We start from the raw sequence: 70532 nt of genomic DNA on the forward strand, positions 1-70532 counted from the left end.
GACTCGGTGACCTGTGGCGTTCCGAGGCTTCAATTTTGCAGGTGCCTTTGAGGACACACGGTGGGACTTGGTGACCCAGAATTTTCCAAGGCGTCTCTCTTGAGGGTAGCCAGAAATCCGGTCAGTGACATGAGAGTGCCCAAGCTGACCTGGATGGAGGAAGAAGAAGCTGCTCCAGCACTGCAGACTGAAGAGGTGGTGCCTTTCCATGCAGCGCAGGAGGGTGAGTGGCAGAGCCAGGACGCAGGGCTGGTGCCTTCAGCCAGCTTGGCCCCATCCCACCCCATCCCGTCAAATCCTGTCACATCCCACCCCATCCTGTCCCGTCCCGTCCCATCCCCTGGGGACGTGCCCATGGACTGGACCAAAGAGGGGCCCGGGCAGACACCCCACAGTGGCCGTGCTCCATCCACCTGGGGCATCCTGGGGCTGTCCCTGCCTGGGGAGCGCAGGGCTGGGCTGTGTTCTCCGGCCTCTCCGGCAGCCCCTCAGCCCTGGCTGTGCTCGCTCTTTCCCAGATGCAGCCCTGGACCAGACACAAGAGCAGGAACCCGCCCATGGCCGCTTCCACAGAACAGCACAGGTACCTGCAGCCATCCCCACCTGGGCTGGGCCTGCTGTCACTGCTCAGCCCAGCAGCACACCTGCAGCACTCCATGGCTTCTTGCTCTTCTCCTACAGCTCGTTTGCAAATTCATCAAGAGAATTCGGCAGGAAGAGACCAGTGTCATGAGCCCTGGGCTCAGAGCATACTCAGAGCTCCTCGGACATGAGACCAGTGCCGCCCTGCTGGATTTGCTTGTGCAGAGTGGTGTTCCCAGAGCAGAGCAAGTAAGCAGATGTGGCCAGGCTTCAATTGCCCCATGAGTCACATGGCTTCCCAAGCCACTAGTGCTGGCCCCTGTGAGCCTTTGAGGCCATCGCAGTGCGGCGGGAGGGGAAGCACTTCTCTGGGGACCCTGGGAACGCTGATCCCTCTGGCAGCTTTCCAAGTCTCCCTGTGCCTTCTCCAGGTGCCCGGCATGGTGAGATACATCCACCAGTGGCTCATGGCCAATGATTCTGCTGAGCACAGGCTGGACAACGCCCTGCTGTATCTCACAGAAGCGCAGCCAAATGAGGCAGTAATGACACTCCTGCGTGTGGCCCCATCCTGTGACAGGTATGGGGCCCGTCTGCCCAGAGGGCTCAGGGCTCACACCAACCCATCGCCCTGTACAGCCTGGGCCAGGTTTCTGACCAACAGAGAGTCCCAGGGCCCTCTGGCTGCTCCCTTTCCAGGCCCTGGCATGTCAGCCCCAAGCCTGCTGCCATGCTCCCTCGTTGTCCCACAGGGGCCTGTCCCCACAGGGCTGGGCTGCCTGGCTGCTGCTGGAGAGGGGCAGTGGGCAAAGGCAGAGCCGGCAGTCAACCCGGGCCTCTAGAGATGCCCAGACCACGGTGCTGTGTCTGAGATGCCCTGAGACAGAGCTCTAACCCCGCAGAGCTGCCATGGCCATGTGGAAGACCATCATGTGCACACCCTGGACTGCAGAGCTGGCACAGCAGATACTCCTGGATGTGCTGGGGAGCTGGCCAGAGCACAGCATGAGCACCTGCGATGGGAACAGAATGACTGTCTTTGCCCTGGCTGTGAGTTTCTGCCAGTGGACTTTGCTGGCCCCAAGGCCACCTGTCCAGCAGCTCTCCATCCTCCTTTCCCCACTGCATCTCCCTGCCTCAGGCACTGGCCTGAAAGCTGGCCTAGGGACAGCTGCAGGGCCACCAGGCCCGCTGCTCCCCCTGTGTCTCTCTGGGCCTCTCCCTGCCACGCTCGGGCCCTGTCACACGGACACCTTGGCACTGAACGCTGCCTCGGGGGGATTCGTCCTTTGCAGGCAACTGTGGTGATATGGAAGATCCTCCAGGAGCGCTGTGTCCCAGATATAGTGGATGAGCATTTCCCGCAGTTATTTGTGCATCTGCTCTTCCAAGTGTTCTTCAGCACCAAAGAGATGCCAGAGGAGGTGGATACCTTCTGGAAGGGATGCCAGGAAGAACATGGCCTTGCCAGCAGCCCTAACAGGTGCTCTATCCCAATCCTTCTGTCCCTGCCACATGGCCAGGGCAGGAGCCAGTGCTCCCAGTGTGACCCGGGCTTTGCTCTGCACTCAGGTTTGCAGTGAGGACCCTGAAGTCCCTGCTGTGCCAAATGGACTATGAGGATGTGGTGTTGTCAATGGAGCGCAAGCGTGGCTGGGACACGCTGCTCTGTGCTGACACCCACATTTATGCCGTGGGTCTGCTGGCCAGGTGAGACCCCCTTCTCCCCATTGCTCCCGGCATTTGTGCTCTGTGTCTGGGATATCCCACTCAGTCCCCATGGCCATGGGCCAGAGGGACAAGGGACAGCCAAGCAGACTGGGAAAGGCTGGGAGAGGAGGGTGCCCAGCAGCAGCCACATCTCAAAGGGCCCAGGTCCCCCTGCAGGGTGGGGGGTAAAGACAAGAACTGCATCAGTCTGTCCTGGGAGGGGCTTCCCCCCCCGACTCAGGGTCTTAGTGTCGTAGGAGCGGGCCCCCGGCCAGTAATTATCACTGACTCCATGTATTTCAGAGGTCCGATCAATAATAATTATTATTAAGAAACCCATTGTTCTTATAGATAGTTATGATATAGGTTGATTTAATGTGTTTTCTAGTCTAAACACTATACCATTAGTTACTTAAGAAAGCACATTTTGGTAGACAAATCTCTGTAACATATTCCGAATGTTCACAATGCCAGGTGCAGCATGTTAAGATAAGAATGTTTTTTCATTCTTTCCTCTGATCTTCTCAGACTTTCTCGGGCGATGCCTGGGAAAGTTGTTTGTTTCTCTCTGAGGCCAGAGAGCTGCTGCCACATCTTAGTGCCATTTTCTGCCTTCCAGGGAGATGGGCAAAGAATCCATCGATGAGTGTAAAAGCATCTTAGACTATCTCCTTCAGTTGCTCCGCAAAGAGATGCCATACTGGCACTTCCCTGCCCTGGCATTCCTTGTGGAGGTGAGTCTGAAGGCCAGCGCTGCCTCCCAGCTCTCTGCCCTCTCGTAGCCGCAGCTGCCTGGGATGGTGCCCACGCCCTGCGCTGCTGCCTGGTCCCCGCCCTGTGCGGTTCTGGGCTCCTGCCGGCCGGGTCCCCTGTCACTGCCCTGTGCCTTTCAGGTCCTGCATTGCCTGGACTTGAGTGCATGCAGTGACAGCATCATGGATCTCTTGTCGAGGCACTTGCTGAGTGAGCACACAGAGATGCGCCGCCAGGTTCTGAGAGCCCTCCTCTTGGTCAGGGATAATCCCTCGCTGGTAAGGAGGGGGCAGCAGCTGAAGCCGTGCAGGCAGCGTGGTGCTGGGGAACGCAGTTGCTGGTCTTCAGGCACTGGGTCAGCCGCTCCCAGCTCTCCTGCCTCCCACTTCAGCTGCCCGAGGGCTGCGGGACAGGCCTTTGGCCTCTGGGCCCTGTGGCAGCAGGGTGGCCTTTCACACACTTTTGTTCCGCACAGGCCAAAAGAATGCGGAGCCTGACCGAAAGCCTCGGGGAGCTCCTGCAGGAAAATGATAGTGATGTGGTCAGGATGAGCATTGTTCTACTTAGTGATTTCTTCTTGGATAATGACACCCCAATACCCAGCCCCATCGCCCTGCAGCTGGCTAAGGTGCTCCTGCCACTCTTTGAACACGTAAGGCTCTGTGCCCTCAGCCACGGCCACTGGCTGCTGCCCAGACACTTGGTGCCCTGTGGAGATGCAGGCCTGCGCCAAGGTGGGCCAGAATCAGCTGATGCCAAGGTCTTGTTTCCTTCCTGTTACACAGGATGACTGGCATGTGCAGTGGATCTCCATGTTTGTATTTCGAGCCTTGCTGTCTACTGTAGTGGAAGAAGAGAAAAAGCTCCTGATGACACAAGTGTGTCACAGCCTGCTCCCACTCTTCTTCCACTGCCATGATGAGAATCAGAGTGTGGCAGAGGTGAGGACTCGCGGGTTGCTGCTGTCGCCCTGGGAGGGGGCTTGGCTGCCTCCTGCCCTGGCGCCTGGCAGGCTGCATCCTCCTCCTGGCCCTGGCACAGGGATGCTGATCCTGGGCTGTGGGGCCATTTCCGTGTCTCTACTGCTCTCCAGGCTTCTTGGGAAACCCTGCTTTGTGTGGCCAAATTCTTAAGCAGGAGAGATCTTGAAAAACCTGTAAAGAAGGAGAAACTGTGGAGGTTCATTGAGATCCTGGTAAGGAGGGCCGGGAAGCCGCAGCCCCAGCCTGGAGCAGCCCCTGAGCGCGGTGCTCGGTGTGCGGGCTGGCAGCTGTGCCCCTGCCCGCTGCTGCAGCCCGAGGCCGCGCGGGCTCTGCTCCAGGCTCCTGCGGCCCGAGCCGGGTGCCCATGGAGCCCCGGCCCGGGGGGCTGCGGGGCCAACCCTTCCCTCCTGTCGCTCTCTCCAGCTGGCAGAGGACAGCAGCAGCGTGGCCGAGCACCTGCGCCGGGCCCTGCCCTACCTGCAGAGCCCACAGGAGCCCCTGCGAGAGGCGGCCGTCAGGTTCATGGGTGAGCCACGAGCCGGGCCAGGAGGGCGTGTGGGCACAGGGCTGGCGGCGCCGCTGGCAGGGAGCTGTGCCGCTGGGCCTGACAGGCTCTGTGTTCCCAGGGACGGCCGGGCGGTACCTGAGGGGGAGGAAGGAAGAGCTCCATCTCATCTGTGAGGGTGAGTGAGGGCAGCGGGCTGCACGCGAGGGCTGGCGGGGGAGCTGCGAGCCCTGCCCCGGCTGTGGAGGGCTCTGCTCCCTGTGCGGACCAGGGGCAGCGTGGACAGAGCACACAGAGCTTTCAGGGCACCTGGGGGATTCGTGGCCAGCAGCTTTGGGCTGATCCGGCTGGTCCCTGCTCCCTGCTGGCCATAGCCAGAGCCGGCTGGGATGGCCCTGGCACAGGGATCTCCTCGGGTCCCCTCAGATGCGGGAACTGACCATGGCGCTGTTCCTCTCTCTTTCAGCCCTAGAAGACACGGCCAATGACATCAGTGTCGCCGTTGCGAGCCTGGCAGTTCAAACATTGTCTGTCCTCCAGGGAATAGAGAGAGCTCGATATTCCCGCTTCCACAGCCTGCATGATCGGCTCTGCAGGGCATGGAGGAGACGGCCTCGTCTGTCGGGGCTCGGCTGGCTGCGCTGCTGCAGCTCTGCAGAGAGCTGATCCCAGAGGCTCTGTCTGCTGGGGCCACTCGAGCCAGCAGGAATGTTTCGTTTCTTTAGGATTGTTCTTTTCTTCTTTTTGTTTTTCTTTAGCATAGAAATATAGGATGTGTTGTAATAGACAGACTCCCAGGATCTTTCTTTTGCTGCCCAGGCTCTGCAGGGCCTAGGGGAAGAGGGAGAAAAGGGTTCCTGGGCTCAGCAAGCTGCCCAGGCATGCAGGGTTGCAGGGAAAATGGCCAGAAGCCCCTTGGCCTTTGGTGGTTCTGCTGAAGCCTTTGTGCTGCCCACAGAGCAGATGGGCAGGGGCTGGAGCTGTGGGGATCTCTGTGAGAGCGGTGCCTGGAGATGGCCACAAGCCCTGTCCCAGGCAGGAAGCGCCATCCGTGTCCTCCTGCCCGTGTGTTGCTGCCTGGAATGCTGAGGGCTCCCAGGTGCCTCTTGATGGGGCAGGTTGGCCAGGCTGGGGGAGACCCTGAGGGGACGGGGCCACGAAGGGATGAGGGGCTGTGGAAGCCCAGACAGGACAAGGCAGTGGGAAGGCACGGGGGGACGTGTGAGGGAGTGGGTAACGTTGGCTCGGGGAGGAAAGTTGGTTGGAACCAAAGGCACCACTCACCCTCACAAAAATATCACCAAAAGTCCTCACAAAAATATCATCAAAATCCCATAAAAATCCCCCCCAAAACACCCAAAACCCAACTAAAATCTTCCTAAAAAATCCCCCAAAACTCCCCAAAATCCAATAGAAATCGACTCAAAATCCTCACAAAAAATCCCACCAAAAATACCATAAAATTCCCACAAAAATTCCACTGTAGATTCCTTGAAAATGCCAGAAAAACCACACAAAATCCCAGGTAAATCTCCACAAAAATTCCACCCACAAGCCCACAAAACTCACCCAAAAAAATCCACAAAAAATCACCCCAAGGCTCACAGAAATCCCTCAAAATCCCCATAAAAATCGCCCCCAAAATCCCCTTAAATGCCACACAAAAATCCCACAAAAAGTCCCACTAAATCCCCATGAAAATCCCACAGAATCCACAGAGAAAAATTTGTACAAAAATGCAGCCAAAAATCCCCCAATCACACAAAATCCACACAAAAAATCCCACCAAATCACCCAAAATATCCGACCAAAATTTCCCTAAACCCCCGCAAAATCCACACCAAATACACTCAAAAAATCCGCGCCGAAATCCCACCAAACCCCTCTCAAATTCCCCAAAAAATGCCCCCAAGTCCTATCACATCCCACCCGAAGTGCGAGGAAATCCACCCAAAAAATCCCCACGAAAACTTCCCTCAAAATCCCAGCCAAACCTCCCAGGAGCAGCCCAAGAATCCCGCAGAGATCGCTGCGAGTGCCCGAATCGCCCGGGACAATCGCCGAGCCATCCCCGCCCGGCCCCGCGCTCCGGCCCCGCTCTCTGTGGGGCCGGGGCCTCTCCCCCCTTGGCTCTGCGCTGGTCCCGTTCGCGCTCCGCTCCCGCTCCCGCCCCACCAGCGCTCCCTGCCCTGGGCCGCGCTGGCCGAGCCCGGCCGGGCGCGCTGGATCCGCTGGGACGGCGCATCCCGGCCCCGGCCCCGGCCCCGCGGGGCTCCCGGGGCAGCTCCGGCCGGGATGCGGCACTGCCGCGGGGCTTTGGGCTTTCCCGGCGCTGCCCGGCGGCTCCCGGGGATCTGCGGCTTCCCGAGGGACTCGGGGAGCTTCCAGAGGGGACCTGGGCTGGCTCCGGGGGGATTTGGGATCACTCCGGGGGGAGCTGGGGACGGCTCGGGGGGTTTGGGGTTGTTCCCGAGGATTTTGGGGGGATCTGGAAGAGGCTCCAGAGGGGATCTGGGGCTTTCTGAGGGATCTGGGGGAATTCAGAGGGGATCTGGGAGAGTTTCAAGAGGGATTTTGGGGTCTTCCAAGGGATTTTCAGAAGTTCTGAGGGATTTGGGGATGCTCCAGAATGGATCTGGGGCAGTTCCAGAAGCAATCAGGGACGTTTTTGAGGGATTTTGGCAAGTCCTAGAAGGAATTTGGGGAATTTCAGCAGGATTTTGGGGTAATTCAGAGGAATTGGGGAGGTTCCAGCAGGGATTTGGGGTCATTCCCAGGGGATTGGGGGGTGGATTTCTGGTGAGATTTCCGTTTCTTCCCCAGATTTCAGGCTTTTTCCCAAGATTTCCTGTTTTTTCAAGAATCTGTGGATTTTTCCCTGAATTTGGGTCTCACTGTGGGGTAGAAGGGGAAGGTTTGGGAGATTCAGGGTGAATTCTTGGGGGCTCCTGGATGGATTTTGGGTGGGTTCCCAATTGAATTTTGTGCTTTTGTCCCAGAATTTCAGGATTTTTCCCAAAATTTGGGTATTTTCCTGAAGATTCTGCTATTGCCACAGGTTTGTCCCAGAAGGGGAAGCTTTGGGGGGTTCCTGGTTGGATTTAGGGGTTTTTCCAACTCAATTTCAGGGATTCTTGATGGGATTTTGGGGGGAATCCTGGTTGGGTTTTTTTTCCTCAGGATTTTGGGTTTTTTCCATGAGAATTCCAGGATTTCACCCAGCATTTCTGTCTTACCATGGGCTTGTCATAGAAAGGGAAGCTTTGGGGTGCTCAGGGTGAATGAATTTGGTGGGATTCCAAGTTGGACTTTGGGGATATCTGAGGCCAGAGTTTGGCGGTTTTTCCCCAGCATTGCAGTTCTTTCCCCAGTGCCAGAACTCCCCCAGCCGCTGTCTCCCCACGGGTTGGCCGCAGGAGGGGAAGCCCTGCAGGGAGCGCAGGGCGTTGGTGGCGCTGCTCATCTCCCTGAAGGTGAGGAAGGCCTGGCCCCGCAGGCCGAGACTGCGCCGCACCAAAATGTCCAAAATCTGCCCAAACGGTGAGGAAACGGCGCAGGGGGACTTCTCCAGCTCGGGGACACCCAGGGGACAGCCTGAGCCCCTGGGGACAGGCACGGACACTCTCAGAGCCCCCAGGACCCCCCAGCCATCCCCGTCCTCCTTGGTGTCCCGGTTCAGGTGGTTGATGGAGATGCTGGGCTGGGGCCGGGGGTCCTGCACCGCCAGGGCCGGGACCCCTCTGTGGGGACAGGGGGGCTTCAGGGGGCGTCTGGGGGGCTGCGACCCCTTCACCCCCTGGCACCCCTTTAGGTGTCCCCAGAGCCCCAAATCCACCCCAGACCCACCTAAAGCCCCCAAATTACCCTCAGATCCCCCCACTTTACCCCAAAATTGACCCCAGAGCCACCTCAGAACCCCCAGATCCCTCCAGTTCCTCTCACAACTCCGCCAAAGTCGCCTCGGACCCCCGCAATTACCCTCAGATCCCCCTAAACGCAACGGAGAAGGCTCCAGAAGCTCTCAAGCTCCCCCCAAAGCTCCCTAAAGCCCCCTCATTCCCCCAAACCCAGCAGACACACGCCTATTTCCTGTCAGTTCCCCAGAAATCCCCAGTTTCTCCCCGAGCCGCCCCAAACCCCCCGTTCAGTTTCCCCGGCCCCACCTCAGCCCCTCCTCAGCCGCGCTCCCCTGACAATTTCCCGCCTGCACCGCGCGCGCGGGCTCCTCCAGCCAATAGCGGCGCGCCCCGTGCCGAACCAACCAATCAGCGCGCGGCTGCAGCCAATCAGAGGGAGCCGGGAGCGGCGCCCCTCCCCCGGCGGCCCCGCCCCCCGGGCTCGGGCGGGCCCTGCGGGCGGCGCTGCCAGAGCGGGGGAGGCGCTGGGAGAGGCGGGAGCCGCGGGAGCCGCGGGGGCCGCAACGCTGGGGAGGGGGCTCCGCACAGGGGCCGGGGGCTGGGAGGGGCTGGGGGGGCTGGGGAGGGGTCCTGGGGGGATCGGGGGCCTTTGGGGAGGGAGCCGGGGGGAGTTTAGGGAGGGCTCTGGGGGGTCCTGGATGGCTCATGGAGGAGTCCTCGGGGCAGTCTGGGCGTCCTGGAGGGCTCTTGGGTGGGGGATCCTGAGGGGTCCTGGAGGTGTCAGGGAGAGTCTGGGGAGGGGTCTTGGAGCATTGTGGGGGAACCTGGGGGGTGGGGATGGGTCCTGAGAGGGGCCTGGAGGGGGGGTCTTGGGAGTGTCTGGGCGGAGTTGGGGGAGCGGTCTGGGGGGTCCTGGTGGCGTCCTAGGAGGTTTTGGAGGTTTTGGGGAGGGGCTTTGGGTCATCTGGAAGGGTCCCAGAGAGGGTCTGGGGGGGGTTGGGGGTTTTTGGGAGAGGTCCTGGAGGGATCTGGGGAGAGGCTGGGGGGTCCAGAGTTGGGTTTGGGGCGGGGTCTGGAGGGTCCTAGAAGGGTCCTGGGTGGGGTCTTGGGAAGGGTCTGGGGGCTCTCAGGGGGTCCTGGGCCAACTTTGGCGGGGGGCTCTGGGGAAGATTTGGGGTTCCTGGAGGGGGTCCTATGGAGATCTGGGGGTCCCAGGCAGTCCCAGGCCCACCCTGAATGGGGTATGGGGGATTCGGGGGATGGGGGCACAACAGCAGTGATTTTTAGGGGATTTTGGGTGTTTTTAGTGGAATTTTGGGGGCCTTCATGTAGTAAACAGGGCTCGTGCCTTTATTAATGTTCAGCTCTTTATTCAAAAGATCAGCAGAGCAAGGGAGCTCAATACAGAGCTCACCCCCGCTGTTGTAGCTTTTTCCCAGGCGAGAAGGCTGCAGAGTCTGTCCCTGGAGTCTCCGTGGCACACTGTTAGCCGGAGGTGAAGAGGTGTGCAGTCTGTGTCTGAAGTCCTGGTAGCCGAAGGGTGAGGGCATGTGCAGAGCCTGCTGCCAAAGTGCAGCAGCAGCTGTCCCCTGTCCTTCCCTCCTGGGAACACCAGGAAGAGTTGTTCCTTTGTTCCTGCTTCCCACAGCCCAGTCCAGTCTGGTCCCCTGCAGGCTATGGTGACAGGTCAGACACAGACCAGGGATGTGGTTCCCTTTTCCCCAAGCAGCGCACCCATCCAGCCCCCTCCACTGTGCCCAGCCTTCCACTTAGGGGTGTTTTCATCCCCAAAACCCCCTCCCGTGATTCCACTGGTCTCTCTATTTTGCATCCCAGTCCTAGAATGGTAGTGTGGGTGGGGGTGTAGGTGATTCCCAGGAGCAATTCGCTAATTAATATTTCAATGTCAGTACTTAGCCCAAACCGAAATGTCTCAGCAAGGCTGTTTTGTTCATAATAAATCCCTCCACTATTTCTTTGATCGGGCTTAAGCCCGCATCAACTTACAGTCTCTGGCTTTTGAGGGTTAGCTTCTTTGGGTAATTCTCTTAATTCCTAGCAACTAAGTGAGACTTAATAATATTCTAACTAAAACTTTCTTCAGTTGACCTGCTTGGCTAAAGGACACTTATTAAAGAATTACAAAGTGTTTAAACTTTTACCGTGGTACTTTAACTCAGAAATGGTTATTACTACCTTACTGTATATCAGCTTCTGGCAAGTTTTTTAAAATTAGTTTTAAGTCTTCGGGTCCCCTAATTACCGTCCATAGACAAGAGGAGGTGGGTGACCCTGTTGGGTGTGGTCTGGTGTCTGGTGGAGGCAGATCTTTTTCCAACCATTCTGTTCTGCTAGCTGTCAATCCCACCCGCAGCTTGAGCGCAACCACGAGCACGGCGGCCGTGGAGAGGGGTAGTCCTGATGGCCCCGGGCCGGCCCGGAGCCAGGGTAGACCTTTTGTCCCCCGCCACCGCTCACATCCAGGGCACTGCAATGAACCCAGCAGCCCCGGAGCCAGGGTAGACCTGTTGTCCTGGCCACAACACCTTACGGTCACTCAGCATCGGGGTAGACCTGTTGACCCTGGCCATGAAGGTCCTGCCACGAACCAGGTGACCCTGGAGCTGGGTAGACCTGATAACCCTGGGCCGGCGCGGAGTTGGGGATGACCTGATGTCACCCGTCACTGCCCGTGGCACGGGCACCGCCAAGAGCCGGGAGTCCCCAGATCCTGGTAGACCTGATGGCTCCGGAGACGGGTAGACCTGATTGCCCCAGGCTTGCCTGGAGCAAGAGTAGACCTGCTGCCCCCTGACAACGCTTGCCGCAAGGGTGCCGACCCAGCACCGGCGGCCCTGGAGCCAGGGGAAGCTCACAGCCTCCTTACAGCCCAGAGCCGGACAGCTCTAGCAGCCCCATCCCAGCCCATAAACCGCCCACTTTCAAGACCAACACATATTTTTGTATTTTTCTGGGTTGTATTTCGTTTTTTGGGGTGGTTTTTTGGAGGGCAGGTGAGGTGCAGGGCTTTTGTTTTGGGTTTTCTGGTTTTGTTTTGGATTTTTTGGGTTTTTTTCCTTTGGGTTTTGTGTTTTGTTTTGAGATTTTTTTGGTTTGGGGTTTTATTCAGTTTGTCTTTAGGGTTTTATTCCCCCCCATTTTCTCCTTTCTTGAAAAAATGGCTCTTCTATTTGCCTGGTATGAGAAACTTAGCCGAAAAAGAAATTTTCTTGGCAGATTTTGTTCAGTTTCCTTTATTATGCAGAGCACCCGCAGGCGAGCCGACGGGCAGCCCGTGCCCTGTGCTCGGGTCTCCTGAGGTGCAGAACTGTGGAAACGGCGTCCCCAGTGCCCCCCGCCGCCCGTCCGGGAGCCGACACAGCCCTGCCCCGCAGAAGAGAATGTCAGCGGGGCCAGCGGGGAAGAGAAGCCCGTCCGTGCGGCGGAAATCAGCTCGCAGCCGCCGGCCCCGGTGCGACTCGGCCCGGCCCGCCCCGCCGCCGGCAGCACCGCCGGCAAGCGGGCGGCCGCTTTGGGGCCGGTTCCTTCAGGGCCCGCAGAGGTCTTCGGTGCTCGGAAGGAGCCTGGGGGGCCGCGGGGGCTCGGTGCCGAGGCGCCCGGGGCCGGCACGAAGCCGCCCGCCCTCGGGCCTCGTTCACACAGAGACAGAGACAGACACAGGGACACACGCCCGGCTCCTCAGACACCACCGCTCCCCACCGCCCCCGCCGCTCCCGCTCGCACGGCCGCACACTCTCGCATCCCCTCTCTCCCCGCCCCTGCCCTGCCCCTGCCCCTGCCCCTGCCCTGCCCCTGCCCCTGCCCTGCCCCTGCCCCTGCCCTGCCCTGCCCCTGCCCCTGCCCCTGCCCCTGCCCCTGCCCCTGCCCCTGTCTGTCGCGGCCCCCGCCCAGCCATGGTTGGGAGCGCCCCGCCCTGCCCCATCAGATTCCTTGGCACCGCCTGCAGACTTTTGCCGCCCCCGCCCGGTCTCTCCTTGGCCAGTTCGCACAGAGGCAGGGGTAGGAGGGTACTGAAAACTTTCTCTTCATGGCCAACATCAAAAAATGTGAATATGATAAATTGAATCAAGCAAAACCCTTCCCTCTGCTCCTTGTGACATCCCAGCAGCATCTGACATGTCCACCATCTACAAGGCATTGCCATAAAGGCAGGATTTTAGACAAAGGCATAAGAAGAGGTGATAGGTAAAACTTACAATAAGATGCTGAGTAAGGAGTTATTTAAACTTCTGAAAAATTGGGAAACTCCCAAAAGCTCAAAGCATGAAGCCATTTAAAGGAGATGCATTGGAATGACCAGAGAACAGCTGCGGGAGGAAATCTGGGAACAATGGGAAGGACATACATGCAGCTGCTCTAAATGTAGAGATGTCCTTAGATAGGGCCATTTAACCAGGAGTCCTGGAAACACCCAAAGGAAGCGCGTCATGAAATATTATACTGAATGTTGGTGGCAGAGGTAGAGGGGAAGATGAGTATTTCTTCTCCTGCCATCAGTAGAAGAAAGCAGTAGAGCCAGGAAATTGCTGTTCTGGGTGGGAAAACATTACCATTTCTTCAAAGTTCTCCAGTGAGGCAGATAATAAAGATTTGCTTGTATGTTATGGAACAGAGAGATATTGAAACCTGCTCCCCTTTCCATGAACAGGCATGTTCTACTTGTTGGGCCCCAGTACCCTGAGGTGCTGAGCTGGGATTGGCATATCTAAGAGAGGAGCTGAGGTAGAGCAGAGCACCTTGCAGGCTGAGGTGTCTGCTGGAATTGCATGTCCTCCCCATGCCACAGCTTCCCTGCATTTCCCTCCTCCAGCCTCTGTCCCCAGCACAGCCATGGAGGCTCTTTGGCCTCTTGACTTTTCCTGCAGGCATCAAGAGCAGCTGAGCTCTGCCTTTGGCACAGTCAGCCCTGGCCAGCGCAGGCCATGCTCAGCAATTCCTTGTCTGTGCCCGGACTTGCTGCCAGCCCCGGCAGCGGCTGCGGGGCCCCTTTGTGGCCCTGTGCTGGCCCAGCCATGGTGCCACAGCCCCTGTGCAGCCCAGGCCAGGCCAGGAGCATTGGGGCTGGGAACGGCCCCTGTGCCGTGGGGCCCTGGGCAGCCTTGGGGCTCTGTGCCCCATGGCCTCCCTGCTGGGCAGCCTCTGCCAGCTCCTGCAGAGCCCGTGGGGGCTCCTTCTGCTGCCCTGAGCCTGCAGAGCAGGGCAGCGTTGGCTGCTGGTCTGAGTCATTCCTAAAGATCCCGTCGGGCTGTCTCAGACACTTGGGGCCAGGGATTCCTTCCAACCTGGGCCACTTTGGGTGGGCACGGGGTGGCCCCAGGACAGGTGGCAGTGTGTGCAAGGCCCTTTGTGACACATACAGCATGGAATGGAGCCGGGTGTCCAAGGGCCCTTGGTGACACGGTGCAGCATGGAACGGATCTAGGTGTCCAAGTGCCCTTGGTGACACGGTGCAGCATGGAACGGATCCAGGTCTCCAAGGGCCCTTTGTGACACGTGCTGACATAGGAGCTGTAAGTGGCAAGAGCACGCCACAGTGCTCGGAGCAGGCGACGGGACAGGACGGGACAGAGCGGTGCCGTGAGGTGCCCCCGCACAGCGCGCTCGTTCCTGCCCTACCCGGAGCTTTTCTGAGGCATTGTTCCTGCAGCTGACCTCGAGGCCAGAGCACAGGACTCGGTGACCTGTGGCGTTCCGAGGCTTCAATTTTGCAGGTGCCTTTGAGGACACACGGTGGGACTTGGTGACCCAGAATTTTCCAAGGCGTCTCTCTTGAGGGTAGCCAGAAATCCGGTCAGTGACATGAGAGTGCCCAAGCTGACCTGGATGGAGGAAGAAGAAGCTGCTCCAGCACTGCAGACTGAAGAGGTGGTGCCTTTCCATGCAGCGCAGGAGGGTGAGTGGCAGAGCCAGGACGCAGGGCTGGTGCCTTCAGCCAGCTTGGCCCCATCCCACCCCATCCCGTCAAATCCTGTCACATCCCACCCCATCCTGTCCCGTCCCGTCCCATCCCCTGGGGACGTGCCCATGGACTGGACCAAAGAGGGGCCCGGGCAGACACCCCACAGTGGCCGTGCTCCATCCACCTGGGGCATCCTGGGGCTGTCCCTGCCTGGGGAGCGCAGGGCTGGGCTGTGTTCTCCGGCCTCTCCGGCAGCCCCTCAGCCCTGGCTGTGCTCGCTCTTTCCCAGATGCAGCCCTGGACCAGACACAAGAGCAGGAACCCGCCCATGGCCGCTTCCACAGAACAGCACAGGTACCTGCAGCCATCCCCACCTGGGCTGGGCCTGCTGTCACTGCTCAGCCCAGCAGCACACCTGCAGCACTCCATGGCTTCTTGCTCTTCTCCTACAGCTCGTTTGCAAATTCATCAAGAGAATTCGGCAGGAAGAGACCAGTGTCATGAGCCCTGGGCTCAGAGCATACTCAGAGCTCCTCGGACATGAGACCAGTGCCGCCCTGCTGGATTTGCTTGTGCAGAGTGGTGTTCCCAGAGCAGAGCAAGTAAGCAGATGTGGCCAGGCTTCAATTGCCCCATGAGTCACATGGCTTCCCAAGCCACTAGTGCTGGCCCCTGTGAGCCTTTGAGGCCATCGCAGTGCGGCGGGAGGGGAAGCACTTCTCTGGGGACCCTGGGAACGCTGATCCCTCTGGCAGCTTTCCAAGTCTCCCTGTGCCTTCTCCAGGTGCCCGGCATGGTGAGATACATCCACCAGTGGCTCATGGCCAATGATTCTGCTGAGCACAGGCTGGACAACGCCCTGCTGTATCTCACAGAAGCGCAGCCAAATGAGGCAGTAATGACACTCCTGCGTGTGGCCCCATCCTGTGACAGGTATGGGGCCCGTCTGCCCAGAGGGCTCAGGGCTCACACCAACCCATCGCCCTGTACAGCCTGGGCCAGGTTTCTGACCAACAGAGAGTCCCAGGGCCCTCTGGCTGCTCCCTTTCCAGGCCCTGGCATGTCAGCCCCAAGCCTGCTGCCATGCTCCCTCGTTGTCCCACAGGGGCCTGTCCCCACAGGGCTGGGCTGCCTGGCTGCTGCTGGAGAGGGGCAGTGGGCAAAGGCAGAGCCGGCAGTCAACCCGGGCCTCTAGAGATGCCCAGACCACGGTGCTGTGTCTGAGATGCCCTGAGACAGAGCTCTAACCCCGCAGAGCTGCCATGGCCATGTGGAAGACCATCATGTGCACACCCTGGACTGCAGAGCTGGCACAGCAGATACTCCTGGATGTGCTGGGGAGCTGGCCAGAGCACAGCATGAGCACCTGCGATGGGAACAGAATGACTGTCTTTGCCCTGGCTGTGAGTTTCTGCCAGTGGACTTTGCTGGCCCCAAGGCCACCTGTCCAGCAGCTCTCCATCCTCCTTTCCCCACTGCATCTCCCTGCCTCAGGCACTGGCCTGAAAGCTGGCCTAGGGACAGCTGCAGGGCCACCAGGCCCGCTGCTCCCCCTGTGTCTCTCTGGGCCTCTCCCTGCCACGCTCGGGCCCTGTCACACGGACACCTTGGCACTGAACGCTGCCTCGGGGGGATTCGTCCTTTGCAGGCAACTGTGGTGATATGGAAGATCCTCCAGGAGCGCTGTGTCCCAGATATAGTGGATGAGCATTTCCCGCAGTTATTTGTGCATCTGCTCTTCCAAGTGTTCTTCAGCACCAAAGAGATGCCAGAGGAGGTGGATACCTTCTGGAAGGGATGCCAGGAAGAACATGGCCTTGCCAGCAGCCCTAACAGGTGCTCTATCCCAATCCTTCTGTCCCTGCCACATGGCCAGGGCAGGAGCCAGTGCTCCCAGTGTGACCCGGGCTTTGCTCTGCACTCAGGTTTGCAGTGAGGACCCTGAAGTCCCTGCTGTGCCAAATGGACTATGAGGATGTGGTGTTGTCAATGGAGCGCAAGCGTGGCTGGGACACGCTGCTCTGTGCTGACACCCACATTTATGCCGTGGGTCTGCTGGCCAGGTGAGACCCCCTTCTCCCCATTGCTCCCGGCATTTGTGCTCTGTGTCTGGGATATCCCACTCAGTCCCCATGGCCATGGGCCAGAGGGACAAGGGACAGCCAAGCAGACTGGGAAAGGCTGGGAGAGGAGGGTGCCCAGCAGCAGCCACATCTCAAAGGGCCCAGGTCCCCCTGCAGGGTGGGGGGTAAAGACAAGAACTGCATCAGTCTGTCCTGGGAGGGGCTTCCCCCCCCGACTCAGGGTCTTAGTGTCGTAGGAGCGGGCCCCCGGCCAGTAATTATCACTGACTCCATGTATTTCAGAGGTCCGATCAATAATAATTATTATTAAGAAACCCATTGTTCTTATAGATAGTTATGATATAGGTTGATTTAATGTGTTTTCTAGTCTAAACACTATACCATTAGTTACTTAAGAAAGCACATTTTGGTAGACAAATCTCTGTAACATATTCCGAATGTTCACAATGCCAGGTGCAGCATGTTAAGATAAGAATGTTTTTTCATTCTTTCCTCTGATCTTCTCAGACTTTCTCGGGCGATGCCTGGGAAAGTTGTTTGTTTCTCTCTGAGGCCAGAGAGCTGCTGCCACATCTTAGTGCCATTTTCTGCCTTCCAGGGAGATGGGCAAAGAATCCATCGATGAGTGTAAAAGCATCTTAGACTATCTCCTTCAGTTGCTCCGCAAAGAGATGCCATACTGGCACTTCCCTGCCCTGGCATTCCTTGTGGAGGTGAGTCTGAAGGCCAGCGCTGCCTCCCAGCTCTCTGCCCTCTCGTAGCCGCAGCTGCCTGGGATGGTGCCCACGCCCTGCGCTGCTGCCTGGTCCCCGCCCTGTGCGGTTCTGGGCTCCTGCCGGCCGGGTCCCCTGTCACTGCCCTGTGCCTTTCAGGTCCTGCATTGCCTGGACTTGAGTGCATGCAGTGACAGCATCATGGATCTCTTGTCGAGGCACTTGCTGAGTGAGCACACAGAGATGCGCCGCCAGGTTCTGAGAGCCCTCCTCTTGGTCAGGGATAATCCCTCGCTGGTAAGGAGGGGGCAGCAGCTGAAGCCGTGCAGGCAGCGTGGTGCTGGGGAACGCAGTTGCTGGTCTTCAGGCACTGGGTCAGCCGCTCCCAGCTCTCCTGCCTCCCACTTCAGCTGCCCGAGGGCTGCGGGACAGGCCTTTGGCCTCTGGGCCCTGTGGCAGCAGGGTGGCCTTTCACACACTTTTGTTCCGCACAGGCCAAAAGAATGCGGAGCCTGACCGAAAGCCTCGGGGAGCTCCTGCAGGAAAATGATAGTGATGTGGTCAGGATGAGCATTGTTCTACTTAGTGATTTCTTCTTGGATAATGACACCCCAATACCCAGCCCCATCGCCCTGCAGCTGGCTAAGGTGCTCCTGCCACTCTTTGAACACGTAAGGCTCTGTGCCCTCAGCCACGGCCACTGGCTGCTGCCCAGACACTTGGTGCCCTGTGGAGATGCAGGCCTGCGCCAAGGTGGGCCAGAATCAGCTGATGCCAAGGTCTTGTTTCCTTCCTGTTACACAGGATGACTGGCATGTGCAGTGGATCTCCATGTTTGTATTTCGAGCCTTGCTGTCTACTGTAGTGGAAGAAGAGAAAAAGCTCCTGATGACACAAGTGTGTCACAGCCTGCTCCCACTCTTCTTCCACTGCCATGATGAGAATCAGAGTGTGGCAGAGGTGAGGACTCGCGGGTTGCTGCTGTCGCCCTGGGAGGGGGCTTGGCTGCCTCCTGCCCTGGCGCCTGGCAGGCTGCATCCTCCTCCTGGCCCTGGCACAGGGATGCTGATCCTGGGCTGTGGGGCCATTTCTGTGTCTCTACTGCTCTCCAGGCTTCTTGGGAAACCCTGCTTTGTGTGGCCAAATTCTTAAGCAGGAGAGATCTTGAAAAACCTGTAAAGAAGGAGAAACTGTGGAGGTTCATTGAGATCCTGGTAAGGAGGGCCGGGAAGCCGCAGCCCCAGCCTGGAGCAGCCCCTGAGCGCGGTGCTCGGTGTGCGGGCTGGCAGCTGTGCCCCTGCCCGCTGCTGCAGCCCGAGGCCGCGCGGGCTCTGCTCCAGGCTCCTGCGGCCCGAGCCGGGTGCCCATGGAGCCCCGGCCCGGGGGGCTGCGGGGCCAACCCTTCCCTCCTGTCGCTCTCTCCAGCTGGCAGAGGACAGCAGCAGCGTGGCCGAGCACCTGCGCCGGGCCCTGCCCTACCTGCAGAGCCCACAGGAGCCCCTGCGAGAGGCGGCCGTCAGGTTCATGGGTGAGCCACGAGCCGGGCCAGGAGGGCGTGTGGGCACAGGGCTGGCGGCGCCGCTGGCAGGGAGCTGTGCCGCTGGGCCTGACAGGCTCTGTGTTCCCAGGGACGGCCGGGCGGTACCTGAGGGGGAGGAAGGAAGAGCTCCAGCTCATCTGTGAGGGTGAGTGAGGGCAGCGGGCTGCACGCGAGGGCTGGCGGGGGAGCTGCGAGCCCTGCCCCGGCTGTGGAGGGCTCTGCTCCCTGTGCAGACCAGGGGCAGCGTGGACAGAGCACACAGAGCTTTCAGGGCACCTGGGGGATTCGTGGCCAGCAGCTTTGGGCTGATCCGGCTGGTCCCTGCTCCCTGCTGGCCATAGCCAGAGCCGGCTGGGATGGCCCTGGCACAGGGATCTCCTCGGGTCCCCTCAGATGCGGGAACTGACCATGGCGCTGTTCCTCTCTCTTTCAGCCCTAGAAGACACGGCCAATGACATCAGTGTCGCCGTTGCGAGCCTGGCAGTTCAAACATTGTCTGTCCTCCAGGGAATAGAGAGAGCTCGATATTCCCGCTTCCACAGCCTGCATGATCGGCTCTGCAGGGCATGGAGGAGACGGCCTCGTCTGTCGGGGCTCGGCTGGCTGCGCTGCTGCAGCTCTGCAGAGAGCTGATCCCAGAGGCTCTGTCTGCTGGGGCCACTCGAGCCAGCAGGAATGTTTCGTTTCTTTAGGATTGTTCTTTTCTTCTTTTTGTTTTTCTTTAGCTTAGAAATATAGGATGTGTTGTAATAGACAGACTCCCAGGATCTTTCTTTTGCTGCCCAGGCTCTGCAGGGCCTAGGGGAAGAGGGAGAAAAGGGTTCCTGGGCTCAGCAAGCTGCCCAGGCATGCAGGGTTGCAGGGAAAATGGCCAGAAGCCCCTTGGCCTTTGGTGGTTCTGCTGAAGCCTTTGTGCTGCCCACAGAGCAGATGGGCAGGGGCTGGAGCTGTGGGGATCTCTGTGAGAGCGGTGCCTGGAGATGGCCACAAGCCCTGTCCCAGGCAGGAAGCGCCATCCGTGTCCTCCTGCACGTGTGTTGCTGCCTGGAATGCTGAGGGCTCCCAGGTGCCTCTTGATGGGGCAGGTTGGCCAGGCTGGGGGAGACCCTGAGGGGACGGGGCCACGAAGGGATGAGGGGCTGTGGAAGCCCAGACAGGACAAGGCAGTGGGAAGGCACGGGGGGACGTGTGAGGGAGTGGGTAACGTTGGCTCGGGGAGGAAAGTTGGTTGGAACCAAAGGCACCACTCACCCTCACAAAAATATCACCAAAAGTCCTCACAAAAATATCATCAAAATCCCATAAAAATCCCCCCCAAAACACCCAAAACCCAACTAAAATCTTCCTAAAAAATCCCCCAAAACTCCCCAAAATCCAATAGAAATCGACTCAAAATCCTCACAAAAAATCCCACCAAAAATACCATAAAATTCCCACAAAAATTCCACTGTAGATTCCTTGAAAATGCCAGAAAAACCACACAAAATCCCAGGTAAATCTCCACAAAAATTCCACCCACAAGCCCACAAAACTCACCCAAAAAAATCCACAAAAAATCACCCCAAGGCTCACAGAAATCCCTCAAAATCCCCATAAAAATCGCCCCCAAAATCCCCTTAAATGCCACACAAAAATCCCACAAAAAGTCCCACTAAATCCCCATGAAAATCCCACAGAATCCACAGAGAAAAATTTGTACAAAAATGCAGCCAAAAATCCCCCAATCACACAAAATCCACACAAAAAATCCCACCAAATCACCCAAAATATCCGACCAAAATTTCCCTAAACCCCCGCAAAATCCACACCAAATACACTCAAAAAATCCGCGCCGAAATCCCACCAAACCCCTCTCAAATTCCCCAAAAAATGCCCCCAAGTCCTATCACATCCCACCCGAAGTGCGAGGAAATCCACCCAAAAAATCCCCACGAAAACTTCCCTCAAAATCCCAGCCAAACCTCCCAGGAGCAGCCCAAGAATCCCGCAGAGATCGCTGCGAGTGCCCGAATCGCCCGGGACAATCGCCGAGCCATCCCCGCCCGGCCCCGCGCTCCGGCCCCGCTCTCTGTGGGGCCGGGGCCTCTCCCCCCTTGGCTCTGCGCTGGTCCCGTTCGCGCTCCGCTCCCGCTCCCGCCCCACCAGCGCTCCCTGCCCTGGGCCGCGCTGGCCGAGCCCGGCCGGGCGCGCTGGATCCGCTGGGACGGCGCATCCCGGCCCCGGCCCCGGCCCCGCGGGGCTCCCGGGGCAGCTCCGGCCGGGATGCGGCACTGCCGCGGGGCTTTGGGCTTTCCCGGCGCTGCCCGGCGGCTCCCGGGGATCTGCGGCTTCCCGAGGGACTCGGGGAGCTTCCAGAGGGGACCTGGGCTGGCTCCGGGGGGATTTGGGATCACTCCGGGGGGAGCTGGGGACGGCTCGGGGGGTTTGGGCTTGTTCCCGAGGATTTTGGGGGGATCTGGAAGAGGCTCCAGAGGGGATCTGGGGCTTTCTGAGGGATCTGGGGGAATTCAGAGGGATTTGGGAGAGTTCCAAGAGGGATTTTGGGGTCTTCCAAGGGATTTTCAGAAGTTCGGAGGGATTTGGGGATGCTCCAGAATGGATCTGGGGCAGTTCCAAAAGCAATCAGGGACGTTTTTGAGGGATTTTGGCAAGTCCTAGAAGGAATTTGGGGAATTTCAGCAGGATTTTGGGGTAATTCAGAGGAATTGGGGAGGTTCCAGCAGGGATTTGGGGTCATTCCCAGGGGATTGGGGGGTGGATTTCTGGTGAGATTTCCGTTTCTTCCCCAGATTTCAGGCTTTTTCCCAAGATTTCCTGTTTTTTCAAGAATCTGTGGATTTTTCCCTGAATTTGGGTCTCACTGTGGGGTAGAAGGGGAAGGTTTGGGAGATTCAGGGTGAATTCTTGGGGGCTCCTGGATGGATTTTGGGTGGGTTCCCAATTGAATTTTGTGCTTTTGTCCCAGAATTTCAGGATTTTTCCCAAAATTTGGGTATTTTCCTGAAGATTCTGCTATTGCCACAGGTGTGTCCCAGAAGGGGAAGCTTTGGGGGGTTCCTGGTTGGATTTAGGGGTTTTTCCAACTCAATTTCAGGGATTCTTGATGGGATTTTGGGGGGAATCCTGGTTGGGTTTGTTTTTTTTCCTCAGGATTTTGGGTTTTTTCCATGAGAATTCCAGGATTTCACCCAGCATTTCTGTCTTACCATGGGCTTGTCATAGAAAGGGAAGCTTTGGGGTGCTCAGGGTGAATGAATTTGGTGGGATTCCAAGTTGGACTTTGGGGATATCTGAGGCCAGAGTTTGGCGGTTTTTCCCCAGCATTGCAGTTCTTTCCCCAGTGCCAGAACTCCCCCAGTCGCTGTCTCCCCACGGGTTGGCCGCAGGAGGGGAAGCCCTGCAGGGAGCGCAGGGCGTTGGTGGCGCTGCTCATCTCCCTGAAGGTGAGGAAGGCCTGGCCCCGCAGGCCGAGACTGCGCCGCACCAAAATGTCCAAAATCTGCCCAAACGGCGAGGAAACGGCGCAGAGGGACTTCTCCAGCTCGGGGACACCCAGGGGACAGCCTGAGCCCCTGGGGACAGGCACGGACACTCTCAGAGCCCCCAGGACCCCCCAGCCATCCCCGTCCTCCTTGGTGTCCCAGTTCAGGTGGTTGATGGAGATGCTGGGCTGGGGCCGGGGGTCCTGCACCGCCAGGGCCGGGACCCCTCTGTGGGGACAGGGGGGCTTCAGGGGGCGTCTGGGGGGCTGCGACCCCTTCACCCCCTGGCACCCCTTTAGGTGTCCCCAGAGCCCCAAATCCACCCCAGACCCACCTAAAGCCCCCAAATTACCCTCAGATCCCCCCACTTTACCCCAAAATTGACCCCAGAGCCACCTCAGAACCCCCAGATCCCTCCAGTTCCTCTCACAACTCCGCCAAAGTCGCCTCGGACCCCCGCAATTACCCTCAGATCCCCCTAAACGCAACGGAGAACGCTCCAGAAGCTCTCAAGCTCCCCCCAAAGCTCCCTAAAGCCCCCTCATTCCCCCAAACCCAGCAGACACACGCCTATTTCCTGTCAGTTCCCCAGAAATCCCCAGTTTCTCCCCGAGCCGCCCCAAACCCCCCGTTCAGTTTCCCCGGCCCCACCTCAGCCCCTCCTCAGCCGCGCTCCCCTGACAATTTCCCGCCTGCACCGCGCGCGCGGGCTCCTCCAGCCAATAGCGGCGCGCCCCGTGCCGAACCAACCAATCAGCGCGCGGCTGCAGCCAATCAGAGGGAGCCGGGAGCGGCGCCCCTCCCCCGGCGGCCCCGCCCCCCGGGCTCGGGCGGGCCCTGCGGGCGGCGCTGCCAGAGCGGGGGAGGCGCTGGGAGAGGCGGGAGCCGCGGGAGCCGCGGGGGCCGCAACGCTGGGGAGGGGGCTCCGCACAGGGGCCGGGGGCTGGGAGGGGCTGGGGGGGCTGGGGAGGGGTCCTGGGGGGATCGGGGGCCTTTGGGGAGGGATCCGGGGGGAGTTTAGGGAGGGCTCTGGGGGGTCCTGGATGGCTCATGGAGGAGTCCTCGGGGCAGTCTGGGCGTCCTGGAGGGCTCTTGGGTGGGGGATCCTGAGGGGTCCTGGAGGTGTCAGGGAGAGTCTGGGGAGGGGTCTTGGAGCATTGTGGGGGGACCTGGGGGGTGGGGATGGGTCCTGAGAGGGGCCTGGAGGGGGGGTCTTGGGAGTGTCTGGGCGGAGTTGGGGGAGCGGTCTGGGGGGTCCTGGTGGCGTCCTAGGAGGTTTTGGGGAGGGGCTTTGGGTCATCTGGAAGGGTCCCAGAGAGGGTCTGGGGGGGGTTGGGGGTTTTTGGGAGAGGTCCTGGAGGGATCTGGGGAGAGGCTGGGGGGTCCAGAGTTGGGTTTGGGGCGGGGTCTGGAGGGTCCTAGAAGGGTCCTGGGTGGGGTCTTGGGAAGGGTCTGGGGGCTCTCAGGGGGTCCTGGGCCAACTTTGGCGGGGGGCTCTGGGGAAGATTTGGGGTTCCTGGAGGGGGTCCTATGGAGATCTGGGGGTCCCAGGCAGTCCCAGGCCCACCCTGAATGGGGTATGGGGGATTCGGGGGATGGGGGCACAACAGCAGTGATTTTTAGGGGATTTTGGGTGTTTTTAGTGGAATTTTGGGGGCCTTCATGTAGTAAACAGGGCTCGTGCCTTTATTAATGTTCAGCTCTTTATTCAAAAGATCAGCAGAGCAAGGGAGCTCAATACAGAGCTCACCCCCGCTGTTGTAGCTTTTTCCCAGGCGAGAAGGCTGCAGAGTCTGTCCCTGGAGTCTCCGTGGCACACTGTTAGCCGGAGGTGAAGAGGTGTGCAGTCTGTGTCTGAAGTCCTGGTAGCCGAAGGGTGAGGGCATGTGCAGAGCCTGCTGCCAAAGTGCAGCAGCAGCTGTCCCCTGTCCTTCCCTCCTGGGAACACCAGGAAGAGTTGTTCCTTTGTTCCTGCTTCCCACAGCCCAGTCCAGTCTGGTCCCCTGCAGGCTATGGTGACAGGTCAGACACAGACCAGGGATGTGGTTCCCTTTTCCCCAAGCAGCGCACCCATCCAGCCCCCTCCACTGTGCCCAGCCTTCCACTTAGGGGTGTTTTCATCCCCAAAACCCCCTCCCGTGATTCCACTGGTCTCTCTATTTTGCATCCCAGTCCTAGAATGGTAGTGTGGGTGGGGGTGTAGGTGATTCCCAGGAGCAATTCGCTAATTAATATTTCAATGTCAGTACTTAGCCCAAACCGAAATGTCTCAGCAAGGCTGTTTTGTTCATAATAAATCCCTCCACTATTTCTTTGATCGGGCTTAAGCCCGCATCAACTTACAGTCTCTGGCTTTTGAGGGTTAGCTTCTTTGGGTAATTCTCTTAATTCCTAGCAACTAAGTGAGACTTAATAATATTCTAACTAAAACTTTCTTCAGTTGACCTGCTTGGCTAAAGGACACTTATTAAAGAATTACAAAGTGTTTAAACTTTTACCGTGGTACTTTAACTCAGAAATGGTTATTACTACCTTACTGTATATCAGCTTCTAGCAAGTTTTTTAAAATTAGTTTTAAGTCTTCGGGTCCCCTAATTACCGTCCATAGACAAGAGGAGGTGGGTGACCCTGTTGGGTGTGGTCTGGTGTCTGGTGGAGGCAGATCTTTTTCCAACCATTCTGTTCTGCTAGCTGTCAATCCCACCCGCAGCTTGAGCGCAACCACGAGCACGGCGGCCGTGGAGAGGGGTAGTCCTGATGGCCCCGGGCCGGCCCGGAGCCAGGGTAGACCTTTTGTCCCCCGCCACCGCTCACATCCAGGGCACTGCAATGAACCCAGCAGCCCCGGAGCCAGGGTAGACCTGTTGTCCTGGCCACAACACCTTACGGTCACTCAGCATCGGGGTAGACCTGTTGACCCTGGCCATGAAGGTCCTGCCACGAACCAGGTGACCCTGGAGCTGGGTAGACCTGATAACCCTGGGCCGGCGCGGAGTTGGGGATGACCTGATGTCACCCGTCACTGCCCGTGGCACGGGCACCGCCAAGAGCCGGGAGTCCCCAGATCCTGGTAGACCTGATGGCTCCGGAGACGGGTAGACCTGATTGCCCCAGGCTTGCCTGGAGCAAGAGTAGACCTGCTGCCCCCTGACAACGCTTGCCGCAAGGGTGCCGACCCAGCACCGGCGGCCCTGGAGCCAGGGGAAGCTCACAGCCTCCTTACAGCCCAGAGCCGGACAGCTCTAGCAGCCCCATCCCAGCCCATAAACCGCCCACTTTCAAGACCAACACATATTTTTGTATTTTTCTGGGTTGTATTTCGTTTTTTGGGGTGGTTTTTTGGAGGGCAGGTGAGGTGCAGGGCTTTTGTTTTGGGTTTTCTGGTTTTGTTTTGGATTTTTTGGGTTTTTTTCCTTTGGGTTTTGTGTTTTGTTTTGAGATTTTTTTGGTTTGGGGTTTTATTCAGTTTGTCTTTAGGGTTTTATTCCCCCCCATTTTCTCCTTTCTTGAAAAAATGGCTCTTCTATTTGCCTGGTATGAGAAACTTAGCCGAAAAAGAAATTTTCTTGGCAGATTTTGTTCAGTTTCCTTTATTATGCAGAGCACCCGCAGGCGAGCCGACGGGCAGCCCGTGCCCTGTGCTCGGGTCTCCTGAGGTGCAGAACTGTGGAAACGGCGTCCCCAGTGCCCCCCGCCGCCCGTCCGGGAGCCGACACAGCCCTGCCCCGCAGAAGAGAATGTCAGCGGGGCCAGCGGGGAAGAGAAGCCCGTCCGTGCGGCGGAAATCAGCTCGCAGCCGCCGGCCCCGGTGCGACTCGGCCCGGCCCGGCCCGCCGCCGGCAGCACCGCCGGCAAGCGGGCGGCCGCTTTGGGGCCGGTTCCTTCAGGGCCCGCAGAGGTCTTCGGTCCTCGGAAGGAGCCTGGGGGGCCGCGGGGGCTCGGTGCCGAGGCGCCCGGGGCCGGCACGAAGCCGCCCGCCCTCGGGCCTCGTTCACACAGAGAGAGAGACAGACACAGGGACACACGCCCGGCTCCTCAGACACCACCGCTCCCCACCGCCCCCGCCGCTCCCGCTCGCACGGCCGCACACTCTCGCATCCCCTCTCTCCCCGCCCCTGCCCCTGCCCCTGCCCCTGCCCCTGCCCCTGCCCCTGCCCCTGCCCCTGTCTGTCGCGGCCCCCGCCCCTGCCCCTGCCCCTGCCCCTGCCCCTGCCCCTGCCCCTGCCCCTGCCCCTGCCCCTGCCCCTGCCCCTGCCCCTGTCTGTCGCGGCCCCCGCCCAGCCATGGTTGGGAGCGCCCCGCCCTGCCCCATCAGACTCCCTGGCACCGCCTGCAGACTTTTGCCGCCCCCGCCCGGTCTCTCCTTGGCCAGTTCGCACAGAGGCAGGGGTAGGAGGGTACTGAAAACTTTCTCTTCATGGCCAACATCAAAAAATGTGAATATGATAAATTGAATCAAGCAAAACCCTTCCCTCTGCTCCTTGTGACATCCCAGCAGCATCTGACATGTCCACCATCTACAAGGCATTGCCATAAAGGCAGGATTTTAGACAAAGGCATAAGAAGAGGTGATAGGTAAAACTTACAATAAGATGCTGAGTAAGGAGTTATTTAAACTTCTGAAAAATTGGGAAACTCCCAAAAGCTCAAAGCATGAAGCCATTTAAAGGAGATGCATTGGAATGACCAGAGAACAGCTGCGGGAGGAAATCTGGGAACAATGGGAAGGACATACATGCAGCTGCTCTAAATGTAGAGATGTCCTTAGATAGGGCCATTTAACCAGGAGTCCTGGAAACACCCAAAGGAAGCGCGTCATGAAATATTATACTGAATGTTGGTGGCAGAGGTAGAGGGGAAGATGAGTATTTCTTCTCCTGCCATCAGTAGAAGAAAGCAGTAGAGCCAGGAAATTGCTGTTCTGGGTGGGAAAACATTACCATTTCTTCAAAGTTCTCCAGTGAGGCAGATAATAAAGATTTGCTTGTATGTTATGGAACAGAGAGATATTGAAACCTGCTCCCCTTTCCATGAACAGGCATGTTCTACTTGTTGGGCCCCAGTACCCTGAGGTGCTGAGCTGGGATTGGCATATCTAAGAGAGGAGCTGAGGTAGAGCAGAGCACCTTGCAGGCTGAGGTGTCTGCTGGAATTGCATGTCCTCCCCATGCCACAGCTTCCCTGCATTTCCCTCCTCCAGCCTCTGTCCCCAGCACAGCCATGGAGGCTCTTTGGCCTCTTGACTTTTCCTGCAGGCATCAAGAGCAGCTGAGCTCTGCCTTTGGCACAGTCAGCCCTGGCCAGCGCAGGCCATGCTCAGCAATTCCTTGTCTGTGCCCGGACTTGCTGCCAGCCCCGGCAGCGGCTGCGGGGCCCCTTTGTGGCCCTGTGCTGGCCCAGCCATGGTGCCACAGCCCCTGTGCAGCCCAGGCCAGGCCAGGAGCATTGGGGCTGGGAACGGCCCCTGTGCCGTGGGGCCCTGGGCAGCCTTGGGGCTCTGTGCCCCATGGCCTCCCTGCTGGGCAGCCTCTGCCAGCTCCTGCAGAGCCCGTGGGGGCTCCTTCTGCTGCCCTGAGCCTGCAGAGCAGGGCAGCGTTGGCTGCTGGTCTGAGTCATTCCTAAAGATCCCGTCGGGCTGTCTCAGACACTTGGGGCCAGGGATTCCTTCCAACCTGGGCCACTTTGGGTGGGCACGGGGTGGCCCCAGGGCAGGTGGCAGTGCGTGCAAGGGCCCTTGGTGACAGGGTGCAGCATGGTCACCGTGGAATGGAACGGGGCAGGGATTCCAAGGGCCCTTGGTGACACGGTGCAGCATGGTCACCGTGGAATGGAACGGGACAGAGATTCCAAGGGCCCTTGGTGACACGCTCTGGCAGAGGTGTTGGCAGTTACAAGTTACAGTTACACTCCACAGTGCTCGGTGCACACGACGAGAGAGGACGCGAGAGAGCGGTGCTGTGAGGAGCCCTCGCACAGCCACTCGTTCCTTGCTGACCCAGAGCTTTCCCGAGGTATTACTCCTGCAGGTGAGCTCGTGGCCAGAGCAGAGCACTTGGTGACCCCTGGCCTTCCCAAGGCAAATCTTCTGCAGCTGCCCTCGAGGGCAGACTGTGGCATTTGCTTTTCACTGTCCTTGACAGGAGTCTCCTGTCCTTGTGGCTGGAGCCCCAAGAGCAGAGTGCAGGACTTGCTGTCCTGTAGCCTTGCCAAGTCTTCACACTTGCAGGTGCCCTCAAGGCACGACTGCAGCACTTGCTGACTTGGACCTTTTCCTTTTCACCTTCTGCAAGCAGCCATGAATCCAGGCAGTGTCGTAGAGCACAGACCTGCGAGCGTGCCCAAGCTGGCCTGGGGGAAGGAGGAGAAAGAAGGCCCTGGAGCTGCCCCAGCACAGCAGCCTGAAGAGCTGGAGCAGTTCCAGCCACGGCAGAAGGGTGAGTGGCAGAGCTGGGCCACAGGGCTGGTGCCTGCAGCCAGCTTGGCCCCATGCCATGCCATGCCATGCCATGCCATGCCATGCCATGCCATGCCATGCCATGCCATGCCATCCCATCCCCTGGGGCCATGCCCATGGTCAGGATGGAATAGGGGCCGGGCAGACACCCCACAGCCGTGCTCCATGCCCTGGGCCGTCACGGGGCTGTCCCTGCCTGGGCAGCGCAGGGCTGGGCTGTGTTCTCCGGCCTCTCCGGCAGCCCCTCAGCCCTGGCTGCGCTCGCTCTTTCCCAGATGCAGCCCTGGACCAGACACAAGAGCAGGAACGCACCCGTGGCCGCTTCCACAGAACAGCACAGGTACCTGCAGCCATCCCCACCTGGGCTGGGCCTGCTGTCACTGCTCAGCCCAGCAGCACACCTGCAGCACCCCATGGCTTCTTGCTCTTCTCCTACAGCTTGTTTGCAAATTCATCAAGAGAATTCGGCAGGAAGAGACCAGTGTCATGAGCCCTGGGCTCAGAGCATACTCAGAGCTCCTCGGACATGAGACCAGTGCCGCCCTGCTGGATTTGCTTGTGCAGAGTGGTGTTCCCAGAGCAGAGCAAGTAAGCAGATGTGGCCAGGCTTCAATTGCCCCATGAGTCACATGGCTTTCCAAGCCACTAGTGCTGGCCCCTGTGAGCCTTTGAGGCCATCGCAGTGCGGCGGGAAGGGAAGCACTTCTCTGGGGACCCTGGGAACGCTGATCCCTCTGGCAGCTTTCCAAGTCTCCCTGTGCCTTCTCCAGGTGCCCGGCATGGTGAGATACATCCACCAGTGGCTCATGGCCAATGATTCTGCTGAGCACAGGCTGGACAACGCCCTGCTGTATCTCACAGAAGCGCAGCCAAATGAGGCAGTAATGACACTCCTGCGTGTGGCCCCATCCTGTGACAGGTATGGGGCCCGTCTGCCCAGAGGGCTCAGGGCTCACCCCAACCCATCGCCCTGTACAGCCTGGGCCAGGTTTCTGACCAACAGAGAGTCCCAGGGCCCTCTGGCTGCTCCCTTTCCAGGCCCTGGCATGTCAGCCCCAAGCCTGCTGCCATGCTCCCTCGTTGTCCCACAGGGGCCTGTCCCCACAGGGCTGGGCTGCCTGGCTGCTGCTGGAGAGGGGCAGTGGGCAAAGGCAGAGCCGGCAGTCAACCCGGGCCTCTAGAGATGCCCAGACCACGGTGCTGTGTCTGAGATGCCCTGAGACAGAGCTCTAACCCCGCAGAGCTGCCATGGCCATGTGGAAGACCATCATGTGCACACCCTGGACTGCAGAGCTGGCACAGCAGATACTCCTGGATGTGCTGGGGAGCTGGCCAGAGCACAGCATGAGCACCTGCGATGGGAACAGAATGACTGTCTTTGCCCTGGCTGTGAGTTTCTGCCAGTGGACTTTGCTGGCCCCAAGGCCACCTGTCCAGCAGCTCTCCATCCTCCTTTCCCCACTGCATCTCCCTGCCTCAGGCACTGGCCTGAAAGCTGGCCTAGGGACAGCTGCAGGGCCACCAGGCCCGCTGCTCCCCCTGTGTCTCTCTGGGCCTCTCCCTGCCACGCTCGGGCCCTGTCACACGGACACCTTGGCACTGAACGCTGCCTCGGGGGGCTTCGTCCTTTGCAGGCAACTGTGGTGATATGGAAGATCCTTCAGGAGCGCTGTGTCCCAGATATAGTGGATGAGCATTTCCCGCAGTTATTTGTGCATCTGCTCTTCCAAGTGTTCTTCAGCACCAAAGAGATGCCAGAGGAGGTGGATACCTTCTGGAAGGGATGCCAGGAAGAACATGGCCTTGCCAGCAGCCCCAACAGGTGCTCTATCCCAATCCTTCTGTCCCTGCCACATGGCCAGGGCAGGAGCCAGTGCTCCCAGTGTGACCCGGGCTTTGCTCTGCACTCAGGTTTGCAGTGAGGACCCTGAAGTCCCTGCTGTGCCAAATGGACTATGAGGATGTGGTGTTGTCAATGGAGCGCAAGCGTGGCTGGGACACGCTGCTCTGTGCTGACACCCACATTTATGCCGTGGGTCTGCTGGCCAGGTGAGACCCCCTTCTCCCCATTGCTCCTGGCATTTGTGCTCTGTGTCTGGGATATCCCACTCAGTCCCCATGGCCATGGGCCAGAGGGACGAGGGACAGCCAAGCAGACTGGGAAAGGCTGGGAGAGGAGGGTGCCCAGCAGCAGCCACATCTCAAAGGGCCCAGGTCCCCCTGCAGGGTGGGGGGTAAAGACAAGAACTGCATCAGTCTGTCCTGGGAGGGGCTTCCCCCCCCGACTCAGGGTCTTAGTGTCGTAGGAGCGGGCCCCCGGCCAGTAATTATCACTGACTCCATGTATTTCAGAGGTCCGATCAATAATAATTATTATTAAGAAACCCATTGTTCTTATAGATAGTTATGATATAGGTTGATTTAATGTGTTTTCTAGTCTAAACACTATACCATTAGTTACTTAAGAAAGCACATTTTGGTAGACAAATCTCTGTAACATATTCCGAATGTTCACAATGCCAGGTGCAGCATGTTAAGATAAGAATGTTTTTTCATTCTTTCCTCTGATCTTCTCAGACTTTCTCAGGCGATGCCTGGGAAAGTTGTTTGTTTCTCTCTGAGGCCAGAGAGCTGCTGCCACATCTTAGTGCCATTTTCTGCCTTCCAGGGAGATGGGCAAAGAATCCATCGATGAGTGTAAAAGCATCTTAGACTATCTCCTTCAGTTGCTCCGCAAAGAGATGCCATACTGGCACTTCCCTGCCCTGGCATTCCTTGTGGAGGTGAGTCTGAAGGCCGGCGCTGCCTCCCAGCTCTCTGCCCTCTCGTAGCCGCAGCTGCCTGGGATGGTGCCCACGCCCTGCGCTGCTGCCTGGTCCCCGCCCTGTGCGGTTCTGGGCTCCTGCCGGCCGGGTCCCCTGTCACTGCCCTGTGCCTTTCAGGTCCTGCATTGCCTGGACTTGAGTGCATGCAGTGACAGCATCATGGATCTCTTGTCGAGGCACTTGCTGAGTGAGCACACGGAGATGCGCCGCCAGGTTCTGAGAGCCCTCCTCTTGGTCAGGGATAATCCCTCGATGGTAAGGAGGGGGCAGCAGCTGAAGCCGTGCAGGCAGCGTGGTGCTGGGGAACGCAGTTGCTGGTCTTCAGGCACTGGGTCAGCCGCTCCCAGCTCTCCTGCCTCCCACTTCAGCTGCCCGAGGGCTGCGGGACAGGCCTTTGGCCTCTGGGCCCTGTGGCAGCAGGGTGGCCTTTCACACACTTTTGTTCCGCACAGGCCAAAAGAATGCGGAGCCTGACCGAAAGCCTCGGGGAGCTCCTGCAGGAAAATGATAGTGATGTGGTCAGGATGAGCATTGTTCTACTTAGTGATTTCTTCTTGGATAATGACACCCCAATACCCAGCCCCATCGCCCTGCAGCTGGCTAAGGTGCTCCTGCCACTCTTTGAACACGTAAGGCTCTGTGCCCTCAGCCACGGCCACTGGCTGCTGCCCAGACACTTGGTGCCCTGTGGAGATGCAGGCCTGCGCCAAGGTGGGCCAGAATCAGCTGATGCCAAGGTCTTGTTTCCTTCCTGTTACACAGGATGACTGGCATGTGCAGTGGATCTCCATGTTTGTATTTCGAGCCTTGCTGTCTACTGTAGTGGAAGAAGAGAAAAAGCTCCTGATGACACAAGTGTGTCACAGCCTGCTCCCACTCTTCTTCCACTGCCATGATGAGAATCAGAGTGTGGCAGAGGTGAGGACTCACGGGCTGCTGCTGTCGCCCTGGGAGGGGGCTTGGCTGCCTCCTGCCCTGGCGCCTGGCAGGCTGCATCCTCCTCCTGGCCCTGGCACAGGGATGCTGATCCTGGGCTGCAGGGCCATTTCCGTGTCTCTACTGCTCTCCAGGCTTCTTGGGAAACCCTGCTTTGTGTGGCCAAATTCTTAAGCAGGAGAGATCTTGAAAAACCTGTAAAGAAGGAGAAACTGTGGAGGTTCATTGAGATCCTGGTAAGGAGGGCCGGGAAGCCGCAGCCCCAGCCTGGAGCAGCCCCTGAGCGCGGTGCTCGGTGTGCGGGCTGGCAGCTGTGCCCCTGCCCGCTGCTGCAGCCCGAGGCCGCGCGGGCTCTGCTCCAGGCTCCTGCGGCCCGAGCCGGGTGCCCATGGAGCCCCGGCCCGGGGGGCTGCGGGGCCAACCCTTCCCTCCTGTCGCTCTCTCCAGCTGGCAGAGGACAGCAGCAGCGTGGCCGAGCACCTGCGCCGGGCCCTGCCCTACCTGCAGAGCCCACAGGAGCCCCTGCGAGAGGCGGCCGTCAGGTTCATGGGTGAGCCACGAGCCGGGCCAGGAGGGCGTGTGGGCACAGGGCTGGCGGCGCCGCTGGCAGGGAGCTGTGCCGCTGGGCCTGACAGGCTCTGTGTTCCCAGGGACGGCCGGGCGGTACCTGAGGGGGAGGAAGGAAGAGCTCCATCTCATCTGTGAGGGTGAGTGAGGGCAGCGGGCTGCACGCGAGGGCTGGCGGGGGAGCTGCGAGCCCTGCCCCGGCTGTGGAGGGCTCTGCTCCCTGTGCGGACCAGGGGCAGCGTGGACAGAGCACACAGAGCTTTCAGGGCACCTGGGGGATTCGTGGCCAGCAGCTTTGGGCTGATCCGGCTGGTCCCTGCTCCCTGCTGGCCATAGCCAGAGCCGGCTGGGATGGCCCTGGCACAGGGATCTCCTCGGGTCCCCTCAGATGCGGGAACTGACCATGGCGCTGTTCCTCTCTCTTTCAGCCCTAGAAGACACGGCCAATGACATCAGTGTCGCCGTTGCGAGCCTGGCAGTTCAAACATTGTCTGTCCTCCAGGGAATAGAGAGAGCTCGATATTCCCGCTTCCACAGCCTGCATGATCGGCTCTGCAGGGCATGGAGGAGACGGCCTCGTCTGTCGGGGCTCGGCTGGCTGCGCTGCTGCAGCTCTGCAGAGAGCTGATCCCAGAGGCTCTGTCTGCTGGGGCCACTCGAGCCAGCAGGAATGTTTCGTTTCTTTAGGATTGTTCTTTTCTTCTTTTTGTTTTTCTTTAGCATAGAAATATAGGATGTGTTGTAATAGACAGACTCCCAGGATCTTTCTTTTGCTGCCCAGGCTCTGCAGGGCCTAGGGGAAGAGGGAGAAAAGGGTTCCTGGGCTCAGCAAGCTGCCCAGGCATGCAGGGTTGCAGGGAAAATGGCCAGAAGCCCCTTGGCCTTTGGGGGTTCTGCTGAAGCCTTTGTGCTGCCCACAGAGCAGATGGGCAGGGGCTGGAGCTGTGGGGATCTCTGTGAGAGCGGTGCCTGGAGATGGCCACAAGCCCTGTCCCAGGCAGGAAGCGCCATCCGTGTCCTCCTGCCCGTGTGTTGCTGCCTGGAATGCTGAGGGCTCCCAGGTGCCTCTTGATGGGGCAGGTTGGCCAGGCTGGGGGAGACCCTGAGGGGACGGGGCCACGAAGGGATGAGGGGCTGTGGAAGCCCAGACAGGACAAGGCAGTGGGAAGGCACGGGGGGACGTGTGAGGGAGTGGGTAACGTTGGCTCGGGGAGGAAAGTTGGTTGGAACCAAAGGCACCACTCACCCTCACAAAAATATCACCAAAAGTCCTCACAAAAATATCATCAAAATCCCATAAAAATCCCCCCCAAAACACCCAAAACCCAACTAAAATCTTCCTAAAAAATCCCCCAAAACTCCCCAAAATCCAATAGAAATCGACTCAAAATCCTCACAAAAAATCCCACCAAAAATACCATAAAATTCCCACAAAAATTCCACTGTAGATTCCTTGAAAATGCCAGAAAAACCACACAAAATCCCAGGTAAATCTCCACAAAAATTCCACCCACAAGCCCACAAAACTCACCCAAAAAAATCCACAAAAAATCACCCCAAGGCTCACAGAAATCCCTCAAAATCCCCATAAAAATCGCCCCCAAAATCCCCTTAAATGCCACACAAAAATCCCACAAAAAGTCCCACTAAATCCCCATGAAAATCCCACAGAATCCACAGAGAAAAATTTGTACAAAAATGCAGCCAAAAATCCCCCAATCACACAAAATCCACACAAAAAATCCCACCAAATCACCCAAAATATCCGACCAAAATTTCCCTAAACCCCCGCAAAATCCACACCAAATACACTCAAAAAATCCGCGCCGAAATCCCACCAAACCGCTCTCAAATTCCCCAAAAAATGCCCCCAAGTCCTATCACATCCCACCCGAAGTGCGAGGAAATCCACCCAAAAAATCCCCACGAAAACTTCCCTCAAAATCCCAGCCAAACCTCCCAGGAGCAGCCCAAGAATCCCGCAGAGATCGCTGCGAGTGCCCGAATCGCCCGGGACAATCGCCGAGCCATCCCCGCCCGGCCCCGCGCTCCGGCCCCGCTCTCTGTGGGGCCGGGGCCTCTCCCCCCTTGGCTCTGCGCTGGTCCCGTTCGCGCTCCGCTCCCGCTCCCGCCCCACCAGCGCTCCCTGCCCTGGGCCGCGCTGGCCGAGCCCGGCCGGGCGCGCTGGATCCGCTGGGACGGCGCATCCCGGCCCCGGCCCCGGCCCCGCGGGGCTCCCGGGGCAGCTCCGGCCGGGATGCGGCACTGCCGCGGGGCTTTGGGCTTTCCCGGCGCTGCCCGGCGGCTCCCGGGGATCTGCGGCTTCCCGAGGGACTCGGGGAGCTTCCAGAGGGGACCTGGGCTGGCTCCGGGGGGATTTGGGATCACTCCGGGGGGAGCTGGGGACGGCTCGGGGGGTTTGGGCTTGTTCCCGAGGATTTTGGGGGGATCTGGAAGAGGCTCCAGAGGGGATCTGGGGCTTTCTGAGGGATCTGGGGGAATTCAGAGGGATTTGGGAGAGTTCCAAGAGGGATTTTGGGGTCTTCCAAGGGATTTTCAGAAGTTCGGAGGGATTTGGGGATGCTCCAGAATGGATCTGGGGCAGTTCCAAAAGCAATCAGGGACGTTTTTGAGGGATTTTGGCAAGTCCTAGAAGGAATTTGGGGAATTTCAGCAGGATTTTGGGGTAATTCAGAGGAATTGGGGAGGTTCCAGCAGGGATTTGGGGTCATTCCCAGGGGATTGGGGGGTGGATTTCTGGTGAGATTTCCGTTTCTTCCCCAGATTTCAGGCTTTTTCCCAAGATTTCCTGTTTTTTCAAGAATCTGTGGATTTTTCCCTGAATTTGGGTCTCACTGTGGGGTAGAAGGGGAAGGTTTGGGAGATTCAGGGTGAATTCTTGGGGGCTCCTGGATGGATTTTGGGTGGGTTCCCAATTGAATTTTGTGCTTTTGTCCCAGAATTTCAGGATTTTTCCCAAAATTTGGGTATTTTCCTGAAGATTCTGCTATTGCCACAGGTTTGTCCCAGAAGGGGAAGCTTTGGGGGGTTCCTGGTTGGATTTAGGGGTTTTTCCAACTCAATTTCAGGGATTCTTGATGGGATTTTGGGGGGAATCCTGGTTGGGTTTGTTTTTTTTCCTCAGGATTTTGGGGTTTTTCCATGAGAATTCCAGGATTTCACCCAGCATTTCTGTCTTACCATGGGCTTGTCATAGAAAGGGAAGCTTTGGGGTGCTCAGGGTGAATGAATTTGGTGGGATTCCAAGTTGGACTTTGGGGATATCTGAGGCCAGAGTTTGGCGGTTTTTCCCCAGCATTGCAGTTCTTTCCCCAGTGCCAGAACTCCCCCAGTCGCTGTCTCCCCACGGGTTGGCCGCAGGAGGGGAAGCCCTGCAGGGAGCGCAGGGCGTTGGTGGCGCTGCTCATCTCCCTGAAGGTGAGGAAGGCCTGGCCCCGCAGGCCGAGACTGCGCCGCACCAAAATGTCCAAAATCCGCCCAAACGGCGAGGAAACGGCGCAGAGGGACTTCTCCAGCTCGGGGACACCCAGGGGACAGCCTGAGCCCCTGGGGACAGGCACGGACACTCTCAGAGCCCCCAGGACCCCCCAGCCATCCCCGTCCTCCTTGGTGTCCCGGTTCAGGTGGTTGATGGAGATGCTGGGCTGGGGCCGGGGGTCCTGCACCGCCAGGGCCGGGACCCCTCTGTGGGGACAGGGGGGCTTCAGGGGGCGTCTGGGGGGCTGCGACCCCTTCACCCCCTGGCACCCCTTTAGGTGTCCCCAGAGCCCCAAATCCACCCCAGACCCACCTAAAGCCCCCAAATTACCCTCAGATCCCCCCACTTTACCCCAAAATTGACCCCAGAGCCACCTCAGAACCCCCAGATCCCTCCAGTTCCTCTCACAACTCCGCCAAAGTCGCCTCGGACCCCCGCAATTACCCTCAGATCCCCCTAAACGCAACGGAGAACGCTCCAGAAGCTCTCAAGCTCCCCCCAAAGCTCCCTAAAGCCCCCTCATTCCCCCAAACCCAGCAGACACACGCCTATTTCCTGTCAGTTCCCCAGAAATCCCCAGTTTCTCCCCGAGCCGCCCCAAACCCCCCGTTCAGTTTCCCCGGCCCCACCTCAGCCCCTCCTCAGCCGCGCTCCCCTGACAATTTCCCGCCTGCACCGCGCGCGCGGGCTCCTCCAGCCAATAGCGGCGCGCCCCGTGCCGAACCAACCAATCAGCGCGCGGCTGCAGCCAATCAGAGGGAGCCGGGAGCGGCGCCCCTCCCCCGGCGGCCCCGCCCCCCGGGCTCGGGCGGGCCCTGCGGGCGGCGCTGCCAGAGCGGGGGAGGCGCTGGGAGAGGCGGGAGCCGCGGGAGCCGCGGGGGCCGCAACGCTGGGGAGGGGGCTCCGCACAGGGGCCGGGGGCTGGGAGGGGCTGGGGGGGCTGGGGAGGGGTCCTGGGGGGATCGGGGGCCTTTGGGGAGGGAGCCGGGGGGAGTTTAGGGAGGGCTCTGGGGGGTCCTGGATGGCTCATGGAGGAGTCCTCGGGGCAGTCTGGGCGTCCTGGAGGGCTCTTGGGTGGGGGATCCTGAGGGGTCCTGGAGGTGTCAGGGAGAGTCTGGGGAGGGGTCTTGGAGCATTGTGGGGGGACCTGGGGGGTGGGGATGGGTCCTGAGAGGGGCCTGGAGGGGGGTCTTGGGAGTGTCTGGGCGGAGTTGGGGGAGCGGTCTGGGGGGTCCTGGTGGCGTCCTAGGAGGTTTTGGGGAGGGGCTTTGGGTCATCTGGAAGGGTCCCAGAGAGGGTCTGGGGGGGGTTGGGGGTTTTTGGGAGAGGTCCTGGAGGGATCTGGGGAGAGGCTGGGGGGTCCAGAGTTGGGTTTGGGGCGGGGTCTGGAGGGTCCTAGAAGGGTCCTGGGTGGGGTCTTGGGAAGGGTCTGGGGGCTCTCAGGGGGTCCTGGGCCAACTTTGGCGGGGGGCTCTGGGGAAGATTTGGGGTTCCTGGAGGGGGTCCTATGGAGATCTGGGGGTCCCAGGCAGTCCCAGGCCCACCCTGAATGGGGTATGGGGGATTCGGGGGAGGGGGGCACAACAGCAGTGATTTTTAGGGGATTTTGGGTGTTTTTAGTGGAATTTTGGGGGCCTTCATGTAGTAAACAGGGCTCGTGCCTTTATTAATGTTCAGCTCTTTATTCAAAAGATCAGCAGAGCAAGGGAGCTCAATACAGAGCTCACCCCCGCTGTTGTAGCTTTTTCCCAGGCGAGAAGGCTGCAGAGTCTGTCCCTGGAGTCTCCGTGGCACACTGTTAGCCGGAGGTGAAGAGGTGTGCAGTCTGTGTCTGAAGTCCTGGTAGCCGAAGGGTGAGGGCATGTGCAGAGCCTGCTGCCAAAGTGCAGCAGCAGCTGTCCCCTGTCCTTCCCTCCTGGGAACACCAGGAAGAGTTGTTCCTTTGTTCCTGCTTCCCACAGCCCAGTCCAGTCTGGTCCCCTGCAGGCTATGGTGACAGGTCAGACACAGACCAGGGATGTGGTTCCCTTTTCCCCAAGCAGCGCACCCATCCAGCCCCCTCCACTGTGCCCAGCCTTCCACTTAGGGGTGTTTTCATCCCCAAAACCCCCTCCCGTGATTCCACTGGTCTCTCTATTTTGCATCCCAGTCCTAGAATGGTAGTGTGGGTGGGGGTGTAGGTGATTCCCAGGAGCAATTCGCTAATTAATATTTCAATGTCAGTACTTAGCCCAAACCGAAATGTCTCAGCAAGGCTGTTTTGTTCATAATAAATCCCTCCACTATTTCTTTGATCGGGCTTAAGCCCGCATCAACTTACAGTCTCTGGCTTTTGAGGGTTAGCTTCTTTGGGTAATTCTCTTAATTCCTAGCAACTAAGTGAGACTTAATAATATTCTAACTAAAACTTTCTTCAGTTGACCTGCTTGGCTAAAGGACACTTATTAAAGAATTACAAAGTGTTTAAACTTTTACCGTGGTACTTTAACTCAGAAATGGTTATTACTACCTTACTGTATATCAGCTTCTGGCAAGTTTTTTAAAATTAGTTTTAAGTCTTCGGGTCCCCTAATTACCGTCCATAGACAAGAGGAGGTGGGTGACCCTGTTGGGTGTGGTCTGGTGTCTGGTGGAGGCAGATCTTTTTCCAACCATTCTGTTCTGCTAGCTGTCAATCCCACCCGCAGCTTGAGCGCAACCACGAGCACGGCGGCCGTGGAGAGGGGTAGTCCTGATGGCCCCGGGCCGGCCCGGAGCCAGGGTAGACCTTTTGTCCCCCGCCACCGCTCACATCCAGGGCACTGCAATGAACCCAGCAGCCCCGGAGCCAGGGTAGACCTGTTGTCCTGGCCACAACACCTTACGGTCACTCAGCATCGGGGTAGACCTGTTGACCCTGGCCATGAAGGTCCTGCCACGAACCAGGTGACCCTGGACCTGGGTAGACCTGATAACCCTGGGCCGGCGCGGAGTTGGGGATGACCTGATGTCACCCGTCACTGCCCGTGGCACGGGCACCGCCAAGAGCCGGGAGTCCCCAGATCCTGGTAGACCTGATGGCTCCGGAGACGGGTAGACCTGATTGCCCCAGGCTTGCCTGGAGCAAGAGTAGACCTGCTGCCCCCTGACAACGCTTGCCGCAAGGGTGCCGACCCAGCACCGGCGGCCCTGGAGCCAGGGGAAGCTCACAGCCTCCTTACAGCCCAGAGCCGGACAGCTCTAGCAGCCCCATCCCAGCCCATAAACCGCCCACTTTCAAGACCAACACATATTTTTGTATTTTTCTGGGTTGTATTTCGTTTTTTGGGGTGGTTTTTTGGAGGGCAGGTGAGGTGCAGGGCTTTTGTTTTGGGTTTTCTGGTTTTGTTTTGGATTTTTTGGGTTTTTTTCCTTTGGGTTTTGTGTTTTGTTTTGAGATTTTTTTGGTTTGGGGTTTTATTCAGTTTGTCTTTAGGGTTTTATTCCCCCCCATTTTCTCCTTTCTTGAAAAAATGGCTCTTCTATTTGCCTGGTATGAGAAACTTAGCCGAAAAAGAAATTTTCTTGGCAGATTTTGTTCAGTTTCCTTTATTATGCAGAGCACCCGCAGGCGAGCCGACGGGCAGCCCGTGCCCTGTGCTCGGGTCTCCTGAGGTGCAGAACTGTGGAAACGGCGTCCCCAGTGCCCCCCGCCGCCCGTCCGGGAGCCGACACAGCCCTGCCCCGCAGAAGAGAATGTCAGCGGGGCCAGCGGGGAAGAGAAGCCCGTCCGTGCGGCGGAAATCAGCTCGCAGCCGCCGGCCCCGGTGCGACTCGGCCCGGCCCGCCCCGCCGCCGGCAGCACCGCCGGCAAGCGGGCGGCCGCTTTGGGGCCGGTTCCTTCAGGGCCCGCAGAGGTCTTCGGTGCTCGGAAGGAGCCTGGGGGGCCGCGGGGGCTCGGTGCCGAGGCGCCCGGGGCCGGCACGAAGCCGCCCGCCCTCGGGCCTCGTTGACACCGAGAGAGAGACAGACACAGGGACACACGCCCGGCTCCTCAGACACCACCGCTCCCCACCGCCCCCGCCGCTCCCGCTCGCACGGCCGCACACTCTCGCATCCCCTCTCTCCCCGCCCCTGCCCCTGCCCCTGCCCCTGCCCCTGTCTGTCGCGGCCCCCGCCCAGCCATGGTTGGGAGCGCCCCGCCCTGCCCCATCAGACTCCCTGGCACCGCCTGCAGACTTTTGCCGCCCCCGCCCGGTCTCTCCTTGGCCAGTTCGCACAGAGGCAGGGGTAGGAGGGTACTGAAAACTTTCTCTTCATGGCCAACATCAAAAAATGTGAATATGATAAATTGAATCAAGCAAAACCCTTCCCTCTGCTCCTTGTGACATCCCAGCAGCATCTGACATGTCCACCATCTACAAGGCATTGCCATAAAGGCAGGATTTTAGACAAAGGCATAAGAAGAGGTGATAGGTAAAACTTACAATAAGATGCTGAGTAAGGAGTTATTTAAACTTCTGAAAAATTGGGAAACTCCCAAAAGCTCAAAGCATGAAGCCATTTAAAGGAGATGCATTGGAATGACCAGAGAACAGCTGCGGGAGGAAATCTGGGAACAATGGGAAGGACATACATGCAGCTGCTCTAAATGTAGAGATGTCCTTAGATAGGGCCATTTAACCAGGAGTCCTGGAAACACCCAAAGGAAGCGCGTCATGAAATATTATACTGAATGTTGGTGGCAGAGGTAGAGGGGAAGATGAGTATTTCTTCTCCTGCCATCAGTAGAAGAAAGCAGTAGAGCCAGGAAATTGCTGTTCTGGGTGGGAAAACATTACCATTTCTTCAAAGTTCTCCAGTGAGGCAGATAATAAAGATTTGCTTGTATGTTATGGAACAGAGAGATATTGAAACCTGCTCCCCTTTCCATGAACAGGCATGTTCTACTTGTTGGGCCCCAGTACCCTGAGGTGCTGAGCTGGGATTGGCATATCTAAGAGAGGAGCTGAGGTAGAGCAGAGCACCTTGCAGGCTGAGGTGTCTGCTGGAATTGCATGTCCTCCCCATGCCACAGCTTCCCTGCATTTCCCTCCTCCAGCCTCTGTCCCCAGCACAGCCATGGAGGCTCTTTGGCCTCTTGACTTTTCCTGCAGGCATCAAGAGCAGCTGAGCTCTGCCTTTGGCACAGTCAGCCCTGGCCAGCGCAGGCCATGCTCAGCAATTCCTTGTCTGTGCCCGGACTTGCTGCCAGCCCCGGCAGCGGCTGCGGGGCCCCTTTGTGGCCCTGTGCTGGCCCAGCCATGGTGCCACAGCCCCTGTGCAGCCCAGGCCAGGACAGGAGCATTGGGGCTGGGAACGGCCCCTGTGCCGTGGGGCCCTGGGCAGCCTTGGGGCTCTGTGCCCCATGGCCTCCCTGCTGGGCAGCCTCTGCCAGCTCCTGCAGAGCCCGTGGGGGCTCCTTCTGCTGCCCTGAGCCTGCAGAGCAGGGCAGCGTTGGCTGCTGGTCTGAGTCATTCCTAAAGATCCCGTCGGGCTGTCTCAGACACTTGGGGCCAGGGATTCCTTCCAACCTGGGCCACTTTGGGTGGGCACGGGGTGGCCCCAGGACAGGTGGCAGTGTGTGCAAGGCCCTTTGTGACACATACAGCATGGAATGGAGCCGGGTGTCCAAGGGCCCTTGGTGACACGGTGCAGCATGGAACGGATCTAGGTGTCCAAGTGCCCTTGGTGACACGGTGCAGCATGGAACGGATCCAGGTCTCCAAGGGCCCTTTGTGACACGTGCTGACATAGGAGCTGTAAGTGGCAAGAGCACGCCACAGTGCTCGGAGCAGGCGACGGGACAGGACGGGACAGAGCGGTGCCGTGAGGTGCCCCCGCACAGCGCGCTCGTTCCTGCCCTACCCGGAGCTTTTCTGAGGCATTGTTCCTGCAGCTGACCTCGAGGCCAGAGCACAGGACTCGGTGACCTGTGGCGTTCCGAGGCTTCAATTTTGCAGGTGCCTTTGAGGACACACGGTGGGACTTGGTGACCCAGAATTTTCCAAGGCGTCTCTCTTGAGGGTAGCCAGAAATCCGGTCAGTGACATGAGAGTGCCCAAGCTGACCTGGATGGAGGAAGAAGAAGCTGCTCCAGCACTGCAGACTGAAGAGGTGGTGCCTTTCCATGCAGCGCAGGAGGGTGAGTGGCAGAGCCAGGACGCAGGGCTGGTGCCTTCAGCCAGCTTGGCCCCATCCCACCCCATCCCGTCAAATCCTGTCACATCCCACCCCATCCTGTCCCGTCCCGTCCCATCCCCTGGGGACGTGCCCATGGACTGGACCAAAGAGGGGCCCGGGCAGACACCCCACAGTGGCCGTGCTCCATCCACCTGGGGCATCCTGGGGCTGTCCCTGCCTGGGGAGCGCAGGGCTGGGCTGTGTTCTCCGGCCTCTCCGGCAGCCCCTCAGCCCTGGCTGTGCTCGCTCTTTCCCAGATGCAGCCCTGGACCAGACACAAGAGCAGGAACCCGCCCATGGCCGCTTCCACAGAACAGCACAGGTACCTGCAGCCATCCCCACCTGGGCTGGGCCTGCTGTCACTGCTCAGCCCAGCAGCACACCTGCAGCACTCCATGGCTTCTTGCTCTTCTCCTACAGCTCGTTTGCAAATTCATCAAGAGAATTCGGCAGGAAGAGACCAGTGTCATGAGCCCTGGGCTCAGAGCATACTCAGAGCTCCTCGGACATGAGACCAGTGCCGCCCTGCTGGATTTGCTTGTGCAGAGTGGTGTTCCCAGAGCAGAGCAAGTAAGCAGATGTGGCCAGGCTTCAATTGCCCCATGAGTCACATGGCTTCCCAAGCCACTAGTGCTGGCCCCTGTGAGCCTTTGAGGCCATCGCAGTGCGGCGGGAGGGGAAGCACTTCTCTGGGGACCCTGGGAACGCTGATCCCTCTGGCAGCTTTCCAAGTCTCCCTGTGCCTTCTCCAGGTGCCCGGCATGGTGAGATACATCCACCAGTGGCTCATGGCCAATGATTCTGCTGAGCACAGGCTGGACAACGCCCTGCTGTATCTCACAGAAGCGCAGCCAAATGAGGCAGTAATGACACTCCTGCGTGTGGCCCCATCCTGTGACAGGTATGGGGCCCGTCTGCCCAGAGGGCTCAGGGCTCACCCCAACCCATCGCCCTGTACAGCCTGGGCCAGGTTTCTGACCAACAGAGAGTCCCAGGGCCCTCTGGCTGCTCCCTTTCCAGGCCCTGGCATGTCAGCCCCAAGCCTGCTGCCATGCTCCCTCGTTGTCCCACAGGGGCCTGTCCCCACAGGGCTGGGCTGCCTGGCTGCTGCTGGAGAGGGGCAGTGGGCAAAGGCAGAGCCGGCAGTCAACCCGGGCCTCTAGAGATGCCCAGACCACGGTGCTGTGTCTGAGATGCCCTGAGACAGAGCTCTAACCCCGCAGAGCTGCCATGGCCATGTGGAAGACCATCATGTGCACACCCTGGACTGCAGAGCTGGCACAGCAGATACTCCTGGATGTGCTGGGGAGCTGGCCAGAGCACAGCATGAGCACCTGCGATGGGAACAGAATGACTGTCTTTGCCCTGGCTGTGAGTTTCTGCCAGTGGACTTTGCTGGCCCCAAGGCCACCTGTCCAGCAGCTCTCCATCCTCCTTTCCCCACTGCATCTCCCTGCCTCAGGCACTGGCCTGAAAGCTGGCCTAGGGACAGCTGCAGGGCCACCAGGCCCGCTGCTCCCCCTGTGTCTCTCTGGGCCTCTCCCTGCCACGCTCGGGCCCTGTCCCACGGACACCTTGGCACTGAACGCTGCCTCGGGGGGCTTCGTCCTTTGCAGGCAACTGTGGTGATATGGAAGATCCTCCAGGAGCGCTGTGTCCCAGATATAGTGGATGAGCATTTCCCGCAGTTATTTGTGCATCTGCTCTTCCAAGTGTTCTTCAGCACCAAAGAGATGCCAGAGGAGGTGGATACCTTCTGGAAGGGATGCCAGGAAGAACATGGCCTTGCCAGCAGCCCTAACAGGTGCTCTATCCCAATCCTTCTGTCCCTGCCACATGGCCAGGGCAGGAGCCAGTGCTCCCAGTGTGACCCGGGCTTTGCTCTGCACTCAGGTTTGCAGTGAGGACCCTGAAGTCCCTGCTGTGCCAAATGGACTATGAGGATGTGGTGTTGTCAATGGAGCGCAAGCGTGGCTGGGACACGCTGCTCTGTGCTGACACCCACATTTATGCCGTGGGTCTGCTGGCCAGGTGAGACCCCCTTCTCCCCATTGCTCCCGGCATTTGTGCTCTGTGTCTGGGATATCCCACTCAGTCCCCATGGCCATGGGCCAGAGGGACAAGGGACAGCCAAGCAGACTGGGAAAGGCTGGGAGAGGAGGGTGCCCAGCAGCAGCCACATCTCAAAGGGCCCAGGTCCCCCTGCAGGGTGGGGGGTAAAGACAAGAACTGCATCAGTCTGTCCTGGGAGGGGCTTCCCCCCCCGACTCAGGGTCTTAGTGTCGTAGGAGCGGGCCCCCGGCCAGTAATTATCACTGACTCCATGTATTTCAGAGGTCCGATCAATAATAATTATTATTAAGAAACCCATTGTTCTTATAGATAGTTATGATATAGGTTGATTTAATGTGTTTTCTAGTCTAAACACTATACCATTAGTTACTTAAGAAAGCACATTTTGGTAGACAAATCTCTGTAACATATTCCGAATGTTCACAATGCCAGGTGCAGCATGTTAAGATAAGAATGTTTTTTCATTCTTTCCTCTGATCTTCTCAGACTTTCTCGGGCGATGCCTGGGAAAGTTGTTTGTTTCTCTCTGAGGCCAGAGAGCTGCTGCCACATCTTAGTGCCATTTTCTGCCTTCCAGGGAGATGGGCAAAGAATCCATCGATGAGTGTAAAAGCATCTTAGACTATCTCCTTCAGTTGCTCCGCAAAGAGATGCCATACTGGCACTTCCCTGCCCTGGCATTCCTTGTGGAGGTGAGTCTGAAGGCCGGCGCTGCCTCCCAGCTCTCTGCCCTCTCGTAGCCGCAGCTGCCTGGGATGGTGCCCACGCCCTGCGCTGCTGCCTGGTCCCCGCCCTGTGCGGTTCTGGGCTCCTGCCGGCCGGGTCCCCTGTCACTGCCCTGTGCCTTTCAGGTCCTGCATTGCCTGGACTTGAGTGCATGCAGTGACAGCATCATGGATCTCTTGTCGAGGCACTTGCTGAGTGAGCACACAGAGATGCGCCGCCAGGTTCTGAGAGCCCTCCTCTTGGTCAGGGATAATCCCTCGCTGGTAAGGAGGGGGCAGCAGCTGAAGCCGTGCAGGCAGCGTGGTGCTGGGGAACGCAGTTGCTGGTCTTCAGGCACTGGGTCAGCCGCTCCCAGCTCTCCTGCCTCCCACTTCAGCTGCCCGAGGGCTGCGGGACAGGCCTTTGGCCTCTAGGCCCTGTGGCAGCAGGGTGGCCTTTCACACACTTTTGTTCCGCACAGGCCAAAAGAATGCGGAGCCTGACCGAAAGCCTCGGGGAGCTCCTGCAGGAAAATGATAGTGATGTGGTCAGGATGAGCATTGTTCTACTTAGTGATTTCTTCTTGGATAATGACACCCCAATACCCAGCCCCATCGCCCTGCAGCTGGCTAAGGTGCTCCTGCCACTCTTTGAACACGTAAGGCTCTGTGCCCTCAGCCACGGCCACTGGCTGCTGCCCAGACACTTGGTGCCCTGTGGAGATGCAGGCCTGCGCCAAGGTGGGCCAGAATCAGCTGATGCCAAGGTCTTGTTTCCTTCCTGTTACACAGGATGACTGGCATGTGCAGTGGATCTCCATGTTTGTATTTCGAGCCTTGCTGTCTACTGTAGTGGAAGAAGAGAAAAAGCTCCTGATGACACAAGTGTGTCACAGCCTGCTCCCACTCTTCTTCCACTGCCATGATGAGAATCAGAGTGTGGCAGAGGTGAGGACTCACGGGCTGCTGCTGTCGCCCTGGGAGGGGGCTTGGCTGCCTCCTGCCCTGGCGCCTGGCAGGCTGCATCCTCCTCCTGGCCCTGGCACAGGGATGCTGATCCTGGGCTGTGGGGCCATTTCTGTGTCTCTACTGCTCTCCAGGCTTCTTGGGAAACCCTGCTTTGTGTGGCCAAATTCTTAAGCAGGAGAGATCTTGAAAAACCTGTAAAGAAGGAGAAACTGTGGAGGTTCATTGAGATCCTGGTAAGGAGGGCCGGGAAGCCGCAGCCCCAGCCTGGAGCAGCCCCTGAGCGCGGTGCTCGGTGTGCGGGCTGGCAGCTGTGCCCCTGCCCGCTGCTGCAGCCCGAGGCCGCGCGGGCTCTGCTCCAGGCTCCTGCGGCCCGAGCCGGGTGCCCATGGAGCCCCGGCCCGGGGGGCTGCGGGGCCAACCCTTCCCTCCTGTCGCTCTCTCCAGCTGGCAGAGGACAGCAGCAGCGTGGCCGAGCACCTGCGCCGGGCCCTGCCCTACCTGCAGAGCCCACAGGAGCCCCTGCAAGAGGCGGCCGTCAGGTTCATGGGTGAGCCACGAGCCGGGCCAGGAGGGCGTGTGGGCACAGGGCTGGCGGCGCCGCTGGCAGGGAGCTGTGCCGCTGGGCCTGACAGGCTCTGTGTTTCGCAGGGACGGCCGGGCGGTACCTGAGGGGGAGGAAGGAAGAGCTCCAGCTCATCTGTGAGGGTGAGTGAGGGCAGCGGGCTGCACGCGAGGGCTGGCGGGGGAGCTGCGAGCCCTGCCCCGGCTGTGGAGGGCTCTGCTCCCTGTGCAGACCAGGGGCAGCGTGGACAGAGCACACAGAGCTTTCAGGGCACCTGGGGGATTCGTGGCCAGCAGCTTTGGGCTGATCCGGCTGGTCCCTGCTCCCTGCTGGCCATAGCCAGAGCCGGCTGGGATGGCCCTGGCACAGGGATCTCCTCGGGTCCCCTCAGATGCGGGAACTGACCATGGCGCTGTTCCTCTCTCTTTCAGCCCTAGAAGACACGGCCAATGACATCAGTGTCGCCGTTGCGAGCCTGGCAGTTCAAACATTGTCTGTCCTCCAGGGAATAGAGAGAGCTCGATATTCCCGCTTCCACAGCCTGCATGATCGGCTCTGCAGGGCATGGAGGAGACGGCCTCGTCTGTCGGGGCTCGGCTGGCTGCGCTGCTGCAGCTCTGCAGAGAGCTGATCCCAGAGGCTCTGTCTGCTGGGGCCACTCGAGCCAGCAGGAATGTTTCGTTTCTTTAGGATTGTTCTTTTCTTCTTTTTGTTTTTCTTTAGCATAGAAATATAGGATGTGTTGTAATAGACAGACTCCCAGGATCTTTCTTTTGCTGCCCAGGCTCTGCAGGGCCTAGGGGAAGAGGGAGAAAAGGGTTCCTGGGCTCAGCAAGCTGCCCAGGCATGCAGGGTTGCAGGGAAAATGGCCAGAAGCCCCTTGGCCTTTGGTGGTTCTGCTGAAGCCTTTGTGCTGCCCACAGAGCAGATGGGCAGGGGCTGGAGCTGTGGGGATCTCTGTGAGAGCGGTGCCTGGAGATGGCCACAAGCCCTGTCCCAGGCAGGAAGCGCCATCCGTGTCCTCCTGCCCGTGTGTTGCTGCCTGGAATGCTGAGGGCTCCCAGGTGCCTCTTGATGGGGCAGGTTGGCCAGGCTGGGGGAGACCCTGAGGGGACGGGGCCACGAAGGGATGAGGGGCTGTGGAAGCCCAGACAGGACAAGGCAGTGGGAAGGCACGGGGGGACGTGTGAGGGAGTGGGTAACGTTGGCTCGGGGAGGAAAGTTGGTTGGAACCAAAGGCACCACTCACCCTCACAAAAATATCACCAAAAGTCCTCACAAAAATATCATCAAAATCCCATAAAAATCCCCCCCAAAACACCCAAAACCCAACTAAAATCTTCCTAAAAAATCCCCCAAAACTCCCCAAAATCCAATAGAAATCGACTCAAAATCCTCACAAAAAATCCCACCAAAAATACCATAAAATTCCCACAAAAATTCCACTGTAGATTCCTTGAAAATGCCAGAAAAACCACACAAAATCCCAGGTAAATCTCCACAAAAATTCCACCCACAAGCCCACAAAACTCACCCAAAAAAATCCACAAAAAATCACCCCAAGGCTCACAGAAATCCCTCAAAATCCCCATAAAAATCGCCCCCAAAATCCCCTTAAATGCCACACAAAAATCCCACAAAAAGTCCCACTAAATCCCCATGAAAATCCCACAGAATCCACAGAGAAAAATTTGTACAAAAATGCAGCCAAAAATCCCCCAATCACACAAAATCCACACAAAAAATCCCACCAAATCACCCAAAATATCCGACCAAAATTTCCCTAAACCCCCGCAAAATCCACACCAAATACACTCAAAAAATCCGCGCCGAAATCCCACCAAACCGCTCTCAAATTCCCCAAAAAATGCCCCCAAGTCCTATCACATCCCACCCGAAGTGCGAGGAAATCCACCCAAAAAATCCCCACGAAAACTTCCCTCAAAATCCCAGCCAAACCTCCCAGGAGCAGCCCAAGAATCCCGCAGAGATCGCTGCGAGTGCCCGAATCGCCCGGGACAATCGCCGAGCCATCCCCGCCCGGCCCCGCGCTCCGGCCCCGCTCTCTGTGGGGCCGGGGCCTCTCCCCCCTTGGCTCTGCGCTGGTCCCGTTCGCGCTCCGCTCCCGCTCCCGCCCCACCAGCGCTCCCTGCCCTGGGCCGCGCTGGCCGAGCCCGGCCGGGCGCGCTGGATCCGCTGGGACGGCGCATCCCGGCCCCGGCCCCGGCCCCGCGGGGCTCCCGGGGCAGCTCCGGCCGGGATGCGGCACTGCCGCGGGGCTTTGGGCTTTCCCGGCGCTGCCCGGCGGCTCCCGGGGATCTGCGGCTTCCCGAGGGACTCGGGGAGCTTCCAGAGGGGACCTGGGCTGGCTCCGGGGGGATTTGGGATCACTCCGGGGGGAGCTGGGGACGGCTCGGGGGGTTTGGGCTTGTTCCCGAGGATTTTGGGGGGATCTGGAAGAGGCTCCAGAGGGGATCTGGGGCTTTCTGAGGGATCTGGGGGAATTCAGAGGGATTTGGGAGAGTTCCAAGAGGGATTTTGGGGTCTTCCAAGGGATTTTCAGAAGTTCGGAGGGATTTGGGGATGCTCCAGAATGGATCTGGGGCAGTTCCAAAAGCAATCAGGGACGTTTTTGAGGGATTTTGGCAAGTCCTAGAAGGAATTTGGGGAATTTCAGCAGGATTTTGGGGTAATTCAGAGGAATTGGGGAGGTTCCAGCAGGGATTTGGGGTCATTCCCAGGGGATTGGGGGGTGGATTTCTGGTGAGATTTCCGTTTCTTCCCCAGATTTCAGGCTTTTTCCCAAGATTTCCTGTTTTTTCAAGAATCTGTGGATTTTTCCCTGAATTTGGGTCTCACTGTGGGGTAGAAGGGGAAGGTTTGGGAGATTCAGGGTGAATTCTTGGGGGCTCCTGGATGGATTTTGGGTGGGTTCCCAATTGAATTTTGTGCTTTTGTCCCAGAATTTCAGGATTTTTCCCAAAATTTGGGTATTTTCCTGAAGATTCTGCTATTGCCACAGGTTTGTCCCAGAAGGGGAAGCTTTGGGGGGTTCCTGGTTGGATTTAGGGGTTTTTCCAACTCAATTTCAGGGATTCTTGATGGGATTTTGGGGGGAATCCTGGTTGGGTTTGTTTTTTTTCCTCAGGATTTTGGGTTTTTTCCATGAGAATTCCAGGATTTCACCCAGCATTTCTGTCTTACCATGGGCTTGTCATAGAAAGGGAAGCTTTGGGGTGCTCAGGGTGAATGAATTTGGTGGGATTCCAAGTTGGACTTTGGGGATATCTGAGGCCAGAGTTTGGCGGTTTTTCCCCAGCATTGCAGTTCTTTCCCCAGTGCCAGAACTCCCCCAGTCGCTGTCTCCCCACGGGTTGGCCGCAGGAGGGGAAGCCCTGCAGGGAGCGCAGGGCGTTGGTGGCGCTGCTCATCTCCCTGAAGGTGAGGAAGGCCTGGCCCCGCAGGCCGAGACTGCGCCGCACCAAAATGTCCAAAATCTGCCCAAACGGCGAGGAAACGGCGCAGAGGGACTTCTCCAGCTCGGGGACACCCAGGGGACAGCCTGAGCCCCTGGGGACAGGCACGGACACTCTCAGAGCCCCCAGGACCCCCCAGCCATCCCCGTCCTCCTTGGTGTCCCGGTTCAGGTGGTTGATGGAGATGCTGGGCTGGGGCCGGGGGTCCTGCACCGCCAGGGCCGGGACCCCTCTGTGGGGACAGGGGGGCTTCAGGGGGCGTCTGGGGGGCTGCGACCCCTTCACCCCCTGGCACCCCTTTAGGTGTCCCCAGAGCCCCAAATCCACCCCAGACCCACCTAAAGCCCCCAAATTACCCTCAGATCCCCCCACTTTACCCCAAAATTGACCCCAGAGCCACCTCAGAACCCCCAGATCCCTCCAGTTCCTCTCACAACTCCGCCAAAGTCCCCTCGGACCCCCGCAATTACCCTCAGATCCCCCTAAACGCAACGGAGAACGCTCCAGAAGCTCTCAAGCTCCCCCCAAAGCTCCCTAAAGCCCCCTCATTCCCCCAAACCCAGCAGACACACGCCTATTTCCTGTCAGTTCCCCAGAAATCCCCAGTTTCTCCCCGAGCCGCCCCAAACCCCCCGTTCAGTTTCCCCGGCCCCACCTCAGCCCCTCCTCAGCCGCGCTCCCCTGACAATTTCCCGCCTGCACCGCGCGCGCGGGCTCCTCCAGCCAATAGCGGCGCGCCCCGTGCCGAACCAACCAATCAGCGCGCGGCTGCAGCCAATCAGAGGGAGCCGGGAGCGGCGCCCCTCCCCCGGCGGCCCCGCCCCCCGGGCTCGGGCGGGCCCTGCGGGCGGCGCTGCCAGAGCGGGGGAGGCGCTGGGAGAGGCGGGAGCCGCGGGAGCCGCGGGGGCCGCAACGCTGGGGAGGGGGCTCCGCACAGGGGCCGGGGGCTGGGAGGGGCTGGGGGGGCTGGGGAGGGGTCCTGGGGGGATCGGGGGCCTTTGGGGAGGGATCCAGGGGGAGTTTAGGGAGGGCTCTGGGGGGTCCTGGATGGCTCATGGAGGAGTCCTCGGGGCAGTCTGGGCGTCCTGGAGGGCTCTTGGGTGGGGGATCCTGAGGGGTCCTGGAGGTGTCAGGGAGAGTCTGGGGAGGGGTCTTGGAGCATTGTGGGGGGACCTGGGGGGTGGGGATGGGTCCTGAGAGGGGCCTGGAGGGGGGGTCTTGGGAGGGTCTGGGCGGAGTTGGGGGAGCGGTTTGGGGGGTCCTGGTGGCGTCCTAGGAGGTTTTGGAGGTTTTGGGGAGGGGCTTTGGGGGATCTGGAAGGGGCCCAGAGAGGGTCTGGGGGGAGTTAGGGGTTTTTGGGAGAGGTCTAGGAGGGATCTGGGGAGAGGCAGGCGGGTCCAGAGTTGGGTTTGGGGCGGGGTCTGGAGGGTCCTGGAAGGGTCCTGGGTGGGGTCTTGGGAAGGGTCTCAGGGGTCTCAGGGGGCATCCTGGGCTGGGTGCAATTGGGGTCTGGGGGTTCTCAGGGGGTCCTGGGCCAACTTTGGGGGTGGGGCTCTGGGGAAGATTTGGGGTTCCTGGAGGGGGTCCTATGGAGATCTGGGGGTCCCAGGCAGTCCCAGGCCCACCCTGAATGGGGTATGGGGGATTCGGGGGATGGGGGCACAACAGCGGTGATTTTTAGGGGATTTTGGGTGTTTTTAGTGGAATTTTGGGGGCCTTCATGTAGTAAACAGGGCTCATGCCTTTATTAATGTTCAGTTCTTTATTAAAAAGATCAGCTGGGCAGGGAGCTCAAGACGGAGCTTGCCCCCGCTTTTGTAGCTTTTTCCCGGTAGCCAAAGGGTGAGAAGGCTGCAGAGTCACTCCCTGGAGTCTCCGTGGCACACTGGTAGCCGGAGGTGAAGAGGTGTGCAGTCTATGTCTGAAGTCCTGGTCGCCGAAGGGTGAGGGCATGTGCAGAGCCTGCTGCCAAAGTGCAGCAGCAGCTGTCCCCTGTCCTTCCCTCCTGGGAACACCAGGAAGAGTTGTTCCTTTGTTCCTGCTTCCCACAGCCCAGTCCAGTCTGGTCCCCTGCAGGCTATGGTGACAGGTCAGACACAGACCAGGGATGTGGTTCCCTTTTCCCCAAGCAGCGCACCCATCCAGCCCCCTCCACTGTGCCCAGCCTTCCACTTAGGGGTGTTTTCATCCCCAAAACCCCCTCCCGTGATTCCACTGGTCTCTCTATTTTGCATCCCAGTCCTAGAATGGTAGTGTGGGTGGGGGTGTAGGTGATTCCCAGGAGCAATTCGCTAATTAATATTTCAATGTCAGTACTTAGCCCAAACCGAAGTGTCTCAGCAAGGCTGTTTTGTTCATAATAAATCCCTCCACTATTTCTTTGATCGGGCTTAAGCCTGCATCAACTTACAGTCTCTGGCTTTTGAGGGTTAGCTTCTTTGGGTAATTCTCTTAATTCCTAGCAACTAAGTAAGACTTAATAATATTCTAACTAAAACTTTCTTCAGTTGACTTCCTTGGCTAAAGGACACTTATTAAAGAATTACAAAGTGTTTAAACTTTTACTGTGGTACTTTAACTCAGAAACGGTTACTACTACCTTACTGTATATCAGCTTCTAGCAAGTTTTTTTTAAATTAAAGTCTTCGGGTCCCCTAATTACCGTCCATATACAAGAGGAGGTGGGTGACCCTGTTGGGTGTGGTCTGGTGTCTGGGGGTGGCACTGGTCCTTTTACTCTGGTGATATTGATTCAGCCTTTTTCTTGAATACCTGGAAAGGTCCTTCAAATTTGAGGGTTAGTGGAGTGGTGGTGTTCTAGGATTTTATTAACACCCAGTCCTCAGGACTGATGTGGGCATTGGTATCCAGAGGGGAGGTTTTGGGGAGATAGCCCTTCTTTCTGAGGCCTTCTAGGGATTTTCTTATGATTTTTAAATATTTTTGAGTTGCTGCCTCCCCTTTTAAATAATCTGCAGTACTGAAAAGGGTGATTAGAAGAGGGAGTCTAAACATTATTTCATAAGGAGAAGCCCCTATGTCGGACCGAGGTCTTGTTCTGATGCACAAGAGAGTAAGAGGTAAATATTTGAGCTAATTAATTTTTGTCTCTTTAATTAATTTGGTTGTTACATTTTTAAGAGTTCTAGTCATCCTTTCTGCCCTTCTCGAGTTTTGAGGATGCCATGGGGTGTGCAATCTCTACCTTATCTCCAGGGTTTTTGTTACTTGATGCAAAGTTCAAGCGACAAAATGCGGACCTCAGTGCGAGTCAATGTTACTGACTAGCCCGTATCGAGGTATGATATTTTCTAAGATTATTTTTGCAACTTCTTTTGATTGGGAAAGCCTCCGCCCAGTGAGTGAGATGATCTACGATCACTAGTAAATGTTTGTACCTCTGCACAGAGGGCATTTTACTGAAATCTACTTGTATGTTTTGGAAAGGTCTTAAAGCAAGTTTTCCTCCCCCATGTGCTGTTTTTCTCATTACCTATTGGTCAGTTTTCAGGCAAATCGCACATCCTCTTGTGACTGCCTTTGCCAGGTCATACACTCCAATACATAAATTTTCCCATAAAATGTGGTCGCACAAACCTTGGATTCTCCAGTGGGTCAATTCATGACTTGAACTATTATCTTTTTATCTCGTGGGATGGTCCTTACCCTTAATTGGATTTGCAAGTTGTGAGAACCCTGGGTTTGGTTTGGGGTCTCGAGTGGTGGTAAAGTCTGTCTTCCAACCCGTGCTTCCAAAGAAAAACTCCACAGTCTCTTGTTGTTCGGTCTCAAGACGATTTATTGCGAGTTATCTAACAGATTATGTTCTCGGGCTGCGGCTGTTTGATCAGCGGCCAGGGCAGAGACGCACACACTCCTGACACCCTGACTGTCCGGTGTCTTCTTCTTCTCCCTCCCCACCCAGGGCTGCTGCTATCTTTTATAAGATATATTACGTATAACATGTTTACAATTATTCCCCAATACCTACTACCTATATTACCAAGTGATTTTCTACTCTAAACCAATCTGCAAATGCCAACATCACCAAGAACATGGAGGTAAGGAAGAAGAAAGAGGAAAGACAGGAACAGCCCACTTTCCTCCATCTTAGAACTTCTGACCCCCATGTACAAAGTAAAAAACCCCTTGTATATATGCTAAAACCCCCCTGTACAATACTAAAAAAATTTCCCCTCTACTTTGTAACTACTTTTACTATACTATCTAACCCTTTATGACTGCTTGTTTCACCTTCAAATTTGGTAATTCATTCCATGGTTCAAACTCGAAATCACAGCTGTTTCCAGCTGCCTGCCGGGGTCTAGAATGCCTCTGACCAAGGCCTGGAACCTTTAAAAATGTCTGAGAGACATTTTGAGTTCCCACATCTCCCCTCCCTGTTTGAACCAAAAACACCTGCTTTGCCACTTTGTTCAAGGCCCTTAGAATACACATGAAAATGCATGGCATAACAAGCAGAAGAACTACAAGCCCTATAAGAATGTAAAATATTATTTTTTAAATTTCTTTCCACACTGGTGAGAGATCAAAAAGGTTAAAGAAATCATCCCACCAGGATCCTGTTACTTTTTTCAACTTGGTGATACTACTTTCTAACTGTTTTATATTTTCATGAATGGTTTTTGAATGATCTGACAAGTTCATTCAGCACATCCCCTCAAATTCTTCACATCCATGCCCATGTGACAGCAACAAATAGTCAATTGCTGCCCTGTTTTGAAGCACTGCCTGTCTTGCACTGCTGATGTCTGTTAACATGTCACTCAGTGCAGACGAAATGGCATGACTGTGTTTGCTCAACCAGCAAGCTATGTGGTCCAATTGTGTCAAGGCCACCCCTGATGCTGTTTGGGGCGAGAAAATTGCAACTGCAATTCTCCGAGCCTTGTCCCAGGTATAAACATCATCATCACAATTCGGACTCTATTGATCAAAGGATCTTTTTCTCTTTGCATGTCTGCTCCTTTAAAGTTTTCAAATCAGGTGTTATCAATGACAGCTCCCCAATGCTGCATGGACTGCCCTTGACTTTTGCAGGGATAGCAGGACAAACTCTGTCCCCGCAAATCAGAAACACTCCCTTCGGTAAAGTGGCTGGGTGTTGAAGGGATGATTTGCTCGTCACCTTGGTGTAATTGCACCAGGATGATGCATTTTTATAAAAAGGCTGATTTGGAGTGACATCTATTGTATGATTATCTGTCTTTGCCACTCCCACTGGATTAAATTTGATGCAGTATTTCATTTTTGTTGACCCAAAAATGTCCAACTCTGGGGGTTCCAGGTGAGGCACAGGGAGGTACTGCATTCAAACATGCCATCCTTCCATAGGATCTGAAAAAGTTTTCAAAACCTTTGGAGGGATATTTTTTGGAATTGGCCACTCCTTCACTGGCACACCTACCAAACATGTTGAAAATGGTTTCCCTGGCTTTGAATGAGTCAGACAAATACTGTCCAGACCCGCTGCCTTTGCCAAAATTTCCCACACATTTTCCCTCAGTTGTTTCATGGGAAAGTCTGTCTCATTGCCCAAAGCAACAGGCAAGAGAATGAGATGCATGAACACTGCCTGTCTAAACTCCATGTCCATGTCCCCAACCTCTGTGAAAATCCCTGCAATACACCAACACTCAAATAACACTTAATTTCCCCAAAAAACCACTAAGTCTCTGGGTAATCAATCGTTGTCTGACGAGACGTCTGCAGCGTCGTTGTCTGCCTCCGTCTGCGTGCTCTCTTCTTTGCTCCTCGGGTCTGCGTCCACCTGTGTCTGCACCCGAAAAGGTTTCACATGCCTCGCCGACACCCACTTCGGTCCTCGCTCTGTGGAAACACAAGAGAAACCCTTGCCCCAAGTTATTAATGTAAATGGACCTTCAATTTGTCCTGATTCTGGATTTCTGATCAAAACCAAAGGATTTTCCCTTAACTTTGCTTGTGCACTGTTTGTAAAATGCCTGACAATTGGTGGTGTGGGCTCTGAGAATGAACCATTTAAAAAAATTCAACACATACAGAGCTTTGTTCAGCCACATATAAGGTGTTGTGCCTGCCTCTCCCCTTTTCTGTTTATCCAAAAGGGATTTCAGGGTGTGATGTGTTCTTTCAATGATTGCTTGACCTGAGGGAGAATAAGGAATACCAAAAGTGTGTTTCACTCCCCATTTTTTCAGAAATTTGTCAAGCACCTTGCCTGTATAAGTTGGACCATTATCTGTTTTTATTTCTTGTGGCACCCCGAGTGATGCAAATGCTTGTAGAAAGTGTCTGCAGGCATGTTCTGCGGTCTCCCCTGTATGTAATGATGCAAAAATCGCCCCTGAAAATGTGTCTACTGAAACATGGATATTTTTGAGCCTCCCAAAGGATGGGTATTTTGTGACATCAGCTTGCCAGAGCTGAAGACTCTGCAATCCCCTTGGATAGACAGCTCCTGTAGATGCAGGAGGCTGCACAAGCTGACAGTCTGGACAAGCACTGATGATCTCCTTTGCCTGACTTTTAGAAAGGCGAAAGGATTCCATCAATGGCTGTGCATTTTGATGGAAAAATGCATGGCTCAATTTTGCCTGCTCAAAAATATCTGGCAATGTCTGAGATATGGTCATTTTGAGCTTGTCTGTGTGAGCATTTCCTTCTGCTAAGAACCCTGGGAGTGATGAATGTACCCTGATACGTACAACAAAATATTCGTGTTCTCTACCTTCTAGAATTGTCCTCATGCATGACAAATATGAATATAAAATTTCATTGTCAGTGTGTTTCAAAAGTGATTCCTCTAACCGTTTGACCACATTCGCAACATATGCTGAATCTGTGATCAGATTGAGAGGTTCCTGAAACAATTGACAAACCCTGACCACTGCTGCCAATTCCACAATTTGTGGTGAATCCTGTACCATTTTAATGTCTGATTCCCACTCCCCTGTTTTTGGGTTTTGCCATGTAACTACTGATTTGTGTGTTTTTCCCGAACCATCAGTGAACACTGTCACCCCTTCCACTGGTTCCTGGCTTATTTTTGGTTTTTCCCTGAAACTTACTTTTGCATTCAGCATCCTGTGAGCTGGAAAATGAATTGTACAAATTCCCAGATATCCTAACAAAGCAACTACAAAATCCTGTGATTTCTGCATCGCCCATTCAAAATACGCATTTTTCAAAGGAACATGAATAACTGAGAAATCTCTGCCTGACATTGTCAGCAACCTGTTTCTCACCTTGATAATAATCTGTGCTACCATTTCTAGATCTGTGAGAATTGTTTTTGAGGGCCTGTAAGCTAAAAAATCCCACTCTATCAAGAAAAGAGGGTCCACTTGAGACAAATCCCACTGAAAAATCAACCCATATAACTGTGCTGTTTCCCCCAACACTGCTAAATGAAAAGGCAATGATTCTACAAAGCGATGTGCTTGTCTCTGCTGAATCATGTCTGTGATCTTTTCAAGGTTTCTTTTTGCTTCAGGCGTCAGAGTTCTGGGAGATTTGATGTTGTTGTCCCCTCTCAAAAGATCGAGCAATGACGAGATGTCATCACTGGTGATTCCCAGGATCGGTCTCATCCAGTTGATCTCCCCCAAAAGCTGTTACAAGTCCTGGAGATCGGTGACCTTTGTGTTGATTTCCAGTTTCTGTGGCCTTATCGTTTGCTTTGTGATCTTCCATCCCAAGTATTTCCAAGGTGCAATTTCCTGTATTTTTGGTGTACTATTTTCCAGTCCTGCTTTTTGCACCTGCGCAATCACACAGTCACGAACCTCTTGCACCTCCTGTTTTGTTGGTGCTGCAAAGAGCAAATTGTCCATATAATGGATAATATTTTTTTGGATGTTTCTCTCATGCTGGATGCAAAGCTTGGGCCACGTACCATTGGCAAATACTTGGAGAATTTTTGAGCCCCTGAGGAAGAACCGTCCAGTGGTGTCTTTGCAGAGGTTCTTCTCTGTTGATGCTTGGGACAGAAAATGCAAAGCATGGAGCATCATCTGGATGAAGTGGAATGCTGAAAAAATAGGCCTTGAGATCAATGATCACAAGCGACCAGTCCCTTGGGATCATCGAGAGAGATGGAAGCCCAAGCTGCAGTGGCCCCATGTCCTGATGACCTCGTTGATTTTCCTGAGATCATGAAGCACTCTCCAAGACCCTGAAGTTTTCTTGCAAATGACGAACACTGGGGAGTTCCATGGGCTGTCTGTTGGTTTGATGTGTCCCTTCTGCAGCTGTTCCTGGACCAACTTTTTCAATGCACTCAATTTTCTCCACTCCAGGGGCCACTGATCCACCCAAAGAGGACCATTTGTTTTCCAGGTCAGTTTCAGAGTTTGAGTGCCACAGTGACCCCTGTTAAAAATCCAATTCTAATTTCAGTCCCCATTGTGCCAAAAGGTCCCTTCCCCATACTGTGATGGGCTTTTGCACGATGAAAGGACGGATAACTGCTGTCTTTTTTCCCGGGCCTGTGACAACAATTGCATTCTCACTCTGCATGCACAGGGAACTCCCCCCTATGCCTGTGAGAGAACCCAAAGCTGCAACCAAGTCCCATTCCCGAGGCCAAAAAATGTATGAAATAACTGTAACATCCACTCCTGTGTCAAGCATCCCTGTAATAGCAATTGTCTTTTTGTTACAAGTCAACTGACAAGTAACGATGGGCCGATCCCGGCTCAAATGTTTCACCCAAGATGCATGCACGTCTGCTTGATCACCAGGAAAAGAGTCCCGTTTGTTGAACACCGGCATGGCTTGCCTTTCTGGATGAGATGGCAGAGCCATAGCTCGAGCAATCAGTGTGTTTTGTGGAATTGTCAGAGGTGGTCGCAAGGCTTTTGCCGTGACCATCAACTCCTCATTATGGTTTGCTGAAATCAAAGATGGATAAACAACAAGTCCAAGGATAGTACTTCTGTCCCTGGCCATTATTAAAAAGTCCTGCCTTTTCCAAGAAGTCCCTGTGACACCTGTAGGTATCACTGCATGGCTATTGTCCAAAAGACACGTCAATTTGGAGGTTGCCAAGACACATTGGAATCCAGGTGGTACCAAGTCTGGGTCGCTGGGGATTTTGGAGATTGCTCTGCTGAGGGGCTCTGTTCATTTCTCCCCGAGGATTGTTCCTGTTGGTTCTGTGTCACCGCCAGGATTTTTGCCTGAGCGCGCTGGTGTTGATTTGCGCTCTTTTTCCTGTTTCCCAGAATCGGAAGAAGTTTCCCATCCACATCTGTCTGTGAGTGACACTCACTTGTGAGATGTTTCCCTCTCCTGCATCGAGGGCAAAGGTCTGGTGGCTTGTTGGTCTTTGCAAGTTGTGGGCAGTTCCTTTTAATATGTCCTTGTGTCCCACACCCAAAGCACCGTCTCTTTGCCTAGAGTTGCCCTTTGTATAATTTGCAAGAACTTCCCTAACACGTTTTTCAATTCGATCCCCCAAGTGTTCCTCCATGATGGAATCAACATGTTGTGGTGTCCCCACCTTGCTGCACGCCTCGATCATGTCTGCCAAGGTGGCCTGGTACGGCATCATGCTGATGATCCGTCTGCACTCCGGATTGGCATTGGAGAACGCAAGGCTTTTGACCAGGTGTGGTTTCGCTTCCTCCTCGCTCACCTGCCGCTCCACTGCCTGAGAAAGACGATCCACGAATGAAGAAAACGGCTCTGAAGGACCCTGTTTGATCTCCGTGTAGATGTTGTCCTGGACCCCCACTGGAGCAATTTGAAGAATTGCCCTCCGTGCTGCCTCTTTGATGTCGCTGAGCACGTGATGCGGGAGCCTCACCGCCTGTTGAGTTGGATCGTCCTCAGGAGGATCACCAGCAAGCTGCACCATGGTGAGGTTTGCATTTGGCCCGCCCTGGTATCTGGCTCTCAGCTCCTCCAGGGATCTCCTCCATGCCTTCTGCCACATGAGAGCTTGGGTGTCTGTAAGAACTGATGTTGCAAGATATTTAAGATCATATGGTGTTAAGTCATACATGCTAAAAATACTTTTTAACATCTGCTTGAAATATGGTGATGACAACCCATTGTCCCGAATGGCCTTAGCTAAATCTTTGATTGCTCCACGGTCCAGGCGTTCCCATCTCGGGTCTTGGCCCTAAGCGTCATAGTTCACGGCCATCATTATATTTCCCGAGCCAACTCTGCTCGAATGTCCTGCCAGTCCAATTTTGCACTCTGCAAAGCTGTAAATTCAGTGGGTACTTGCCTGTAGAGTGGAGTCATCTGTTGTGGCTGCACCTCTGGTGCAGCAGCACTCACCGATACCAACGGCGTCTGCAGCATCTGCGAAGATGAAGGCTGAGAGTCTCTGGAGAAAAGTGAAGCATCTGCTGTGGAGGAGAACACACGACTGCCCTGCATTATTTGGAAAATTTTTGGAAGATGAACCAACAGTTCTGGCTCTGACTCCAAGGCTGTGCTTAAATATTGTAAAATAAATTCAACAACCCCCTTTGATATTAAAATTGACTCTCCCGGCCCCGAAATTTTGTCAGACCTTGATTTTGGAATTGTCCAAGCTGGGACACCCTCCGAAGCAGTGATGCGTATCGTTTCATCCCGTTGCTGCGCCTCAGCAGAAGTGTCCTGAGTCCCGCACTGTTCCGGTGTCAGTGGAGGTTCCTGCTGCCGTGCAGATGTGACCTTTTTCACCCTGGAGTTTTTCTTATAAGAAACTGGAAAAAAGTCCTGCAATGTCACGGTCCCACCACTGGGTGGCGCAGTGCCTTGACCGGACAAGTTCTGTGCCGCCTGTTGCAATGTTGTGGATGCGCCGCTAGATGGCGCTGCCGCCTGACCAGCTGAGGTGGGAACCGCACTCTGCTCTTCAATCTGCACTTCCGATAAACATCTGAGCATTTCTTCTGACAATTGATTTACATTTGCAAATCCCGCAATATTCCTGATAAACCTTTGAGCATTTCTCCTAACAACTGATTCACGTTTGCGATCCCTGCAATCGGAGAAACTGACTCTTGTTGCAATAATTGTTTTAATTTGGCCATGTCTGAAGCTGACAGGGATTAGCCCTGGGTTTGGGCTAGCTGTTGCCATGGGAATGATGACGGAACCGTGCCCTGAGGAATTTTTACATCCTGGCCACGCCCCGTCCGTGCCTGCATCATCACGGGGGAGTGAACGCTTCTGCTCCAACCCCGGCTATGCTTTGGCCTCGCTCTGCCCCACAACGCCTCTGATTCAGAGCCACTGTCATACCCCTGAGACTGACATAACCACTCTCCTGTTCCCATTCCGGCTTTGGCATAGCCCCAGGAAATGAAGGGTTGAGCCTGGAGCAGACAGTGTCTGTGATGAGCTCCAGAGGAGCTGAGCCCAGGGGCTGCTGGCCAAGGCCCTGGCCCAGTGAGCATTTCTCAGCTGGCAGGGCGGCCTGAGAAGGGGAGAGGGGAATGCACCAGACCAGGAACCATGGAACCAAGGGACCATTGTTACACTGTGGGGCCATGTGAGAAGAAGTGACCATTGGGACACTGTGGGGCCTTGTGACACCAAGGGACCATTGGGACACTGTGGGACCATGTGAGATCAAGGGACCATTGGGACACTGTGAGTCCTCATGGATTCATGGACACCACTGTGACATTGCTGGGCCTCATGGAAGCAAGAGGACCCTAGTGACGCCGTGTGCCTCAGTGGAATGTAGGCATCATTGTGACACTGTGAGGCCCCATCCAGCCAAGGCTCCATTGGGACACTGCGAGACCCCACGGAAACAAAGCTCCAGGGTAACACAGAGAGGCTGCCTGTAATCAGTGCTCCATTGTGACCCTGTGGAGCCAAAGGAGAGCGTTGTGACACTGCAAAGCCCCATGGTCCATTGGTCCAAAGGTCCATTGTGACATTGCAGGACTCATGGAACAGAGGAGTCACATGACACTGTGGGGCCTGTGGAACCATGGAGAACATTGTGACACTGCAAGGCCTCAAGGAATCATTAGGACTGTTATATGTCTATAGGATAATTCGTGCAAATAAAATTGTCGTCTATTTTATAGTCATGTGCTGTTAAATTATACTCTTATAAGAAGTTTTTAAATCGCACAAGCCAGCAACAGCGACTGCAACACCATGTGAAAGCCACCTGGACGAGAGAGGGAGGACTTTATTTACAAGAGAACGAAAGTGGCCAGCCCAGAGAGGGATCATGCATCAAGGTTGTCCGAGAAACACCCGGACGATAAATACACGATAAATATCCAAGACCGAGATAGTCAGAGCCATCAGGGAGGTACATGTCAAATCCGAATTCCGGGACTGCAAACACAGGTGTTCATCACTCTCCGGACACGTATTGTTCAACTTGCCACAGAGAAAAGAACTCCACATGAATACATGCACTTTGAAAAGGAAGAAAGGGGACTCTGGCTCAGGCAAGGAAAATCGTATAAAAATGGGTCAGACAGGATGGTCGGTGTGAAGCATAGAGGACCCTCTGCTGCAGCTGTCCAACCTGTGTCTCACCCGGTGGCAATCCCGGGCTCCACATTGACTTTTTTTTATAGTGGCTTTTTTTCATTTTTCTCAAAGTTTATATTTGGTACACTTAATAACTTTTATTAAATTAAAAATTAATAACTTGGAGCCTTGCATTTCTAAGATGTTTATCACATTCGGTTTCTCATGATAAGCCTATCTACTTCTGCTAATTCTGAGATGGGGAAAATGAACTGTCATGATTCCCGCTTGCACTAAAGGATTGTGACACGGGCTGACTTTGTGATGCCAGAGTCTTCTGTGCCATCACAGCGCAACTGTATGACATCCCAGAGTGATAGAGCAGCACTGGCTCTGTGACATCACAAGGGGGATTTGTGAGATCTCAGGGTGGGCTGTGACATCCCAGGAGGCAGTGTGACATCTCAGGGGCTCTGTGACCTTACTGGGGAGGTCACTTCAAGCCAGCTCCCACTCACAGTTCCTCCCAGAGAAGTCCAAAGCTGCTCGTGCCCGGTGGCATCCCGTGTCCCTCTGGGTCCCCCTGCCCCTGGCGCTGCAGCCTCCTGCTGAGGATGTTCGAGGAGATCAAGGCCAGAGCCTGACACGGGGACAGGGGCTCAGGGCCGTCACAGTTGGAACAGGGAGACAGGGACCCCCTAGCAGCATCCCTGTGCCCCCAGGGCCAGAGCTTGGCCAGGGCTCCTTCACCCTCTTATGAAGGAGGGCTTGAGAGCACTTTAAAAATCCCCAGCAGGGGAGTAGCATAAAACAGCTTTAATATTAAGTGACAGCACCACAGAGTTCCTTGGCAAGAGTCACTCTGCTCCTGACTGGACACTTCAGGCACACCAAGGAAACAAAGCAACAACAAAACCAAACAAAATCCAGGCAATGAAACCAAAAAGGAGTCAAGAACTGTCCCGGTGTCTGTGTGTCTCTGTGTGTTTGTGTGTGTGTGTGTGTGTGTGTGTGTGTGTGTGTGTGTGTGTGTGTGTGTGTGACGAAAGGACAGTGAGGGCAAGGATAAAAGGAATACAGCCTAAAAGCTAAACAGAGCTGTGGAATAACACTTAACAATATTCAACTTTGCTTATAACTTCTATTAAGCTTCACAAATTAGCAAAAGAACAACTCTTAGCAGCATTTAACTTTGCTTACAGCTTGTGACTTTGTCGCTATAAGACACGTGAAAGCACGACGCGAGCCACCTGCTATTTTCAAGGTAAAGAGAAAAGTTTATTCTCTGACTCCAACTTTTATACTTTCCCAAAGGTGACATTGGATTGGAGAGTGAATGGGCCACCTGTCCAAAGACATTGGACAAAGCACTAGTACATCAAGTTTGTCCAGCCCCATAAAAGATTGTAAACAATATGTTGTTGACAGAAATTGTGTGGGAAGGTTCTCCAACAGAATGGAAACTCAGAAGGCTTTAGAAAATCTTAAGAATCAGGGTGACATGACTTAACCTTACTTCCAGGCCTGACTGGCTCAGCTATCCAAGGCAATCAAAGCCCTCAGAGAGCAGCATTTCTGCCACATTTCCCTGAGCACAGGCACTCCTGTGTGCACACAGACACAAAGAGTCACTACAAGGCACCTGTGAGAAATTCCCCTGAGCAAAGGGAAATGTTCCCTGAGGAGACTTTGGCATCTCCCCAGGGGATGAAGGGTTGAGCCTGGAGCAGACAGTGTCTGTGATGAGCTCCAGAGGAGCTGAGCCCAGGGGCTGCTGGCCAAGGCCCTGGCCCAGTGAGCATTTCTCAGCTGGCAGGGCGGCCTGAGAAGGGGAAAGGGGAATGCACCAGACCAGGAACCATGGAACCAAGGGACCATTGTTACACTGTGGGGCCATGTGAGAAGAAGTGACCATTGGGACACTGTGGGGCCTTGTGAGACCAAGGGACCATTGGGACACTGTGGGACCATGTGAGATCAAGAGACCATTGGGATACTGTGAGTCCTCATGGATTCATGGACACCACTGTGACATTGCTGGGCCTCATGGAAGCAAGGGGACCCTAGTGACGCCGTGTGCCTCAGTGGAATGTAGGCATCATTGTGACACTGTGAGGCCCCATCCAGCCAAGGCTCCATTGGGACACTGCGAGACCCCACGGAAACAAAGCTCCAGGGTAACACAGAGAGGCTGCCTGTAATCAGTGCTCCATTGTGACCCTGTGGAGCCAAAGGAGAGCGTTGTGACACTGCAAAGCCCCATGGTCCATTGGTCCAAAGGTCCATTGTGACATTGCAGGACTCATGGAACAGAGGAGTCACATGACACTGTGGGGCCTGTGGAACCATGGAGAACATTGTGACACTGCAAGGCCTCAAGGAATCATTAGGACTGTTATATGTCTATAGGATAATTCGTGCAAATAAAATTGTCGTCTCTTTTATAGTTATGTGCTGTTAAATTATACTCTTATAAGAAGTTTTTAAATCGCACAAGCCAGCAACAGCGACTGCAACACCATGTGAAAGCCACCTGGACAAGAGAGGGAGGACTTTATTTACAAGCGAATGAAAGTGGCCAGCCCAGAGAGGGATCATGCATCAAGGTTGTCCGAGAAACACCCGGACGATAAATACACGATAAATATCCGAGACCGAGATAGTCAGAGCCATCAGGGAGGTACATGTCAAATCCGAATTCCGGGACTGCAAACACAGGTGTTCATCACTCTCCGGACACGTATTGTTCAACTTGCCACAGAGAAAAGAACTCCACATGAATACATGCACTTTGAAAAGGAAGAAAGGGGACTCTGGCTCAGGCAAGGAAAATCGTATAAAAATGGGTCAGACAGGATGGTCGGTGTGAAGCATAGAGGACCCTCTGCTGCAGCTGTCCAACCTGTGTCTCACCCGGTGGCAATCCCGGGCTCCACATTGACTTTTTTTTATAGTGGCTTTTTTTCATTTTTCTCAAAGTTTATATTTGGTACACTTAATAACTTTTATTAAATTAAAAATTAATAACTTGGAGCCTTGCATTTCTAAGATGTTTATCACATTCGGTTTCTCATGATAAGCCTATCTACTTCTGCTAATTCTGAGATGGGGAAAATGAACTGTCATGATTCCCGCTTGCACTAAAGGATTGTGACACGGGCTGACTTTGTGATGCCAGAGTCTTCTGTGCCATCACAGCGCAACTGTATGACATCCCAGAGTGATAGAGCAGCACTGGCTCTGTGACATCACAAGGGGGATTTGTGAGATCTCAGGGTGGGCTGTGACATCCCAGGAGGCAGTGTGACATCTCAGGGGCTCTGTGACCTTACTGGGGAGGTCACTTCAAGCCAGCTCCCACTCACAGTTCCTCCCAGAGAAGTCCAAAGCTGCTCGTGCCCGGTGGCATCCCGTGTCCCTCTGGGTCCCCCTGCCCCTGGCGCTGCAGCCTCCCGCTGAGGATGTTCGAGGAGATCAAGCCCAGAGCCTGACACGGGGACAGGGGCTCAGGGCCGTCACAGTTGGAACAGGGAGACAGGGACCCCCTAGCAGCATCCCTGTGCCCCCAGGGCCAGAGCTTGGCCAGGGCTCCTTCACCCTCTTATGAAGGAGGGCTTGAGAGCACTTTAAAAATCCCCAGCAGGGGAGTAGCATAAAACAGCTTTAATATTAAGTGACAGCACCACAGAGTTCCTTGGCAAGAGTCACTCTGCTCCTGACTGGACACTTCAGGCACACCAAGGAAACAAAGCAACAACAAAACCAAACAAAATCCAGGCAATGAAACCAAAAAGGAGTCAAGAACTGTCCCGGTGTCTGTGTGTCTCTGTGTGTTTGTGTGTGTGTGTGTGTGTGGGTGTGTGTGTGTGTGTGTGTGTGTGACGAAAGGACAGTGAGGGCAAGGAGAAAAGGAATACAGCCTAAAAGCTAAACAGAGCTGTGGAATAACACTTAACAATATTCAACTTCGCTTAGAACTTCTATTAAGCTTCACAAATTAGCAAAAGAACAACTCTTAGCAGCATTTAACTTTGCTTACAGCTTGTGACTTTGTCGCTATAAGACACGTGAAAGCACGACGCGAGCCACCTGCTATTTTCAAGGTAAAGAGAAAAGTTTATTCTCTGACTCCAACTTTTATACTTTCCCAAAGGTGACATTGGATTGGAGAGTGAATGGGCCACCTGTCCAAAGACATTGGACAAAGCACTAGTACATCAAGTTTGTCCAGCCCCATAAAAGATTGTAAACAATATGTTGTTGACAGAAATTGTGTGGGAAGGTTCTCCAACAGAATGGAAACTCAGAAGGCTTTAGAAAATCTTAAGAATCAGGGTGACATGACTTAACCTTACTTCCAGGCCTGACTGGCTCAGCTATCCAAGGCAATCAAAGCCCTCAGAGAGCAGCATTTCTGCCACATTTCCCTGAGCACAGGCACTCCTGTGTGCACACAGACACCAAGAGTCACTACAAGGCACCTGTGAGAAATTCCCCTGAGCAAAGGGAAATGTTCCCTGAGGAGACTTTGGCATCTCCCCAGGGGATGAAGGGTTGAGCCTGGAGCAGACAGTGTCTTTGATGAGCTCCAGAGGAGCTGAGCCCAGGGGCTGCTGGCCAAGGCCCTGGCCCAGTGAGCATTTCTCAGCTGGCAGGGCGGCCTGAGAAGGGGAAAGGGGAATGCACCAGACCAGGAACCATGGAACCAAGGGACCATTGTTACACTGTGGGGCCATGAGAGAAGAAGTGACCATTGGGACACTGTGGGGCCTTGTGAGACCAAGGGACCATTGGGACACTGTGGGACCATGTGAGATCAAGAGACCATTGGGATACTGTGAGTCCTCATGGATTCATGGACACCACTGTGACATTGCTGGGCCTCATGGAAGCAAGGGGACCCAAGTGACGCCGTGTGCCTCAGTGGAATGTAGGCATCATTGTGACACTGTGAGGCCCCATCCAACCAAGGCTCCATTGGGACACTGCGAGACCCCACGGAAACAAAGCTCCAGGGTAACACAGAGAGGCTGCCTGTAATCAGTGCTCCATTGTGACACTGTGGAGCCAAAGGAGAGCGTTGTGACACTGCAAAGCCCCATGGTCCATTGGTCCAAAGGTCCATTGTGACATTGCAGGACTCATGGAACAGAGGAGTCACATGACACTGTGGGGCCTGTGGAACCATGGAGAACATTGTGACACTGCAAGGCCTCAAGGAATCATTAGGACTGTTATATGTCTATAGGATAATTCGTGCAAATAAAATTGTCGTCTATTTTATAGTTATGTGCTGTTAAATTATACTCTTATAAGAAGTTTTTAAATCGCACAAGCCAGCAACAGCGACTGCAACACCATGTGAAAGCCACCTGGACAAGAGAGGGAGGACTTTATTTACAAGCGAACGAAAGTGGCCAGCCCAGAGAGGGATCATGCATCAAGGTTGTCCGAGAAACACCCGGACGATAAATACACGATAAATATCCGAGACCGAGATAGTCAGAGCCATCAGGGAGGTACATCTCAAATCCGAATTCCGGGACTGCAAACACAGGTGTTCATCACTCTCCGGACACGTATTGTTCAACTTGCCACAGAGAAAAGAACTCCACATGAATACATGCACTTTGAAAAGGAAGAAAGGGGACTCTGGCTCAGGCAAGGAAAATCGTATAAAAATGGGTCAGACAGGATGGTCGGTGTGAAGCATAGAGGACCCTCTGCTGCAGCTGTCCAACCTGTGTCTCACCCGGTGGCAATCCCGGGCTCCACATTGACTTTTTTTTATAGTGGCTTTTTTTCATTTTTCTCAAAGTTTATATTTGGTACACTTAATAACTTTTATTAAATTAAAAATTAATAACTTGGAGCCTTGCATTTCTAAGATGTTTATCACATTCGGTTTCTCATGATAAGCCTATCTACTTCTGCTAATTCTGAGATGGGGAAAATGAACTGTCATGATTCCCGCTTGCACTAAAGGATTGTGACACGGGCTGACTTTGTGATGCCAGAGTCTTCTGTGCCATCACAGCGCAACTGTATGACATCCCAGAGTGATAGAGCAGCACTGGCTCTGTGACATCACAAGGGGGATTTGTGAGATCTCAGGGTGGGCTGTGACATCCCAGGAGGCAGTGTGACATCTCAGGGGCTCTGTGACCTTACTGGGGAGGTCACTTCAAGCCAGCCCCCACTCACAGTTCCTCCCAGAGAAGTCCAAAGCTGCTCGTGCCCGGTGGCATCCCGTGTCCCTCTGGGTCCCCCTGCCCCTGGCGCTGCAGCCTCCCGCTGAGGATGTTCGAGGAGATCAAGCCCAGAGCCTGACACGGGGACAGGGGCTCAGGGCCGTCACAGTTGGAACAGGGAGACAGGGACCCCCTAGCAGCATCCCTGTGCCCCCAGGGCCAGAGCTTGGCCAGGGCTCCTTCACCCTCTTATGAAGGAGGGCTTGAGAGCACTTTAAAAATCCCCAGCAGGGGAGTAGCATAAAACAGCTTTAATATTAAGTGACAGCACCACAGAGTTCCTTGGCAAGAGTCACTCTGCTCCTGACTGGACACTTCAGGCACACCAAGGAAACAAAGCAACAACAAAACCAAACAAAATCCAGGCAATCAAACCAAAAAGGAGTCAAGAACTGTCCCGGTGTCTGTGTGTCTCTGTGTGTTTGTGTGTGTGTGTGTGTGTGTGTGTGTGTGTGTGTGTGTGTGTGTGTTTGACGAAAGGACAGTGAGGGCAAGGATAAAAGGAATACAGCCTAAAAGCTAAACAGAGCTGTGGAATAACACTTAACAATATTCAACTTCGCTTATAACTTCTATTAAGCTTCACAAATTAGCAAAAGAACAACTCTTAGCAGCATTTAACTTTGCTTACAGCTTGTGACTTTGTCGCTATAAGACACGTGAAAGCACGACGCGAGCCACCTGCTATTTTCAAGGTAAAGAGAAAAGTTTATTCTCTGACTCCAACTTTTATACTTTCCCAAAGGTGACATTGGATTGGAGAGTGAATGGGCCACCTGTCCAAAGACATTGGACAAAGCACTAGTACATCAAGTTTGTCCAGCCCCATAAAAGATTGTAAACAATATGTTGTTGACAGAAATTGTGTGGGAAGGTTCTCCAACAGAATGGAAACTCAGAAGGCTTTAGAAAATCTTAAGAATCAGGGTGACATGACTTAACCTTACTTCCAGGCCTGACTGGCTCAGCTATCCAAGGCAATCAAAGCCCTCAGAGAGCAGCATTTCTGCCACATTTCCCTGAGCACAGGCACTCCTGTGTGCACACAGACACAAAGAGTCACTACAAGGCACCTGTGAGAAATTCCCCTGAGCAAAGGGAAATGTTCCCTGAGGAGACTTTGGCATCTCCCCAGGGGATGAAGGGTTGAGCCTGGAGCAGACAGTGTCTGTGATGAGCTCCAGAGGAGCTGAGCCCAGGGGCTGCTGGCCAAGGCCCTGGCCCAGTGAGCATTTCTCAGCTGGCAGGGCGGCCTGAGAAGGGGAGAGGGGAATGCACCAGACCAGGAACCATGGAACCAAGGGACCATTGTTACACTGTGGGGCCATGTGAGAAGAAGTGACCATTGGGACACTGTGGGGCCTTGTGAGACCAAGGGACCATTGGGACAATGTGGGACCATGTGAGATCAAGAGACCATTGGGATACTGTGAGTCCTCATGGATTCATGGACACCA

This window comes from Lonchura striata, unplaced genomic scaffold (assembly GCF_046129695.1).
Source record: "Lonchura striata isolate bLonStr1 unplaced genomic scaffold, bLonStr1.mat Scaffold_82, whole genome shotgun sequence".
NCBI classification, from domain to species: Eukaryota; Metazoa; Chordata; class Aves; order Passeriformes; family Estrildidae; genus Lonchura; species Lonchura striata.